The 63,061-nt window shown below is 41.2% G+C and overlaps 1 protein-coding gene across 2 annotated transcripts; it reads right to left on the bottom strand.

The window, feature by feature from the left end:
* Window positions 1-17,227: 17,227 nt before the first annotated feature.
* Window positions 17,228-60,020, bottom strand: CUNH8orf48 (chromosome unknown C8orf48 homolog). 2 transcript variants are annotated; one of them, XM_067548297.1, is made up of 8 exons: window positions 59,820-60,020; window positions 54,322-54,587; window positions 51,342-51,467; window positions 38,646-38,878; window positions 35,884-36,036; window positions 34,365-34,455; window positions 21,172-21,250; window positions 17,228-17,312 (listed from the first exon to the last, which is right to left on the bottom strand). In XM_067548297.1, the coding sequence occupies exons 2-7, from the start codon at window positions 54,530-54,532 to the stop codon at window positions 21,195-21,197; spliced, it is 870 nt and encodes a 289-aa protein (XP_067404398.1). In that variant the 5' UTR covers window positions 54,533-54,587; window positions 59,820-60,020; the 3' UTR covers window positions 17,228-17,312; window positions 21,172-21,194. The 2 variants fall into 2 exon arrangements, with proteins under 2 accessions (XP_067404398.1, XP_067404397.1); XM_067548296.1 differs by lacking the exons at window positions 17,228-17,312; window positions 21,172-21,250 and adding an exon at window positions 32,740-33,830.
* Window positions 60,021-63,061: the final 3,041 nt, after the last annotated feature.

Here is a 63,061-nt window from a genome sequence, read left to right as displayed (position 1 = left end):
TATAAGCAGCCAAATTAAGCCCTTATTCACAGCTTGGTAAATGCATTGCGGTCCATGGGTTTGCACAGGTGAATCAGATTGGAATTTGTATTCAATTCTGTTGATGCTGACGCTCAAGAAAGAACAGACTCCAGTTCACTCTTCCAAGGTGACACTAGCTCTTTAGGACACAAAAGACTATAAAACAGTAAAAAAGTTCTTTCTGTCAATGAATGAAGCAGATATGACTTGATACACACAGGGAATAGATCTGTCAGGCTTGGTCATTTGTACACTGTCACTTTTGCAATAGAACTGCATTAGACACAGAATGCAGTTCCATCCTTCTCAGCACCAGCTTTCTTCTCTCAAAACACAACAGCAACATATTGCCAGTATGTTTTTTTTTAAAAGAAGCAAAATTCAACATAACATGCCTCTCCAAATTTAATTCAATCTCATTTAAGCCTTTAAAAGTTATTAGCACTTCAGGACTCATTTTACAGCCTCTTGCTTTGATCTTCCGCTTATTCAAGTCAATTCACACTGAGCTGGTTCATAACTTGTTTAATAGTTAATTTGTTTGGACATCATTAAAAGCTCTAAGGCTCCAGGCAATGAGGAGGTGCCGATTAAATTGTCAAGTGATTTAAATTTAAGTGGGGAAGTGTGAAGGGGAAGTTCAACCTGTGAAGAGCCTTGTAGCTCTTGAAACAGAGAAACATGACGAGAACAGGCTACTGTCTTCCTTAAAGCAACAGCTTGTCTGGAGTCCCACTGATACAGCCTCAAAGATGTGTTTTTGTGGATCATTTTTTTGAGTGTTCAGCAATTGCTGAATGTCTGGACCTGAAGTGTATATGTGAAATATCAGCTTTAAACAGTTCTGTCATTAGGAAGACTGATTTAGCTGCTAATAAAACTTAAGCCACTAAAACAGAAGGTTGGAGAAACAGCCCTCTGAGAAGTGGCATATTTGACAGGATTTTTTTTTTAATTATTAACTTTCTTTTGAGGGAGCTTTCCCACGTTCCCTATAAAGTACAGAATCTACAGCATATCATAGCAGAATTTAATATCAGAATTTCACAGCACCTAGTGATACCAAAAATACTCTGGAAAAAGTGGGTCTTAGGCCTTGTGTATAATAGGAGGGTTTTATGAATCTATTTACATAGTTTAAGCAGAAAAATTATGGATGCAGTTCAGCAGTATAAAAATGCTTCTACTGGGTACCAGCATATGCTACATCTGTGTAAGCACAGTTATACTTTAACTGCATGTATAGTAGGGTTCTTGCCAGCACATCTATATGGGTTAAAAAAAAATCACACCCCTAACTGACATGGGCATGCCAGTAAAACTTTTAAGTGTAAACCAAACCTTAGGTGCTGGCTGTAGTACAGAAAATGCCAGCTAGTGAATGGAGGGCTAGGAGAGCCATGAGATCCATTAGCAACTGGTGGGTGGACATATGGGAGCAAAGCCCTCCTGAACAAGTTGAAAGATAGAAAGAACAAGAAATACTAGGGTCTCTGAAATGGGGAAAAATGACAGTGCTATGATCACAAACAAGTAAACACAAAACTTTTCACAAGTCAACACTAAATCTCTAGCTGTTTTGGGAGCTAAACACATGATCTTAATTTTTCTTGGAGCAAATTCATTTTCTTCATGGGAAAGAGTTCTGATTATGAATACACAGACCAGAGACCATATATGAGCTAGTTGCAGCAAAGCTGGCTCCATCATGCGGGAAGGAAGGGACCGAATAGTTACTCTCGCCACAGACAGGACAGGAAGGATCCTAGCCTGCCACGGTACTTACTTTGCCTGTCCCGCCCTGCCGGAGGGCTGGGGGCAATAGACTACTCACCTGCCCCACCTGTTGGAAGGCCAGGCGTCGTAGGCGCTGTATGAGCCCTGCCCTATGTGAGGGCCAGGGGGCTACCAACTTCTAGAAAAGCCCGTCCTGCTTGGGGCTGGGGCTAAAAGTCTCACAAGCCGAGAGCTTTTTTCCCTCAGACAAAGGCACTGTGGCCTTCCTCGGAGCCTGGGCCCGAGGAAGGGTTGCAACGCCCCCGGCTGGACCGTGCCACCAGCCTACATGCAGACTAAACAAGCCTACTTCTCTCAGTCTCTCCTCATAAGTCATGTGCTCCAGACCCCTAATCATTTTTGTTATCTTCTTCTGGACTCTCTCCAATTTGTACACGTCCTTTCTGTAGTGAGGGGCCCAAAACTGGACATAGTACTCCAAATGTGGCCTCATGAGTGCCGAATAGAAGAGAATAATCACTTCCCTCAATCTGCTGGCAATGCTCCTACTAATGCAGCCCAATATGCCATTAACCTTCTTGGTAACAAGGGCACACTGTTGACTCATACCCAGGTTCTTGTCCACTGTAACCCCCAGGTCTTTTTCTGCAGACCTGCTGCCTAGCCAGTTGTCCCTACTCTATAGCAGTACATGGGGTTCTTCCGTCCTAAGGGCAGGACTCTGCTCTTGTCCTTGTTGAACTTCATCAGATTTCTTTTGGCCCAATCCTCCAATTTGTCTAGGTCACTCTGTATCCTATCCCTACTCTCCAACGTATCTAGCACTCCCCCCAGCTTAGTGTCATCCACAAACTTGCTGAGGGTGCAATCCACCCCATCCTCCAGATCACTAATGAAGATGTTGAACAAAACCGGCCCCAGCACTGATCTTTGGGGCACACTCCGCCAGATACCGGTTGCCAACTAGACATGGAGCTATTGATCACTACCCGTTGTACCCGATGACCTAGCCAGCTCTCTATCCACCTTATAGTCCATGCATCCAACCCATACTTCTGTAACTTGCTGGCAAGAGTACTGTGGGAGACCGTATCAAAAGCTTTGCCAAAGTCAAAGCATATGACATCTACCACTTTCCCCACATCCACAGAGCCAGTCATCTCATCATAAAAGGCAATCAGGTTGGTCAGTTCACAAAATTACCCTTGGTAAAGCCATGCTAACTGTTCCTGACCACCTTCCTCTCCTCCAAGTGCTTCAAAATGGATTCCTTGAGGACCTAATCCATGATTTTTCTGGGAACTGAGGTGAGGCTGACTGGCCTGTAGTTCCCCAGCTCCTCCTTCTTACCCTTTTTAAAGATGGGCACTATATTTGCCTTTTTCCAATCGTCTGGGACCTCCCCCAATTGCCATGAGTTTTCAAAGATAATGGCCAATGCTGAAATGTCTCGGAATCAAAGCAGTAATAGATGATTCTTCTAATTGATACAGCTATTAGGTTAGATGTAGTAGGCTATGGAATAGTCTCCCAAGGGAATCAGTGAAAGAATCAATGCATGAGGTTTTTAAACTAGACTGGACAAATGACTGGCACCTGGGGATGGACAGGATAATCTAATAGGTCTCTTCTTTCTCTAAGTTCTGCCATTCAATAGGCCACAATAGGCCATCCTGTAATGTCTTCGGGTGGTCAAGTACAGGATTGTTCTCTTTAGTATATTCTCTAGTGCTTTGTCCAGTTTAATGTGTATTAGGGAACTTTATTTCCATTGGTGTTTATTATGTGGGGAATGTCTGGTTCATTGCTTGAGTACTCTCCAGATGGATGGAGGTTAGATCAGGCAGTGACTGCTTTCTAAGAGAGAGAAATAAGTATCACAAGTAATTCTGCAGTTCTGCCATATCTTCTTTATTTGGAAGGAGATTCGTTTATTCTGCTTGTATCTGAAAGCATGTGTTATGTTTGCTGTACCAGTGGTACTGCAGGGTCTCAAAGTTCACACAGTGATAGATGAGCTGTTTGCTGTTTAAGTCTGCATAAGCAGGAAGCAGTCTTATTTGGGAAAATTTAAACCTAAACATCATAATGTAAAAAGTTTTATAAAAACATAGGCCCCTTTCTTATATTAAATCAAATAGTGTTGTTTTAACACTCTTAGCTAAGATATATCTAGTAGGAAGACATCAGATCTAGATAATTAATCCACTGCTTTCTGATTTTTTAGGGTTTTAGATTCTGATTTATATTTATTTTGTTTACTTTTCAGTTCACAAAATTTCATCCATCATAAATTGCACAGTTCCTATCCCATGCAGTCCCAAAGTAACAAGCTGATGAATGCTAACCCAGAGATAATGCCCATTCCCTCTCCCTCCCCAGATGCACAGCTGCCAGTTGCTCTATTCAGGCCCTGTCCCTCAAACAAAAGCCTGAGTGAAGAAGAGCGTATAGCCTTCCCTGAATGTTGGCTGATCTGGATCTGGACCAATAGGAGAAACAAACTGAGCCAAAAGCCCTTCCTTGAGAGTCCCCATTTCAGATCTAGATACTGGAAGCCAAAACTTGCCAGCTGATGCCAACAGTTGAGACTCCATCACTTCTGGCATGTATGGAAGAATTTATGTCAGAGGCATTTCTAGATAAAATAAAACGGGGGAAAAAAATTACCTTTTTCTCACTAAAAAAAATTTCTCCACAGAAATGTGGTGCAATGTTATTTTGTATCCTGAATGACTTTGCATACCTTTTCCTATTAGCAGTGCTAGAATTGTAACACATAGCATTAATAATCTTCAAAGTTCCTTACAGTCATTAGCAAATTAATTCTCATAACACCTACATGGTGTAAGGCATTGGGCCATCCCTCCCTGTCTGTTTGGGAGGGAGGCCACGCCTGCTCACTATGGTATTCCTTTGTGTATGAAAATTTGAAGGGGAATGAGTGTTCGGAGGAGGGGTCCTGGCCCTTCCTGCAGGCCACAAGCGATTAAGTAGTTTATGTCCCAGACCCTCAAGCTGGGGCGACAATGAAACAGTCTATTGCCCTTGGCTCTCAGGCTGGGCAGGGCGGCAAAGAAGCAGTCTATGCCTGGCCCTGGGCCCTCGGGCAGGGCGGAGCAAGCAAGCTGTTTATAGCCCTAGGGCTCACAAGCAGGGGGGTGAACATCAGCAGAGTCTTGGGGCTCACAGGCAAGGGGTGAGGCTGCCACCCCAGGGATGGGGTGGCAAGGAGGAAGGGGGACACAGGCCCTCCCAACTCCACCACGTCCCAGCCCAGGGCGCTAACAGTGACAGAGTGTTCCGCCACTGGGTCAGCTGACACGGCTGCAGGCCAAAACACAACCGAATAATTGTCTGGCTCCCTTTGGCTCCTTCCTAACCCCCTTTCCTGGAGTACCTGGGCCTCAGGGTTGCTGTCAGTCTCCTCAGGGTAAACTGCAAGGGGTAGCTCCAACAGGCAGTGTCACCGGCAGTAGGCAGCTACTCAGTGGTACAGTCGTTAGGCTGGGGCTCCAGCACCAGTGGAGAGATGTCCATTTCCTCTGGCAGTTCCCTCCAGAGTGAGCCAGAGAAGGCTCACCTTTTATACATTCTGTCTCACCCCTGTTTCTGGTGGGGTGAACAGGGTTGTCCTGGCTCCGCCCACCAGTGGTTGGGCTGTCCCACCCTGTTACACAGGGGTATTATCATTATTTTACAGATGGGGTAAAAAGGGAGACAGAGAGGTTATGGGTTATTGCCTAACACCATATGGTATGTCAGAGCCAGGACAAAAGCACAGGAGTTCCTGGCTCCCAGTCCTGTGCTCAGACCATTGACCAAACATAAAGCATCAAAATCCATGCACATGGATAAAGAAATTAAATAAGAAAGAGCATAAAAAAGAAGGGCACATAGGGAAAAAAACAAAAACAAAACAAGAACAGAAATAATAAAATAATGATCTTTATATAGAAGGTGTTTTCAGCCCTGAACTGATTGTCTTTCTAGTTCAGATAGAGAAAAATAAATATTTAACATTTATATAGTGCTTTTCATCCTACAGGATCCCAAACAACTCTTCACCACCAAACTGTAGCCACCTCTGGGGATCATGGGCACCAGCTAGGAAAAGAAGACATGCCAAACCTATGACACAGAAGTGGGCAAAGACACCGGAGAAATCCCTATTCTTACACAAATTGCCATGAGACCTTTTAAAGTGTCCTCTGAAAGAGCCCACACAGCACACTATGTGGGATTGGATTTATCTACCATGGAAGGATGACAGGGTAAGATGACTCTGCCAGGAGTTAAAACTGGTGGTTTCAGTTAGTCTATACGTTTCCAAAGCCCTGTTTAGAACACTAAGTCATACCACTGCTTTGTGACCTGAAGCACCATTAATTCCACCAGTGCTGGACATAAAGCAAAACAGTGAAGCATTCATTAATAGCTATTGTGATTGAGTTCAACTGGCAGATCCATAGCCTTAGGGTTTGCTCCTCTCTGGAAACTTTTCTTGGGAATTTACAGATAAACTGACACTGATTAATTTTAAACACTTAGTGAAATAAGCTGCCAGTTTTTTGGCAGAGTGCAGTATAACATCTCTCTATAATACATGTCACTTCCTTCTTGATGTATTTGTGCGAGGAAGTGACACACAGTATTTGTGAGCTTCCAAAACTCATCAGTGTAGTTAGCTGAAGTTAGTCCTGCTTTGAGCAGGGGGTTGGACTAGATGACCTCATGAGGTCCCTTCCAACTCTAATATTTTATGATGATTCTATATTTCCTCTTCCCTCTGTCTAAGGTTCATTGAACCCCTGGAAGTATGAACCAAGAGTCATGTCTTGTCCTCTGTAGCAATCAGATATCTACTTCTACAGTTACAATACCAGAGGCAAGGGATTCAGGAAGAGTATCTCACGCAGGTCAAGGAATCTATTAGCAGAAGGTAAAGATTATTCTTTATGCAGAAAGAATGAAATCCTAAAGTCCTCACTCATTTCTCATTCTGTCTTTACTGAGGTCAAATCCCTCACTGATATCAATGGGACTTTGACTGGGGTAAAAGCCAAATAAGATCTTCAGGATTTGGCCTGACAAATTGTAAACATTATAGTAATTAAATGCTGCATATAATGGCACAAAACCATTTTGTCGCTGGAGTTTCCTAAACTCACTGAAATAATCTTTTTAGAATTGCTTAATTTTAATTTGAGCAAGAAAGGCAAAAGCATGGGAATTGCTCCCGAATAGATCAGACCATCGGTCCACTTATTCTGATTCCCTGCCACCAGTGTGGCCAGTACCTGATGTTTGGAAGATGAACGTCCAGCCCATTACATCTGGCCAGCTAAGCAATGCTGTGCTTTGGGGGGAACACTCTTTCTGAATCCCTACAGGTGATCTGTTTACCCTCCTGTATTATTAGAGGTTATCGAACCAAGTCCAGACTATACAGGATCCAGCTCTGCAACCACTCTACACTAGCTTCAATGGGAGCTTTGCAAATGGAACAACAATAGGTTCTAAAATCCTACCCTTGATAGTTTTCATGATGACTTTCTGTTGTAAATATTCTAAAGATGGCCTTGAAAAATTATTAGTTGCAAATGTATTCACCTTTCTCTTGTATAAAGATTCTGGAACTGGGTAAAATGAATAGACTGCTCAGTTTTCACTCTGCTTTTTATTTCTGAATAATCCAAAAGGGACTTCTCTAAGGTTCAATTTCCCTAATATCACTAAAGAGGTATCTTAAAATGCGCTTCTGCTCTGACATGTCTAAGTAAAAACCACACTTTCCTATTCAAAAGATCTGTTCCCAGTGTGTATTCAAATATGTATCTGCTCATTTTAATAACTAGCATACATTTTTGCTATTTTTTTAAATTCTAGTTAGCAATGCAGAGCCCACCCAGAAATGGGAGAGGGAGCTAGATTCTATTCCAGCTCTAGCATTATCGACCGACTCGTTAACTAAGTTCTGACTGCAGAATCTTTTTTGTTAATGATATGTGATAGTGCAGACTCTCAGCTTGACTCTCAGATCTCATGCTGTGTTTACAGCTGGCAGCCATGAAAAAGAAAGCATCTGTTTACTTGTTAACTGGGCACATTCGATAGAGCCATCAGGGAGACAAAATAACCCTGAAACCCCATTTTTAGAGTCACTTGTCAGAATACCACAACAGCACACGTCAAAGAAAGTGTTTATATTTTGCTCTATAAAATACAGTCGGGAAAAATGGTGGGAGGGATCCAACAAGCCAGCAAAGATTCCATTCTGTGTAAATATCTCACTCCAACCACTCAGTTCCTACCCTTGAAGGATTCCAAAGTCCATAGCTCCTTTTAGCATACCAGCTGCTTCCACTCTGAACATGGTGACAGCAGGCAGTGTGAAACTGACATAATTTGGAGACAAGCCAATTTTATTATAAAACAATATAATATATATATATATATATATATATACATCACACACACAATAATGATATTAACAGAACATTATTCAGGTTACAAAATCAAGCATTCAAAAATTAAGAAAGGCCATAATTAAGGTTGCACCCCCCACTACGCTATAGTCTTTAATTACATGATTATACACTATTTTTTCCCACAGGACCCTTGCATCATGCATACACATAAAGAAGGAATAGGGGACACATAGTGCCCCTGGTTAACAGACCCAACAAGTTCAACCACCTCAGTAATTGTCTATAGGTCAATGGCCCAACTGATGGCAGCCATTAACACCTCCCAGCATAACAGTACCCCACATCTCAGCTCTGTCCATTGTCCCAGTATAGTTTAAAATGTTGAACACGGAATGATTTATCTCCCAGATAGAAAGAAAAAAATAAGAAATGTGGCAGGAAAGGAGAAATGAGGGCACATGGAACCTCTGCTCTGAGTGGAAGAATAGGGGACAGTGGTGTGGGAACAGACTGGCATTGGGGGACACACAGAGCCACTAGCGTGTAGTGGAGGGGGGGCTGTGAGGGCACAGAGAGCTCCTGTGATGGTGGAGAAGGGAGAATAGGGGGAAGGTGGAATGAAAGGGCGCAAAGAGCCTCTGACATGGAGCTCGGGAAGGAGAATGAGACACCCTGGTAGGGGAGAATGGGGGAGGGACACAGGGTGAAGGGGACAATGGCAGGACACACAGAACCCCTGGCATGGGGGGAAGAGAAGGGTATGGGGGAAGAGAGAATGGGGGACACACACAGCCCCAGGCATGAGGAAGAGGGTGAGCTGGGGTTGCAGGGAGTCCCTGAAATAGAGGGGAAAGGAGGGTAGCATACAGGAAGCTTATGGGAGGATGGAGGAATGCAAGGAACCCCTGGTGTGTGTAAAAGGCTTGGCCTACAGAAGCAAGTGTATAACTCTCTAGTATACATGCACAGCACAGGAGTAGCACAGGGGCTAAAATGACTTTAATCCACTGTTGCATCCTCCTGAATCTAGACTGTTCTGGGAGCTGGTGTGACTCTCATTGCAACATATGCAACCCATGCTCAGCTGCTTATAGATCACAGGCACCACTCACAATCTCCACTGAACTATGTACTACAGCCCTGTCCCTCCCATCCCCAACAAGCTCCTGTCTTTGTCCGTATCCCCTCTCCCAACACGCTACACTGCCCTACGTTAGGGTCAGCAGCTTTACGCAGTGACTGCACTGAGGGAATTCTCCCCTGGCCAGCTTTTTCCAGTCCCATTACACCACAGCAGCAGCACACATAGGCTGAGGAGACAGAAATAATGATGTCATTTTACTTCAAAACTGAGGTTTCAAAACCTATAACATATGTGATCTTATGGGTGAAAATATAGTTTGTTTTAAAAATCAGGATTTCATAAAAATTCTGGCTCTCTTCCCAAACCACATTAAATTCAAACAAGCTGCTATCAGAACCAAGGGACTTGGATGTTAATGGGTAGTATGGTCAAATCTGACCTCGACTTTGGGATTCTATATGAAATACAAAGAAATAAAAATGATTTATAGTAGCTATAAATGTGTCAAACTATTATTTTTTGATTGAGTATAGGGCAATGTATCTCTATCATCACATATATAGAGGCACAAATACATACATACATATCTCAGGCATTTATTAGCAGAATAATACATTTTGCTTTAATTAGGTATATTAATGTATATGCATTCTGAATGCTAGAATGTTAATTTGCATGTATATGTTGCTAGTTTATCTAAAGATGATAAAACAGGTTACAAATGTTAATCAACTGTGCCTCACACCACCTTGTGAGGTGGATATAAAATGTTAATTTCTCCGCAATCCTATCAGACTCTTGTATTGACAATCTTTTATCTCTGTTTTATTTCACAATACAGTTGTAGACAAGGTATGAAATACTCCACTTTCTAACACATTTTTGTGGTCAGTTAGAGGATATATACATTGCTGGTGGAAACAGAAGGCTGAAAACAGTTCAGAGAGCCTAATTCCGAGAAGGGCCTTACTCCTCAGTTAGCTTTTCGGAATTCACTGAGCCTACTTGAGGAGTATAGTTCTACTCAGGATAAGTCTTCACTAGTTGATTGCGAATTAACTCAAGGTAAGTTGCACATTTTTAAATGCCAGTATAGACATTCTCCACACATTTCATCCAGACTATAAACATTTGTTCTTTATCCTAGAGATCAGAATAGGGTAAGGAACAAATTTTTTTAGCATAGCTCAAACACGTGGGCAGTGTCCACACTAGCTTTTGCAAACATGTTAACTACCTCGAGTTAATTGGCAATCAATTTAACTCCAGATACAAAAATCTAGGGAAAACATACCCTCAGTGAGAGTGGTAGAAGCAGGCCCAAGGTGTAGTAGTACCTTTGCTAAATGCACACTTCACTGGTACTGAAAACATGGCTGAAAGGTCTAAAGTACACTCTGTGGCTGTAAATTGAATGTTCTTGCCATGCTGAGAATCCACTAACACAAAGGCGGATTTATGTAATGACATCGCAAGCTGTTCATGAAAAAAGTGACTCTCTCTAAAGAGAAAAGCAATCCAACTATTTGCTATTGTCCTCCAAAAATTCTGGGTTCTTAACACAAGCTGATCTGTGTAAGCATGGCAAGGCTGAGGCTACCAGATGATATGAAACACAATGATAATGTTTTATTCAAGACAAAATCATACACAAACAGTCAGTAGCTTTTAAACAACAACAATACTCTCGAAAAGGAGCTTTATGAAAGTGTATTTCCTTATGATCCAGGGGAAATGAACGGATAGCATCCCATGGTAGGAAAAACATACAACAGGTCAGGAGAGCCAAAGTCAGGTAAAGAACAAAGAGCCCTAGGAGTCTGGGGATTCAAATAAAGGAAGTCAAAAGGTTAAGCTGTTGCACTCAAATACTATGGTGATAGGTGTGAGATAGAAAGATAAATGCAGACCATATCAACAGACTTACCAAAACTCCCTTCTCCTGCATTCGCATCAGAGAAAGGAATTCTCTGAAGAAGAGCCCAGGCACATTCCCTCCATGGCTGAGCTTCCAAGCAACCTCTGCAGTAAAGACAGGCAGTCATTGTAGCTTCCCTCTTGAATGAAAATGAGAGCCTGTTAACCTTAGGCCTGCCAACTGATGGATAGGCCTTCCTCCCCTCTGAAAGCTTCTCTATTTTCCTTTTAAAATGAAAATCAGAGGAAAAAATCAACTGCAGATACAAAACAAATGAAGTTATGTACAGTGCCTGAAATTTCATTTACAGGAAAATGCTTCTATTTCTTTGTGTAGTTAGAGTTGTTGCCCAGAGACATGATCGGTGTTTAAATTTAACTGGCTCTCTCTGTGAGTCAAGAAAGACAATAAAAGAATCTCCAAGCAATGACAAAGTTGGTGCTGGCAGAGGTCTATTTTGGAATTACTCTGGGTCATTTTGAGGGCATGTTGGATTCTTTAACAATTCTGACCTTCGCAATACAGCAGTATAAAATAAGATGTACATATCCTACATGCATTAGAATGCTCTTATTAAATTTCTGTATTCCAGAATATTTATTTGATTCGATATTTCTTTTATAGTTTTTTGATCTTTCTAAAGAAATATGTTGATTTTCCAGCCAATAATATCAGGGCTAGAAAATTATGCAGAACCAAAATCATTTTTATGGTAGGAATATAGGAATTGCCTTAATTGATCAGACCAGTGGTCCATCTAGTTCACTATTATGACCTTGATATTGGCCAGTTTCAGACACTTCAGAAGAAGGTGAATTAAACCATGTAGTGGAAAATTAAAGACTAACCTGTTCAAAGGGGAAGTTACTTTTTAACCCTGTCAGGTAGTGGCTGGATTATGGCCTAAAACATGAGGGTTTATATCCCCTATAATTTTTTTTAAATTATCCTATCATATTAACATACTACATTTAACTATGGATGCTCTCATTCCCACATGAATGTTGAATCCTACTAAGCTTTGGGCCTGAGTGCTATATTGTAGCAATGAGTTCCACAGGTTAACAATGTGCTATGTGAAAAAGTATTTTTGAATGAGTCCTTGTTCTTGTATTCTGAGACAGGAAAAATAGGAGCTGTTGATTTACCTTTGCTATATAATTCATTATTTTATATAGTTCTATAATGTCCCCCTCTCATTTGTCTCCTTACTGAACAAAATAGTTCCCAACTTTTCAATCTGCCCTCATACAGAATTCCATGAATACCCATGTACAACATTACACTTGTTGGTAGAACAATTAGACTTTAAACAATTTCTTTGAAATCTACTTTCAAAACTCTGTGATTTTATGAGCAAGTCAAAGTTAGTGATAACAAAGTACACATGGCAACATCACTGATGTGAACCATTTTTGTATTACGTGCTCTTCCAGGCGTGAGTGTAAACTGATTATTTGATAAAATAAATTTTATATCTACCAATAAAATCATACTTTCTCTCTAGTAGTGGAGAGAAAGAACAACAAATATAAGCCTTGAAACTTTTTACATAACTTGATTTTATTTCATTATATTTGGCAACAAATCTTGGCTCTTTTCATGCAGTCAATATTTATAACTTTACCAGATGAAGAGATCTGATGGCCTGTTTTTGATGAGAAATTTAGCTTTTAATCATTCTTTTTTTAATGTACGTCTGTTCAGTTTTGGATTCCAATAGTTTCCAAATAAAGCAGAAATCATAAATCAAGCTATATATTTTTTTCTCTGTACCTAAAGGGTTTTCTTCTGAAATTTTTAAATAACAAGATATCACCTTGACAACAATATAAGTGTTGAAGGTAAGATACAATAAAACATTACCTCAAAAGCAATCCCTATATATCCTTTACCTATGCCACACGTCGCATCAGGCTTAATTAGTTAATGTTTATAAAGCACTTTAGATCCTTGGATAAAGGGCTGTCTAGAGATGTGAAGTATTATTAATTATATCATTTTTAAGACCCAATGAGCAGTTGAAATGTCAATAATTTGACTGGGATGCCGGAGATTTCTATGATGAAAAACAAGGAACATTTCACTGCAGGTTAGGAGAGAATCTCCCCAATTCATTTTTCAGTGTCTGAAGAACGTGTCGAGCTGTTCATTTTCAAGCCTTCATTTGTCTTCTGTGAGAACAGAATATGGTCTTTCCGTTGACTTCAATGGGCTTTGGATTAGGCCCATGGTCATTGTGGCTTGTCACAGGCAAAATTTACAAGATTATACAAGATTCATTGCACCTTTGGATTTCCTAAAACCATCCTTTTGAAGGAACCAGAGTAATGCCATGTAAATACATTTTCTATCTTGTTCTTTTAGTTGGGCAATAGTCTTTTTACCCACCAATAACTGAAGTCAATCTGAAGAATGACTGAGGCTGGTCACATGATCAGATACATGACTTGAAATAAAGAAAGCTCAGCAAATAGCAAATTAGACACTGCAGAACATGCTTGTTAAGCATGTAGCTAGACTAAAAAGAAATGTTGTGGAAAATAAGAATCTATGTAGCATGAAAATAAATGAGAATATTTGTTAACACTCCCTCAGATAGTAGGATGTCCTCTCTATGTCCAGTAGTGTTCAGAAACAAAAAAATGACACTTTCAAAAAAGCGCATGGGGAAGGATGCAATTGGTGGAGGGGGCTATAAACATGCAGAAAAAAATTCACCTGCTTTAATCCAACCTAGTAAAAGCTTCAGCTGTCAGGGGTTTTTAACTGACCACACCAATCACGCAGCTCTTTCAACTAAAACAGACATTTCAGTAGAAGGCATATGTAACAATAATTCAAAAAGGGGGTTGGTCAGGGCTTTAGTCTTTAACTGCCAAAGTTAGTTTATTTTCTGCTAGTTTGGAAGAGGGAAGGCTACTTTGTGGACAGTTGGTTGGCTGAGTCATTTTTGATGTTTGGAGGCATATCCCTCTTCCAAATAAATGTATTTTAACAGATTATATGCTTATCATTTTGGCTTTATGGAGCACCCACTCCATTACTGCTTTCCTTTTGACTGTATTTTGTTTTTAAAATCTTGGGACAGGGAATTTATTTAAGCACATAAAAATGTAGCCTGATTTTCAGAGGTACTAAGCATTCTCCTTTCCCATTGAGCTTACAATCTAAAATAAAATGCAGACAAAGGGAAGGTGGCATGGGGAAGTATGCCAAATAAAAGTATATTGAAAAAAGGAGCAACAGTAGCTTAGCTTCTATAATATCAGGCCACTTATATAAAGCAGGTACCTAAATATGTGCTTAGGTCCCTAGCTTTAGGCATCCAAGTTTGAACATTCAGGCCACTAAGTTTAATTTATCTAAGTCCAACTTATCTAAACCCATCCTAGATTGTGTGGTTTTTGAATGCGTATTTGGTGGTAAAAGAAACAAGGCAATTACATGTCCCTGAAGTCATGCTGTAACAAATCCTTCAGCACTGATGGACAGCTCTTGTTCTACTTATGCTCCCACTGTAGTCAACAGAAGGAAGTGGATGGTGGCCATTGTTCTATACTGGACACTGCAGGAACTTGATTCTTCCACCACTCTTCAGCCAATGGGACAGTGTCCTTGTTTACCAGGCCTCTCTCTTTTGTTTGATCAACAGATGTAAACTGAGAATTGGAATCACAGACATCATTGTAAAAATGATACTATTCCCTGTGGGTGATATGTTTTGGGTGTATTTATGACTAGATCGTATAGAAAGCCCTCCAAATATCCAGAATACAGACAGAGGGATAGACAAAGTGAATAACTGTGAGTAGCTGCTAAAAAAAACCCCACGCAAAATAGAACAAAATAAACAAAGCCTATAAAAATCTTAGACAAACAGCCAGTAAAAAAAAAGTGCCCAAAAGCACTTGGAAGGTAAAAAACATTTCTTTCCCATTCTAATTCTTGATTACATGAGTAAAACTCACCTGTTAAAAAGAGCAATAGATTAGCCTGCTAAATGACGAAGATAAGAAAGGAAAAGAGAGATGCTTTTAATTCCTTGTGAGTATCTCCTGGCTTTGTCTCAGCCTGCTTTATATGCCTGGATTATGCTAACACTTAATCTTTGCGTCTATGACTAACTCCTGTCTTTTTATGTTAGTGACCTGATTTTGCACTAACATGCTCCTCCCAGCTGGGTGAAGCTCCTCATGTGATCCATTCTTCCCCCTAAATAAAGTTGAACATTTTGGCTGGGAATCAGTGAGTACTGCTGAGGTAGCTGGCGTGTGCAGCGATTCCAGCCCCGCAGCGTCTGCAGCACAACCAGCCCGCATATCCAGCACGATCTGCCTCTCCGTTTTAGAGACCGCGGCAGATGGGAATGGTTAGTTAACACCGCAGCAGACTTCATGCATAATCTGCCTCCAGCTTGGGGCTCTGTTTTGCCAGCCCCACAGCCCCCGACAACCCTCCCCCACCAAAGTAGCCCAGGGGGCTGAGAAAGATGTAGCCGGGCAAGGTAAGTGCTGCACGGTTCTGCTGAATCCAGCCGTATCCTTTGTGCGGAGCGGCGGGCTCAGCAGTAAGTGCTTTTGTTTGCTTGTTCTAAAACAAATTCTAAACCCTTTGTTGTCCTGTCGTGCAAAGAGGGGAGAGGGCACGTGTGTCCTTTTCCGGGGAAATCTGTCTAATGAGCTGATTTTGTGACTGGCTGGGGGCTGAAGGGGAAAGCATGAGGAGATCCGAGCACTGAACAATGCATGCTCCAGGCGCGCCTTCCGTCCGGAGAGGCAGGCGGCTGCATCGCACCGAGCGCGGCTCGCGGTAAGTTGCAGGGCTGCATTTTGCTTTAGTCAGCTACCGCAAGCCGTTGCCTCTTTGCGTAAAACCGGCTGGAGAGAAATTCAGCACCTGGACAGCTCCAGATCCGCACCGCACAGCTCTGCCCTGACTCCGAGACACAAAACACAAGGCAACCTTGCCTGCTTGCTGCACTTTGGGCGGTTTAGTGGACTTCTTTTATATGATCCAACTCTATATAACCATACATGATGCATTCACACACATGTAACATGCAGTCCCTTTCCCCCCACACACGCTATGCACCCCACCGATTTCTCCCCATATATGCCATGCACACTCCCCCATCTTTTCATACATTTAACAGGCATCCTTCCCTCTCCCATATAGGTAATTATACCCCCACCCCCTTCCACACACATGGTTTCATCAGGAACCCCCTTCCACACATGCACGTAACATGCACTTCCACACACAGACAGACATGTAACATGTAGGCCACCCTCACATACACACCATACATCCTCTTCCACACAAACCTATAACATGCAACCATCCCTTCACACACCTACATGTAACACACACTAATATATGTCATTCCCATTGATCTGTAATGCAGTTCATATAACTTCTGGCTTCTCCGTTTGTGCTCTTTCAAGTTAAAGGCAAAGTCAGCCCCCACTAGAAAATCCAGAATGTCAAAGGAAAGTCTTTATCCCTCTTCTTCACTGCATTGCTCTTCAGCCTCAGCTCAGACAGAGCCCAGCTCCACTGCACCTCAGTTCTTCCACCCCCAAAAGGAGATTACTTCTGTTTTAAAGTGCAGATGGGGAAACAGGAGGTTTGATGCTTTTCCTGCTCTATCACCTTCTATTGTTAGGGATCCAGAAAACACCCAGCCCACTAATGGGGGTGCGGAAAGAGAAATAAATGTGATCTCCTTCCAGAAATCCACAGATACTCTGCATATACATGCAAAATACCATCCATCACTTTCTTCACACTTCCTTCCTCTTTTCTTCCCTACAACTTGTTATTTTTTCCTGCACATCTTGGAAGGTGCAATTCCCACAGTGCTGAATAAATTACAATGTTATGCTGATCTATTCATCCAGAACAGGCACACTAGCTGGAATGTGAAAGTCTTTCTTTTCTAAATGAGTTAGATGAGCAATTGAATGTGCATAACATCCCATCCATAATTATATTTATCACAAGCAATGGTAAAGGAAAAAAAGGGAAGGGTGGGGGGAAGAGAAGAGAGAGACTTATTCATTCATTCATTTCCCTTTTACAACCAGTCCATTAGCTCAGAACCAGAACCTTCCTGCATCTGCAAAGAAAATCAAAGTTAATGAAAAAGGCAATGAAGGTTTTGAGATTTTAATTTATTTTGTGAGGATTCTGTCTCCTGTTTTAAAAAATGCAGTTCCAAGCAATTTACGGGTTTTTAATCCATGCTGCAATTTATGGGATGACTAAAACAATCCACTTGGATCTGGGCTGGTGAGATTTGCTCTGACTCTGAGGGACGTAAGATGGAGCAATGGGACAAGTGGAGCTTTAAAAAATGTTTCCATACATTTATTGAGAGATTTTAAGCATTGGACATGCAGATTCTGAGAGACATTAAGGTCTCTTTGGAATTCAAAACAGTGTTTTCACAGAATAGTGTATCATAAAAATCTAGGTAATTCCCTGTGATTTTGAAAGAAGAGAGGTGGGGATCACTGTAGGGACCAGTATGGAAGGACAAGAATGTGGAATTATAAGAAGAAAAAAGTTACCCAAGAAAGGCAATTTCTAAAGGAGGAAAAGATGCGCCTGGCTGTGTGAGGGACATTTTGGATCTGATTATGTAAGACTGTTTTTCTCACAGGAAAAACAAATTATGGCTTATCTGAAAGATCCATTCTTTGAGGGGAGAAATATTAACACAACTTTTAAAATGCAGTGACACCTATTTCTAAGTGCATATGTTAAAGGAACAGATCTGTTCAAATGCTCAGAGAATAACATTACAATACAACATAGTTCTCCATATACTGGTTTCCTACCTTGTTTTTTAAATAAACGGAATGTGGACACATGAAAGGAACAACACCATATAACAGTGGCTAAAACACTGCATTACAGCCCAGAAGGGCTGCTATAGGTAAGGGTTAATTCAGCACAACCATTGTAATCTAAACCTATAGGTTCAAAGCTGCATGATAAAATATTGGCAAACAAGTTTCTCAAAGCGATCAGCTGCCCTTTCACCCCAATATACACGCTGGAGTTAAAACAAGTGTTGCATATGTATAACTTGAACAGCACTGATTTGGGGAGGGGGCATTAATCCATAACAATATGTGTTGTATGAAAGACAATAATCATGCCTAACAAGATATTAAGACAGAGCTGTACACAATTAACATGTTAGGCAACCACAGCTGAGAAGAAACCATTAAGGTCAATCAGATAAATATGAATTTCAAGGATAGATGAAACACAAAACAATAAAATAGGCCTGTTGCTTCATATTTCCTGTACTTTGAGATTTGCCAGTTTAAAAAAATTTTTTTTTTTAAAAACAGAAACAAATCCTTACAAGTTTTGTATAAACCAAAAAAACTCAGGAAATTCAGTCATCTTAACATGCTATATTTTGCCTAAGCCGAGCAGCAAATAAAGTATATAAAAATACATACTAGAGACTTCTGTGATATATAGGCAAAAGAGGCACATGCCGAATAGCTCTGCACACCTACAACTCCCAACTAAATCACTGGGAATTGTGTGCGCTCAGCATCTCAGAATTCAGCCCACTGAGCTCTCAAGAACATTAGAATTGGAATTCCAAAAGGATATTCGAATTAGAAAAGGTACAGAGAAGGGCCACAAAAATGATTACGTGTATGGAACAGCTTCCATATGAGGAGAGATTGAAAAGCCTTGGGCTGTTCAACTTAGAAAAGAGACAAGTAAGGGAGATAAGATAGTCTATAAAATCATGAATGGTGTGGAGAAATTGAATTGGGAAGTGTTGTTTATCCCATCAAGTAACACTAGACATAGGGGTCATCCAATGAAATCAGTAAGTAGCAGATCTGAAACAAAAAGTACAACTTCACACAACACACAGTCAACCTGTGGAACTCGTTGCTATGCAATGTTATGAAGGCCAAAAGGATAACTGGATTCAAAAAAGAATTAGATAAGTTCATGGAGGATAGGTCCATCTATGGCCATTAGCCAAGACAGTCAGGGATGCAACCCCATGCTCTGGATGTTCCTAAACCTCCAACTGCCAGAAGCTGGGACTGGACAACAGGGGATTCTTCTGTCTAAATTACCCTGTCCTGTTCATTCCCTCTGAAGCATCTGGCACTGGCCACTGTCAGAATACAGGCTACTAGGCTCAAGGACCACTGGCCATTCTTATGTTCTTTAGGACAGTGTCAGTTTCAGCTCTGAAGTGACTGGCTTTTGTCAATTTGAATCTGTCTCTCAAAGCTAAATTGAACATAATGTTTTCTTGGAGAAAATAGATTCTCATGAGAGTTGGAGTCTATCGGAACAGGACTGGGTCTTCTGTTGAGTTCATGAATTTGAGACCAATGCTGAAAAGAGTATTATAAGTAACTCTAAAGGCTGCAGCCTTTTTTTGCAGTGGAGAAGGCAACACAGAGAAAGAGAAAGGAAATAAACACTACCCCTTCACGAAACATAACTATTAAAACAGCTAAAAAAGTAAAGTCATATTTCAGAATACAGTTTAATGAAGCCAAAAAGGAGTCACCAGGCTGAAAACTGTCTCTCTCTCATTATGATAAAAATAGGGTAAAGTATACCAAGAGATTAGGGCTAGAATTTTATAGATTTAATTAAAGAACTAATTGACTTGCTTAAATCTCCATCTAAGGGTCCTGTTATATCACAAGACATAATAACAAAGGATGTTTTTATGCAAAATGTTCTTTTTTTTGGGGGGGGGGGGGGTTCATAAATTTAAGAGTTTGGTGTAGCACAGGTTGGGGCTTTATTTTGGCACACAAGATCAGAAAGGCTAAAATAAAAGTGGATCATATTTCTGGTCTTCTCAACTAAACTGATCAGGTGTTCATTTCTACACTTAGTGATATCACAAGCATACCTTGATGAGGCTGCAGCGCTGTAATATCCCCAAGTTTACTTTTAAGTCCTGATCCTAAAAGGTGTCCAGAACCTCCTGTGATGTATGAACCACTGTCAGCTCCTCGTGATGTTAGTGGGAGTTCAGGTTGCTCAGCTCTTCACAGGTTCAGGAACTGGGGGCCAGTTTTACAAAGGCATTTATGTGCCTCAAGATGCAGGCAGGCACCTAGTGGGATTTTCAAAAGCACCTAAGGAGCCTAGGCACTAAGTGCCTATCTGCATTTTAGGATGCCTAAATACCTTTAAAAATCTGGCCCTTGATCCTTATGATGGAGATTATGAAAAAATCCTTTGCACAACCAAAATTCAGTAGCAAGCCAGAAACCTCATACTATTTGCTTCTTGAAGTCTTTCCCTGTCTCCTATTTGCTCACACTCTGGTTTTCATCTGTTGTTTTGCATAGGAGTGTATTACACTTGCTGTCTTGCCACACAGGCTCTGAAGGAAGTGAGGCAACATTACATATCTGGTTTACACCAGGATTGATATATTTGCTACAAATATCCCCACATCAAAATAGATGTAAATACAGAAAAATCAGGAATACCATTCCATAATATAATAAAAACACAATATACCATTCAAAAGACAGCAAGGAAATTCATAAAATATCTGAAGGAAGAATGACACCCTATAACTAGATATACCAAAATCCCGAAATAAATATTTAACATGTTACAACTGCTAGAGGTAATATGATTTCACTTAAAAGTGGAGGGTGTGTATGTTACAACCTAGGGGCCAGAGACTGTGCTTCTCTTGAAACCAAAGGGAATTTTGCCTCTGATTTCACTGGAGTAATATTATAGCCCACCCCAATAGCCTTAGGAAAGATCTTTTGGTCACTAGTAGATAACACCACTTCTCACATTTGTTGGTGGCTTTTAAGACCCTTTAACTCACTCCTATTCAATTGATATAATCTGAAATTCAGACAAGCAAGATCTGGATTAATTATGAAAAGGTAGAGTATATATTAATGGACTCATCATTAACATTTCTCCTACCTAACCTGAAAATTCTTGGCTCAGTCCTTCAAATGGAGGTAAGGGTCATCCGCACCTCACAGGATTCAGCCCTTCCGAGTCTGCCTGCAACAAAGATTGGCAAAATCTAGTTATATAAACAGGAATCTAGTTATATAAACAGGAAATAGGAAAAAACATGTCTCACATCCAGTGTTTAGTTTTAAAGAATTCTGCAGATGAATCAAATGCAAATTGTTGTGTTATTAAACAGCACAGTGATAAATAGAGCAGGCCATATTCTGCTCCCACATACAGGGCAGGCAACTCCCTGTTTGAAGTCACAAAGCTGTTGATTAACATTTCAAAAATTATCTTGTTTCCAGTTATAAATCATTTTTATCAGATTCAGCTAATCTGAATTAACCTTTGTCTGAAACACTCTTTTTTGTGGGAGAGGGGAAAGAATGGGAGGCCCAAGAATGCTTCTCATGCAAACTATAATAAAATATTCCATTCTTCCCTTCTCCCCCGAAACTGGAAGAAAATTCAGAATCCACCTGCTATCTCCCTGTTGGAGGATTCCACTTAGAAGTACAGAGAACATACTTCAGGAATGTATGTGTGTTCAATCAAATAAAGTTATTAGAGGCCAACACACAAGAAAAGACAATCCCTGCCCTACGGATTTTACAGTCCAATTCTGCTTCTCTAACTCACATTGAGTAGTACCTTAGCTCAATATAATAAGATGCTACTCAACACGAGCAAGGGTGGCAGGATCTGGCTCTAACCAGTGATACATATATATCAATAGCATCCTCATGTTTGTGATCAACAACCTGAACCATCTTACGCATCCTCAGCGTGAGACTTTCTGTCACCTTAAAATTAACACGTTTTATTCATTGTAATGTGCTCAATATACTTATTAAATGTTAATGGATTTTAAGTGTACACATTCTTGGGGTATTAGATCTCTAAGAAAGTACATGCCAACAATGCTTAGATAAGAGACACTAAAGGCATTTCACTGATACATGAAAACATACCCAAACATCAGAAGAAATAATTTGTTGCCCAATATTCAGAACAAACCAAATGCATTTGCATTTTTATTGCTGAGGGTCAACTTCAGGGAGGGACATTCTTGTTTCATTTGAGTTTTACTATGAAATACTTTAGCTTGTAATGTATATTCCACATAAAGATTCTTTTGTCATTCAAAAGATGCATTGACAACTAGCAAAAAACTCTGAAACCCATTTCATGTAGAAACAAATTGGCCTTTGTCTTTTTTCCCCTTTCATACTGTAATTACTACCGGTCCTGGCTTGAAAACTGAGGATGAAATCCTGGTTCCGGTGAAATCAGTGAGAGTCTTGATAATGATTTCAAAGGAGCCAAGATTTTACCCTGAATCTTTACATTCTAAAAAATTCAGGTGGTGAAAAACTAGCAGGGGCAGGCAAACTCTTCACATGGCAGTCTTTTTCCCTCTCTTCTGGCACAAGGTTAGCAGTGTATATGATAACAGCAGAACTCTCCTAGATATTAAGGGCCCATGGCTGTTTCTGGTCCTAAATGGCTCTGCAAATGAAACTACATATTAAAAAACAGCATAGATCCTGCTAAATGGTTTTTAAATGGGAAATTTCCCCATGAGTCTGTTGACTTTTACATTTCAGTAGAAGGAGCTGTTGATATTACACTCACAATTTGATATGTGTACTTTTGTGTGTGTGGCAAATATGATGATTTAAAGGCAACCCTAAAGGTCCTGGCTAAATTTAAACATAGCACTAAGGGCCCCATACTGTCACCAGACGTTTCAGAAGCAAAAATATTAGTTACTTCAATAGGAGAAGATGATAGTCTATAATAGAAGAAAGAAATCCTAACAAAATACATTCACCATGCAGAAAATGTATTCATCTTCCAAGATTCTCCAACAGTTTTTGCAAAATCCTGCAGGTGGTTGGAAATTTTAACAGCTACCCTTCGGTTCAAAAGAACAGATGATATGAACATAGATTAATTACTAAATGGCAATTGGGATCTTTGAAGGTCACTACTTTTAAAGTACTGCGTTTTTACTTAAAAGACTGATAAAAATTACAGATTAACAACAGTCTAGTTTGCACTTTTTAAATGCAGACTGAATAAAAAAAAGGATGAGACTGCCTCGACTGGAGGATGTTTTCATGTTTTTTTATATTTAAAAAGGATTAAATACTTTTATAAATAATAATACTATGTGCAGTAACATGAGCTAAAATAAAACTTACCAAGGCTGGTAATCATGTTTTGAACATGATGTGCTTGTAAAATACATCCTGGGACAGTTCTGTTTTTTCATATATTGTCCCAATGTCTGCAGGGATCCCTGAAATATTTTGTGCTTTAATTTCATCATTCAAAATGTTCATAGGAACATAGAAATTACCAGACTGCGTTAGACCTGTGGTCCATCTAGTCTAGTCTCTGATAGTGTCCAGCACCACATGCATCAGAAGAAGGTACAAGAACCTTTGCCTATTTGCAAGCTAGGAAGGTGACGCCCGCCCACCGCTCAAGGCCCCTCCCCCAGCCTAAGGGGAGGAGCCAGCGGACCTAGGATGCAACTAATTGCTTGGGACAACAAATGTAAAAACAGGAAAGGGCGTGAGGGTCACAGGTATAAACGAAAGGAACCGTTAGGGGACACCAAGCAGAGAACCCTGGACAGCGCCCACCGCTCCCGGAAGGTGTCGACAGAGCTGGTGGACGCCGCCCAGAAGAACTCTGCTCGGATACGTGAACGGAGAAGGGAACGGAAATAGGCCCCACAGTCGCAGGACGCCTCCCCAGCCAACCTCCCCTCCCTGGTATTAAAGATGGCGACTTTGGCCAGGGCCAGGAGGAGGTGGACAAGGAGGTCCCGTGACTTTGTGGGGCCACGGACGGGGTGTGCATAAATAAACAAGTGTGGGGAAAAGTGCAGCCAGAACCTCAGCAGGAGGTTCTGGAGGAGCCGGAAGAGGGGCTGCAGCCTGGTGCACTCCAGATACGCGTGCGCCAGGGTCTCCCTCATGCTGCAGAAGGGGCAGGTGTCAGGGTGGGGGGTGAACCGCGCCAAGAACACGCCCATGCTCATGGCTCTGTGAAGGAGCCGCCAACTGATGTCCCCGGTGGGCTGTGGGGTCAAGGTGGAATACAGGATGGCCCACCGGGGGTCCCCGCCCTCTATAGGTGGCAGCAGGTCCCGCCATTTGGTGTCGGGGCGGGACGCAAGGGCGGGGAAGTGAAGGGTGTGGAGCACAAGCGTGTAAAGGTGGTCTCTCAGCGCGATTCGGAAAGGGACCGGCTGCAAATCGTGCAGCCGGCTTGGTGCGTAGGGGGGGAGGGGGGGCTGAATGGGCTCGCGGGGCCAGGGCCCGATGGAGAGTGCCGGAGGGCCGGGGCTGAGGGGCGGGCAGGGAGCACCCTCTCCCAGGACCTGCTTGAGGTAGGCGTGAGTGGAGGGGGCAAGGCTGCCCTCACCTCCTGGAGTACGCGCCGGGTGGTTCGAAGGGTGGAGAGCCCCATGCGCCGAGCCAGCGCCTGGGGGTCCACCCAGTCCCCCTGGTCGTAGTCCAGGAGGTCTCCGATCTTGGTAACTCCCACCAGGACCAGCCTCCGTCGCACCGAGGGGGTCTCCGCCACCTGCACACCGAGTTGTGGGTTGTGTAGCAGGGGCTCTGCGAGGAGATCCTCCCCCTCGGGAGAACCTTTGCAGTAGGCAGATGTGCGATAATCTGGTATTTTATGAAAGTCTCATCCTGCTCTCTTAAAATTTGAGATTGGCTTAAACCCTGAAATATGACATTTTATGTCCCCTCCAACACTCTTTTTTAGCATTAACTCTGGATATTCTTGTTATCCATAAAAGTGTCCAATCCTTTTTTGAATCCTGCTACGTTCTTGGTCTCACCATGCTGGGCTATGAGTTCCGCAGTCTAAGTAAACGTGTGAAAAGGTATTTCCTGCAGGTTTTTATAACTAGTGGGTGTTTGTTCCAGAGGTAGTTATAAAATAGCTATAAAATGTTTTTTGACATGTCTAACTCTTCATATGGAGAGTACTGGTTTTACTTCAACTGGTGTACAGGGTCAATTCTTGTCATAACACGTCAGATGACAACACTGCAATGTGTGTCTGACAAGTCAATGTTCCAGTATAGGCAGTGTAAAAGCCCTGCTCCGGCTGGGAAGGAAGGGTACCCTGTGGTCTCTTCGTCTCTCACTTCCCTCCTCTCTATGGTTGTCAGAAGCATGGATGAGAAGGCAGCAATGGATAGAGACATGAGGGTGAAGAGGCAAAAAACAGCTTTTCTTTGTGCTACTCCACTGCTCCAGGTGGAGCAGATTATCTACATTACTGTAGTGCCTATATCTGGTAAAAGCCAGTTAGAGATGGGGTACTATATTAGAGGGATTATTGGATGGGCAAGGTCTGACAAGACCTAATTTTTCAGAGGTGCTGAGCACACGTCAGAGTGGTGGGCTCTCAGCAACACTGAAAATCCGACAGGCAGTTCGTAAAGGACTTAAATCTCTTCATCCCAGTTTCCTTCCTTAGACTGCTTGACAACAGTGCCTTTTATGGAGTTGGATAGCATTATAATAGCCTGTTGCTCAAAACCTCCTGAAATACCCTCTGCCAACAGTGCAACCAGTAGACTTATTCATGAAAGAAGCTGGTGTTCTTCACATATAGTTTTTTTATATGCAATAAACTTGCAATCAGCTTTACAAACAAGTTTTTATTGTCCTAAGCTACAGTAAATGCTGGCTTTTAAACTTTCTTTAAAATCGACATTTATTTTTCACTATGTGAACATATTGTTTCTAACTGGCAAGAACTGCTCATTTACATGTTCTATCATCAACAGAATGCTAATTTATAGTAAACAGTCTTTATTACAGTCAAGAATGGCTTAGAAGTGCTGTTAATTAGTAAAATAGACCCTTAGTTCCCTGCTACCCTGAGTAGGATGAGCCACAGATTTCCATAAACAGGATCAGTTACAATTGCATCCTATTATACGGAGACTCTTAGAATAAATGCTTGTAATGCAAAATCTCCAAAATCTAATTTTGGCCTTGAAGCATTTGGAAGTAGGATGAGGGGTTTGAAGCAATCTGTTATTTCAAATAAATAATTCTGAAAATGTTCATTACTCTTATTCCCAAAAGGAAATGTTATGAGGCCAAATCCTGCTATCCTGATTGGAGGGAGAAATAACTGACTTCACTGACTTCAATGGCAGTTCTGCCAGAGTCAAGACAGCAGCATAGTCCCTCCTGACATTAAACTGAACTTCAAAATGACATCTGAAGCACAATCAGGTTCTGACCTGCAAACCCTTCCTCACACCAGTTGTCCTTCTTCACTAGACTAGCAGTTTTTTACTTCAATGCAACTGCTCACGAGTACATTTTTGCAGGATTTTGCTCTATGCCAATATTCACAGAAATAACACAGTTCTTGTGGTTTTAAGTTCTATCACAAGTATACAAGATTAAGTCTTTGAGCTTCTAGCTTTTAGTTCATGTGACAGCTGATGACAACAAAACTCTTACCTAACCCTGTGTTATTCTTCACCTAGGTAATTTTTCCAGACCCCAGCTTTGCAATCAGTGAGGACATCTCTGAATTTCCAGTTTAAAAAGGACAAAAAATAAAATCTTTTCCAGACAAGGTGAATGTGAGAACAAATATTAAAGAAGAGGGGGGGGGAAAGCCCTTCATCAGAATGAAAGATTTTTTTTCTGTAACTGATTTTGTTAGAAACTATGATGTTAGAAAAACCAAGCCTGCCTCTCAGCAAAAAATCTGCCTTTGATTTTTCTCTCTTTGGGGAATACTTAGGGGGAAAGAAAACTCTCATTGTGAAGCAAATTCATAAGATGTAAAGTACGCTTACTGTAGTGCTTATTTTTCCTTTAAGCCTGAGGATGAGCCCTGCCACCAGAATGTTACTAGAAAATTGATTAGATTTTCTCTAATTATCCATTCAAGAAAACAAAGAATCAGAAACTGGCAGTGAACTAAGCAGCGTTTTCTTCTGACAGAGAAGGTGATAATGAGCACCAGTTTCTGACTTATACACCGTTTGGATATAGATGACATGTACTGTTAACTTTCTGACACATCCTGCTCCATGTAAGCTGCATGGCTTCATAAACAAACACCACTTCTGAACCCCATCTATGCCTTGAGAAGCTGAGCAAAAATTTTCTTATGGACAACACAGGCTACGTGGGAATCATAGTTCATGTTTCTTCAGAAATTTTGAGTGAGTGAAAGCAACCACTAAATCCCAATGAGGCCCAAGTTCAATGAAGCTCCTGTACCTGCACTTTTGGCTTCAACGGAATTTGAAAACTTTGCTAAACTGAATGCAACAGGAATCACTGAAACTAAACAGCTAGAAGGGTCCCTCTCATCCACTGTTGCACTGATAATAGTGCTGATCATTATTTTCTCTTTGATAATGACATCCCTAGTGACCTACTGTTTCCACAAGTGGCAACTAAGGGGCAAAAAACTTCAGAAAGCTCAAGAGGAATATCAGAGAGACCATGAAAACAGCATGTTCCAAAGCATGTCAGGACTTGTTTCATAAAAGAAATTAATCCAACATGAAATATTCCTGCATTACCTGAAAGTGAAAAATAACTAACTATTGGAAGCTACACATTGAAATATCCATGTAAATATATCCTTGTTTTACCTAACTTGTAAGAGTTGTTAATGATATGGAAATTTCCAATAGCTTCCTTATAAGTCAAAGATATTCAGTTGTCTCATTTATGCAAAGTAAAACCAATGCAACCATGTATTTTAATCTGCATTTTATTTACTAAAAAACAGTAGGCCAAACCCTGCTTTTCTCACTCTACCAAAATTCCCATGGAAGTCAAAGGGTCAGGGTCTCAGCTTGTGCAAATCATCATAGCTGATGGGAGTCGACAGAGCTATGCTGATTTGCACTAGCAACTGATCTTGGGCAAAATTTGATAAACTAATGGGAACTTTATCAGAGTAAGGTCCATAGGATTTCACCCAATTACTGCCCAGTCCTGAATGCCTTTTGGGGCAGAACTCCCAAAGAGTTCAAGAAGAGTTCCATGCACAGAGGGCTTGCAGCCCTAGGTTTGCTAGCAGATTGTATGTTGATAATAATTCCATTTCTTTTGGGTAGGGTGCTGATGGCACTTTACTTCCCTGGGAGTTGAGGGCACTCAGAACCTCACAGGATGGGCCCAGACTTATTAAGGAATGCATGAGCTGAACACACTTTTTTAACCAGGCTTGCAATTATTTTGAACCAGGCTTACAATGGTGTGTTTCTATTTTCGTAGCCTGTAATGTTATGTCAAGCAAAAGATGCCAACTCTATTGTGGGTAACATATGTAGGTAATATTTTCTAACAAAGTGTTGGATGTAACATCAGAATAAGTAGCTGTTTTAAAATGTAGAAAATATGTAAAAGACGCAAACAAAAACTCTGCTTAAGTATATAGCTTGCTTGCAATTACCATTAGCTGGTGCTGTATGTATTTTAAAACAAGCTATAATACTGTGATAATGCTGTACACTCGCTTCTGTAGGCAACCTAGAACTGGCAAGAAGATTAAAGATGTAAATGTTCTTAACAGTGCTAACAACTAAAATATGGATTTTCATAGGATATTCTAAAAGCAGACTCTGTTACATACTACAGATCTATTTTCCAATGTATTTATGGATCATACACACTATTCAATGCCCAAGTGAGAACAAACAGTACTATTTTATTACAAAATAAAGAAAGAAAGAAACAGTGAATGCCTGTGTCCAGAAAAGTTCCAGAGGGGTAGCCGTGTTTTTGCTGTGTCCAGAAAGTGGATAATGCTTTCTTAGGGCCCCCAATCGATTTTATTAGCAACTTGAAAGACATGTTCTGAAAAGAGCAAGGGACCTTATTGGGGGAGAGGGCAAAGAGGCATTCTTCTCACCACTCACCTTTCACCCCACCTCAAGTCATCAATCCCATTTTCATGTCTGTGTAGATAAAGACCTACAGTACCTCAGCTACGTGGGAGAAAGGCACAGTTGACTGGGGAGGACAAAAAAAACCCCAAATCTATCACACACATTACTGATATATGCATTTGTGAAAATAAAAAACTCTGAAACGTTTTGAATTTTTAATGAAGTGCCACTTATTACAACACCTATATTGTATGCAGCAGCAATTTGTGCATGTTTGTGTGTCCAGCTAATTTTTTATTCAGTAGAGACAATAAAAAGTAATTTCTCTGCTATACCAGATAGTATTTACGTTGTGACTTGAAGACTTGGGGCACATTCTTATTTTTAAAAATATACATATTAGTACAACTTCCAAACTCATTAATACCAAGGCTTATTATCTGAGGTAACTGCACTGAAATCAATGGATTTAGTCCAGATTTGCAGTGGTGTAGAATCTGGGCAGTGTCAATACCATGAGTCATCCCCATAGTTGGGCACTATTCTTTAAAGCCGTAAACCTTTGACTTCACTGCCACCGGTTCAGTGCTCCTGTCAAACTTTCAATTTGAATGAATGGGATTAGATTGGCTTCATGGGCATTGGTGAGACTGGCTGTGGTGAAAGTTGTCTCAAGGAGGAAAAGGTGAAATTTGTATGATCTTGGCACCAATTAAGCTGTGTAGGTTGTTGATCAGGCATGACTTTCTGACAAAGCAGGGGCATTGGGGAGCCTGTGGCACTTCCAAACCTCTCTCCCAGTGAGTGTGGCCTGCACACAATGAAGAAATTTAGGACCCCTATAGAGATTACTGGTAAAGAAATTAGCCAAACAGCAGATAGTTTAAGGGATTGGGAATGGGATATGCAGTTCTTCACCTCTGCCCGTTTTAAATCCAGTCCAGGTCAGTAACAATCAAACATCATTAGCATCTAAAGGCATTGAAGTCTCCTATGGGGAATGAAATGGACATTTGGTCTATTTCCTAGTGGCAAGCATCCATATCATAGAGTCCACTCCCATAACTGGTGCTCAGCAGAGAGGCTAAGGAATGAATGGGCTTGGAGTTCACCTCCTCCCCTCAGAGTTGATTCCTCTAGGGAGAGGTGGGACAGTTCAGGGGGAGATTGGACTGCCATAGTAGTCAATGCTGTATCAGTCTGGTGCTAGCTTCAGGACAATAATCTTTCAGGTTGTCAGTTCAGCACCATTCAGGATGACATTAGCAACAAATAAAGTGCAGCATCACAAAAACCATTACCAATGTGTATGTAAAATAAATCAGTGTATGTAACAAAAACAAATCACTTCTGCAATTGCAAGATGTTCAGAGCAATAAACTCTAGTACTTCACAAATCATTCAGAGGATTAAAAAAAGGTAACAGTGTACAGAATGAAAACCAAAGAAGAAAAGCTCTAAATGACACTTAACAATGGATGGACTAATTTGTTTCAGTACCACATCTGCTTACCATATGACTCACCCTTCATCAGCCTTGCTCCTTTTATACCCCAATGAGCACAGACAAGGAAACCAAATGAATAAATTTTTCTTGATCACAGTTTTAAAGATGTTTCTCCAGATCAAAATAAAAATCTCTCTAAGAAAAATAAATGGCTCCTGGGGAGCGTAAAAGGCAGAGCACTGATCTAGGTGCCTTTCTACGACCCCCATTTCAAAATTCTTTAGTTACTAGTCTCAGTCCCTACAGGAGTATGAAATAAGTAATTTACAGGGTAAGGTCTCTCATTTGCTTCATACTGTACAGGTACCAGAAAATAAGAGTTCAGATCCCAGAGTTACTATTCATAAAATATGAAAGAGAAGAATTTCAAAACTGTTGAGCCTGAAATATTGTGCAGCAGGAAAAGATACACATCATAGACCATACAGGTGTTGAATTTTTAAATGAATTTTCTGAATTGCCTCTATAAATTGGCTTGAATGGTGCATTGAGGGAAAATAAAATTGGCAAGTGTCTCATCCAAAGATCTTATAATCCAATGTATTTACACAAATGGTGGACAACTAAGAGTTAAAAAGAAATACTTCAAGATTTCCAGTGAAAATCTAGACAACGAAAGCAGAGCTCAAATACACTGTTGTGACCTGTCAACACCTCAATATGTATTTAGACCCCTGTATCTAATTTTCCCTGTTTTTTAGTAGTAAAACAAAGTTACACTCCACTGTGTTATGCAAGGATAAATTTTCAGAGGGTCTTAGACTTGGTCTCCCTTTTTGTAGGTGCAATTTGCTACCACTGATCCATAACAGAGCCCTCATGAGATCTTATGTTGAATAATGGGTGATCTTTTGCTAATCAAGTTCAAAAAAGGTCAACAAAAGAATTAGCATCTGGGAAGGGAGAGGGAGTGGAATCACAAGACAAATATGGGGCAGAGATGGAATGTCTAATGTGAATAGGGTTATAAAAATGGAAGATAGTAGACTTATGGGAGATTTTAAAGTACTTAAGGGTGGTGGATTAACAAAAAAATCCATTGACATCTTGCTCACCACAGAAGATAGCTATATAACTGGCAGTCATGATCTAAAACTGAAAGTGACACTAATGGGAGTTCTTAGGGTGGGCTACTATGCCCAAAGGGTTGCTATAAGGTGGAATAAGCTGCCAATGAAGGAATGAATATAGCTAGTATTAAAGAATTTTAGACTGCTCTAGAGGGCCACAGATATAATTTTAGCTTGAGGGCCACAGATATAATTTTTACTATCCTGAAGAGCCACCAGTCTTTGCTAGCAGTTCCCTCCCTTCCCCCTGAAGCCAGATGGAAGGAGTTCAGCGAGGAGGCTCTCCTGTTCCCCTGGCTGCTGCAGGGAAACCGCATGCGTCCTGTAGCCCAATGTGCTCCACCGGGGTCCGTAGGCAGTGGCTCCTTTCTGCAGCCAGGGGGACAAGAGATCAATGCACCCCTCCCTCTGATTCCAGCAGGGACCCCAATACCTAGGGACCCAGGCAGAGTGCTTTGCTCTCTGCTGGAGCTGGGGGAGGGGAGTGCTGATCTCCCCTCCTTCTGGCTCCAGCAGGGACCCCAGCACCAATGGACCCAGGTGAAGAGCTTTGTTGTGCTTCCTGCTACAGCCAGGGGGAGGGGAGCGCTAATCTCCCATCCTCTTGGCTTCAGCAAGGAGCCTGCACTGGTCTTTATGCCCCGCAGCTCCGCCTGGGTCCTTAGGCAGCGACTCCCTTCTGCAGCCAGGGGAGGGGAGTCGCAGGCCACTTTGAAAGCCCCCGCGAGCCACTTTTGGCCCATGGGCCACAGGTTGGGAACCACTGCCCTAGAGATTCACTGAGGGCCTAACTTACTCAGGCAAAACTGGTAAAATCGTTCATGAAGGTTATTCATACCTCAAGGACACAGATGATGTAGGTGAGCCTCTAGTTCCCTCCATCCTAATTTATTTTCATGTTTTATATTGATTTGTGCATTGTGAAACCATGTGGCTAAACACACACCCCTGAGTATAATGACCTGATAACTATAGTACATAGTATATGTAACACCTACATATATGTAGTTTGTTTAAACAGAAAATCAAATCAGCCTCATCAATAGTTTATTTTTTACCAAAAGGGGAAAAATGCAACATCAAGGTACCATTATAATATCTTAACAAGCAACTGAACTATTAGGCAGAGACCTCCTTCATATACACATTTGTAGACAAACGTCTTCCCAGCCCCTCGATTGTTGTGGAAGGCCCAAACGCATTGGAACCAGAAAACATGGAGGTTGCAAAAGCTAGCAAGTCTGCAACTCATGTGGATCCACATTGGCTACAAGACCCATGCGAAGATGATGCAATGCGCTATGACAGTCAGTAGAAGCCATGATGTGGGCTATAGTAGTGGCCATAATTCTGCTGCCCACATGCCCTGTGCCCTGCTCGGAGTGAGCAAAAGGATTCATTGCTTCCAGCCCCCAGAACTCTGCTGTGTAAAGCCCTTTTATTTGGACTTCCTATGTGGTATCAGACTTTCACCTAGAGATCATCTCAATGAGATAGTGACATTCCTTTTCAGGAATCAATAGAAAGTGACAGCAAATGCAACAGCATGTTCAGAAAATAATGTAAAAAATATTATCTTGACATTTTATTCCAGTTTTATTCTGTATTTTGTATTCTCTCTCTTCCTAAACATCCACCCCAGACAGGGTCTATGATTAATTTAATGCCATATCTTGTCCTATTGGCATCCTCAGGGTTACTGATTTATTTCAGTTCATATTCTCATTATTTCAGTTCTATAAATACCTTGTTTCATTCTACTTCTTCTACAGTTACTTTGAAACCTTCTCTTTCTCTCCTCCACCTGGGGCTCTAGCTTTCAATTTAATAGGAGGCAGTGGGCAAAGATTGAGCTGAAGTCCAATAATTACACCTTTCCGCCCAGAAAAACAGAACCATCTATTTTTCGTACAGATAGAAGAAACTGTGAGCTGCTTTGAAATCCCATAAGCAAATCCACAAAAACAATAGCTATTGCTTGTCAGAATAATAATTAAAAAAGTCAGCTTCCATAATTTGAAAAATGTATTTGGTTGGATTATACTGTATTGCAGCTTTTCCATTGGGGAAGGACACAGAGCTGGACTGTCAGCTGGAACCCAGTGTCCTGGGTATATCTGGTTCCACCTGCAGGAATATTTGCCCACTGATCAGTTTGTCACTAACAGAACGGGTTGTAGCCTCATTAGTAGGGATATAAAAATTAGTTTAATTAAAAATCTCTTTAAACGTTCTAAAAATAGAATGTTTAAATGGTTAAACGCTGTGGCTCCTCCCCCCCACACTGGGCACTTCCCCGCATCATCTGCTCCCATGCTGGGCTCCGCACATCCCCGCCAGCAAGAGCTGCCCAGCTGCTGCGGCTCCCCCGCCCCCTCCCCGGCACTGAGCTCTATGCTTCCCTGCCAGCAAGAGCTGCCCAGATGCTCTCACTGGCGGGGAGCCAGCCCAGCTGCCGCTCCCCTCCCCCTTCAGTGTAAATGGTAATCAGCTCTTTAAAGCATTTAAACAGCTGATTACCGTTTAAACGTTTAAATGGTTAGCCTTTTACATCCCTGCTCATTAGTAGGCATTAGGCACATGAGTGTAACCAGAAGATTTTTGCCAGCTCTCACATTCTTTGATTAACGCTCATCAGAACCAGGCTCTACACTTTCTGACCTTTCTCATTTAGTCTCTGCCATATGCTCCTCAGGTCCTCTGAAAGTTTGGGAAGGCTTTTGTGTATTTCTCCTATAAGTGTGAGTGAGTCCTGAAATGAAAGAAAACTGCAGTGAGGCATTTTTTTTGGACTCCTACCATCTGTCACATACTGTAATAATAAGGGCCATCTTAAGGGCCAAATCATCCCTTGTGCAGAGCTATCCATAAGAGGGCAAGGAAATTTCATGAGTTACAGCTCACAATATCCTGCAGAACATTCCATCAGAGAAGCAAGGATCCTCCCCACGTCAGAGTGAGTAGTGTGAGAGAGCCAGCAAACCACAGAGAAATCCCAGGGATCTCAGGGCATCTGCGATGCGCAGGGGCAAGGGCAGAGAGGCTGATTGCCTTTATTCAGCTCCCTAGGTGCACACCCAGCAAACCATGTTGTCATGGCCTCACTGCAATCCACTCCATAAGGATTTCCTAGCAGAAAGTAGGAATCCAAGGGACAGAATGCTAATCAGTCAACATTATCTTCCAAGAGGAAATCCCTTTAAATTTGTTAAGGATGCTGCAGATCAGCCGCCTCTCCAGGTATCATACAGAAACACAGAGCCCCAATATGGGGGTGGAAGGACTTCTGCAGCAATGACAGATGGAAAGAGCATGCTGCAGAGCCACTCTTCCTCCTTTTTCCTCGAGTCTATGCCAGTTTTCACTAGGTCTGACTTTCCTCAGGCACTCAGGAACCTTGGTGATGAGAATGGTGTAAATACTTAGACGGGTTAGAATGAAGAGCAGTGGGAAAACTAGAAACTACAAAACTGGCTTCAGGTACAAGCCAGGGTGATTTGAGACTCCACAAGTTAAGGTATGAAGTGTACATGTCAAGCAGGAAAATACTGTAAATGAAAAACTTCTGCATTCCAAATCTATAATCCACAAGGTGCTGCCATCTTGATCTCATTGAAGAGGTAAGAAAAAATAGATAAGGTTTCTATCTGAAACCACACGAGAACACTTTTTATTTTGATGAAATTCAAATGGTAGCACCACAATACAGTCATGGTTGAAAGAGCAGCAAGAACAGCCTCTGTGACAGTAAAGCTGCCTCTGCATCTATGCAGTGCTGCAATTCCCTAGTACCCCATTTCTTGACAAGAGAGAGAAGGGGATGGAAGACTGTGTGGACATAACCAGCAAGCATCATATAATAATGATATAATTCACTTTGTTTCTAGCTAGCCAATCAGAAAACAGATCATGGGAAATCAGTTCAGACACGCCCAAAATAAGAAACCTCTGGAAAATGGCGAGCCAGATTTTCAACTGATGTAAATCAGAGTAGCTCCATGGACGTGATCTGCACAAAGGGAGGAACTAGTAATGACATGGAGCCAGATTCCATCCTGACTCATACTGCATTCAGGTCCATGTGACTGCATGGCATAAATCAGGATTGGGTTATGGATTCCTCAACTACAAGTGTGTATAAAATGCACCCAAAGTGTTTGCTTTAATAACATTTCCTTACTTTAGCATAAATCTGTTGTTCCAATTTATCTTGGAGTAAAGCTTCCTCCACTAGAGTCTTCTTTTGTCTGAGAAAGGTAATCTTGGCCAGCTCTGCCTCTTTTTTTTTACAAGCAGGGCATTCTGAAGGCTGGTGTACTTTAGTTTCTGTCACCTGAAAGATGAGAAGTTGAAAAAATGAACAAGTGTGTAACATATGTCCTAGCTAGATGATTGCTTCTATTAAAAATAACAAATAATATATAACTTCTGAACAGAATGGTTTGCTCTTCTAGGGAGCTATAAATTACTTCACAATCTTTTTCACAATATCATCTTGATGAGCCAGTCTGAATGACTTTTACACTAAATCACATTTGCTTTTCCCCATGTCTGTGCTACCCTTTCTAGCAGCAGCAGCAGCTTTGTTTCATTTAAGGTTAATCTGATTTTCTTTTTTAGCCATCATATCACTGACTGGTAATATACCAGATTTTTCTTGCAGTAGGCAAACTTGCCTGAAACTTACATGCCCTCTTGTAAAAGATGATAAATATCTTCAAAACTTTTAAGAAGGAAAAGAACCCTGAAATGATATTGTTTCAAATATGTACATACAGTCCTGAATTAAAACCAAAGTAAAATTTTACAAGAAGTTTTCTTCAACTGCTGAATAACAATATTTATTAAAGTCTGTGTTAGTTTAGTTACCACAAATTCGTGTTTGTGTGTGTGCATGCGCGCACACAGATGTATATCAGGATTAACTCCATGGAGTTACACCAGAGTAAAACCAATGCAGGCTCCCAGACTATAACAAATGTATTAGTAGTTGTTTTTAATTACATTTGAGTGTAGTGAAAGGAGGTAGGTAACTGTAATTTCAAAACAGTTAAAAAATGAAACTGTCAATATACAGGAACTGACTTTCAAAAACACCAAAACAAAAGAAACAAACACACACACCCCCATTCCTTGCTTACCTGACACAGGGTTAGCTGATGAATGTTTTAACAATTACTTTTATGTGCTGTCTGGCAGTAAATTAAAGAAAATATATGTGATAGTAACTGAATCAAAATAAATGACTGCAATTATTATTCACAACTCATTTTTCGGTTTTATCAGAATTATTCTCTGATGCAGACATGCTGTACCCATTTCAAATGAGACACAGAACTTGCCAACACCCAGATTTATGGCTAAAGGCATCTGTAGGTGATAACTGCCACAGTAACATATTCAAACCCATCTACAAATACAAAGTTAGAATTCAAGGATCATTGGAGAATAAACAACACTTTTGTGATTCCTGACACATACAGAGTGGAAAGGGGTGTTGTTTGTCTCAGTGTGCTTGTCCTATGGGAAAGGAGCACTGGGCTGGCAGAAAAGAAAAGCCCTTCAAACTGTTAAATGACACATGCACATCTTACCAAAGTCACTGATGCAACCCAGATTCTATCAGGCATATTTCATACTTTAGGCAAGTGTTAAAAATTAAAGGGGGCGGAGGGAAAGGGGGAAGGATCAGACATTTAGAAATGTTTCTATTACCAGAAACATGTCTACACACATCTTGTTTTTCTTGCAAAAGAGTGACAAATAAAAACCAACAATTTTTAAGGTAATCTTAGCTTAAAAGGTATTTTGCAAATGTGTCATTCACGCTGACAGGGGCTAAAGTCATACCTAAGTGCTAAAATATTTTACCTTTGCCTCCATGGATAATTTTATCTTTTTTACCTAGGAACATTGATGTCCGTTTTCCTGCCAAAAGCTAAACCATGCCACATGCCAAATACATCCATGGCAAGGTGACCCAAAGGTGAAGATCTATGCAGCAATATTTACCCTTCTGAAAAAACGCTTCCCTACTGCCTACGTTCATATACTTCCTAGAAGCATGACCTTAGGAGAAACCAGGGACTGCAACTGTGGCCAGTCCCTGTACACAGGAGCAGAGAGGAGGCATAAGGGGTGAGCTTTTTTGTGCCCTCCCTTCTTGCAATCGGGCAAAATCTGGCCCAGAATGTATTATGTATTTACATACATTTCTGGTTTTGTGCATGTGTCCTGATAGTCAGTCCCAGGTCCTGACGATGATAAAGAGTTTATACAAAAGGGGAGAAGAAGGGCTCTCATATTTTACTCCCACAGGCTGCCCTGGAGGGACATCCACCCGTCATCCACCACTTCCTTATGACTGCAATCCTATCAACTCTCTGTGGCTGAAGTGGTAAGACAGCTTCTGACCTCTTTTGAACAGAGCCAATGCCACTTTGTACATAAACCAACTACATTAACAACCCCTGTTGTAGTGGAGATGCAAACCATCTCCCAGAGAGTGAGCACATCTCTCTGAGGCTGCCCCAGGCTCCACAAGTCACTTCCAGGACAATTCTGTACATAATGGGCAAGGGCAGCCTGACAAGCATCACTTACAGTCCTTCTCTCCAGTGGATGAGAATAACTATCCATCCCTGCTTCTGGGTATTAGTCATATCGTTATATAGTGTCTCAATGAAAAATTAGCATTTTGTCAGTAGGCAACATTTATATAATTTTATTATTTAGTGAAAGACTTTTTGCAGCAAGGGGTTTATTGAGAAAATCAGAAACACAAATCCTGCAGTCGTCACTCAGGCAGAACTCACTATGAAGTCAATGAGAGTTTTACTTGAGTAAGGAGGGCAGGATTTGACCCATATAGTTTTACTTTTTCTATAGCCGCCCTCCAAAACAAACAAACAACTGGCATGATTTATATTTTGGTTACAGTACCTGTTTCATTGTCTCACTGATATTTTTCAGGTGGATTCTGTTCACTAGCTGATCAGGAATAGTACAGTTCAAGTCACCTGTCACTGGCTTCTCTGAAGTGAATCCATGCTGCAGGTCTTTATGTTTGCGGCTGTTTGACTGCTTAGAGTTCAACTGATGATGGATCTGGTTTATCTTAATGGTGCAAAAAGACTGCAGAGCATCCAATTCTTCATTTGATACTTCAGTAATTTCTGTCAACAGTGTATCATCAATACAAAAATGTCAATTACTGTATCAGGGCAGGAGAACAATCCAAAGTCTTATCTACTGTGACCTCTTATTGTGTAGTTAAAAAAAGTACGTCAGGTATGAAGTTATTTGCATTCATAATAGCAATGCATCATTTAAATGGCAATCTGGTATAATCCCTGTAGAAAAATGCAAAGTATAAACACCTCTGTGATGCACCAGAAAGGAAACAGTCCAAAAGGGGGAAGGAGACAAAGACCACAGGCAAAGAAAGTACTTGATGCTACAGCACACAAGACAAATGCAGATTTACTAAAGAGAAAAAGTAAATGTGGTAAATAAAAGAATACAGAAGTTGCCCTTAGTTTAGACACTAAATAAATTAATGGAGACCCTATGATTGCTTAATTTGGATTTAACCCCTTCTTAGCAGGAACTGCAAATCTGCTAGAGCAAAAATCATTAGCATTTAAAGTGAGTACTCCAGATCTGATGGCAAACCACATGCACACACTTTTATTGGTTACAGATCTATTAAGAGCAACTGCTGGAAAACACCTAAAATATGTTATATAATCCACAGTTAGTTCATCATCACACATTTTTCTAAGAAAAACATTATTTCATTAGCAAACACTTTCCTCCCAAGTTTCAATGCTCATTTCATAAAATCTTTATTTGTTTCTGTTTAAACATCATCTTTCACTCTCTCATTTCTTTCTTCCTTTCAGGTGGCATTTAATAATAAATAAAAAAGGGAGAGATTACATTTGAGAATGATGAATTTAGGGCCAGACCCAACAATCATTGAAGTCACTCTGAGGCTTGGTCTACACTTACCTCGGCAATTCGGCGGCAGTCGACGGGAGTTATGCAAAGTACGCAAAGAACTTGCATAACTCCTGTTGACTTCTGTGCTTCAATTCTGCGCGCTGTCTTCACTGCACAGCACCAACAGGAACCACGTTCCCGTCAACGCAGTGCTACGCCACTTGAGGAGGTGGTTGTAGTACGTCGACTTCTGGATTGACTGAGCGGGTCTTCACTGACCACTCAGTCGATCCAGATAAGTCGATCTGACGGCGGCGACTTTGTAGACATAGTTTCAATGTTTCCACTGACTTCAATGGGCACTGGATCCAGTCCATTAAGAATAGATAAAATGAGTAACAAATTTCTTGTGGTTACTATGTTGATATTTCATTAGCAGCAGAGTAAAACATTGCTTTGTTGAGTGATGGTTGCATATAGTTGGACTGATATACTGGAGAGGCATCGAGTTTAAATTACACTAATCAACTATGCACATGTTCACATGTACTGACTCACAATGGACAAAACAAAAAAAGAAAACTACCACTGCAAAAATATGGTACTTGAGTTATATTTATTTCACAGAGATACACATCTACAACATATTGTGAGAGATCACAGGCCTCAAACGCAAGCACACAGGCAGTGCTCAGGTCACAACTGCCACCCAGTAGCTCACCTGAGTAACCAGGGAAGGATCCTGGGAAGGACTAGCTCACAGAGGTCCCTGCCTCCCAAAGCACCCGATTGGGAGAAACATCCAGCCCCCCAATTGGCTAAGGAGTACTATGTAAACCAGGCAAGAGGAATTTTTGGCTGGCTGTGACTATGGACCCCTCCCACTTACCTGACTCAAGAGCCCTCCACTCCTGCCTGCTCCCATTTCCTGCTTCCCCGCATGCTCCTGATTCCTGTTCTCCCATTCCAGACCCCCATCTACTCCCAATTCCTGCTATCCTACTCCAGGTACCTTCTCCACTGCCTTACCCTGATGCCGTCTCTGGCTCTGACCCCTGGCCTAGCATCCAGCTCCAGCTCCATCTCTGACCCCTGGCTTCACACCCGACTCTGTCTCCAGCTCTGACCTTTGGCTAGGTACCTGACTTTATCTTTGGTTCTGACCCTTTGCTCTGACCAGTAGGCCTGACCAGTGCATACCCCATTATCGCGCATACTTTCTCTAATGCATGTTAGTAGGGAACTAAAAATTTCTTACAGAATCCCAAATCAGTAACAGATAGTATGTGCAGGCTTAAAAATGACCAATTAACACAGTTGAAAACAAAACAGTTGAAAACTCAGCTCTTTCTTTGATTATCTGCCAAGACTCTGACAGCATCATAAGCATCAAAAACAGCATAAGGAATTGCAGCTCTTTCAGCCATCTTTGGAATTCATTGTACCATCAACTGATACAGGAGAAAAACAGAATCCTGAACGCAGTTTTTGAAAAGTAAAAAGTTCATCAGTTCACTTTTAAGCATCTTCTCCCTATGTCCATATATATATATTCTTTAGTTCTAAGTCAATCATAGAAATTATAGGAAGATAGGAATCAGGTCCACCTAATCTGGTGTTTCACAGTTGCCAATATCAGATGATTTACAGGAAGCTGCAAGAAAACTCACAGTAGGGAGTTTCTTCCTAGCCCACATTAGTTTAAGGTTGATTTTGAGCCCTCATGCTTCAGGACATAAGCCACCAGACCAAAATCTGGTCTTGATCCTCAAAATTGCTGTGGGTGTTCAGCACCTCTCAGGATCAAGTTCCCTGGAAAGGTTTCCTGTTCTAAACCTAGTTCCTTCTAAAATCAAGTGAAAGGTCACTTCACAGAACTTCTGTGAGGATCAGAGCAGTAGAAGATGTTCTCAGGCAGGGTTTAGGGACAGAAGCATAGCCCATATGCTTTGCACATTTATTCCCTGACCTAATAATAGCTGTTACATTATCTTTGCCAATCTATGTTTACCTACTAATCAGGGGGGATGGGGAAGAGGTCTTTATCTTTTTTTATGGGCATGTAAAATATATATATTTTCATCATCATGTTAAGGTTAGGCAAAAAGATTCTGTGCATAGGCTGGTAAATATTCATGATCACTTTGCAAAGCTGCCCTACAAGCTTTCACTTTTCTCTTAGAAGGAATATTCTAGGTAGGAGGTGATGCACAGGACCATTGTCAAGCAAGAATTAAAATTGTGGCCTGGCAAATTAGGAGTTAACATACAGAATAAATGTATATTGCTCATTTGAATTAAAATGGAATTATATGTATTTTGAAACAGCACCTTTCATATGCCAGCTATCTCACAGCACTTTACCAAGTTATATATTAAATTTTAATAAAACAAAATATAGGTGTTCGGTCCACAATTCACACCATTTTAGAACCAGCCTAACCCCATTAACTTAAATGGCATTACTTCTGATTTACATCAGCATATGTTATTTCAGACTATGCAGACACATCAGTTGCCATGAACCCAGCAATAGCTCATGCTCACCTTTGGACATTAAAACAAATATCTTTAGAACCCTCTAGAAGCAAGATCTAATGGTTGGAAGTTGAAGCTAGACAAATATGGACCGGAAATAAGGCATAAACTTTTAACAGTCAAGGTAATTAACCACTGAAACAACCTACCAAGGGTTGTGCTGGATTCTCTATCACTGGTAATTTTTAAATCAAGACAATGTTTTTTCTAGAAGATATACTCTAGTTCAAAAAGGAATTATTTTGAGGATGTTCTATGGTCTGTGCTATGCAGGAAGTCAGACTAGAGATGATCACCATGGTCCCTTCTGGCCTTGGAATCTATGAATAAGATTCTAATTTATTGTGAAAAGGAATGTTGACAAGGACGGTGGAGTTGTCCCTTATTCCTTTAAATAAGCATGGGATCTCGGACTCTCAGCTGCACAGCATATCATAAATCACTGATTTAATGTCTCAGCAGACGCCATCAATGTCATACTATTTTTTTAAAATGGAGAATCTTGGACTCAAATTTTACTGAAATAAGAGGCAGCTAATAAAAATGAATGAGCTAAGTTATTACATACTGTACATTTGTAAAAACTAGTCTTCCACACCATTGTACATTGTTATTAATCTCTAGTCCTTTCAGACTCCAGCATTATGTACAGTGTTTGCCTGTCTTTCACATGCTAAGAAAGGGCATACACAGAGGGTTCAATATAAGTATTCAGTTTTAATACAATTTTTTCTCTATCTTTTCTCTCTTCTTTCCATCTGTAGGCTAGACATGCTTGAATGCTCACTCTCCATTTGTGATGGCAGATGTAAATGTCACTGTGTATCTGTCTACAAACAATCCCTGACAGTGCCAATTACTGTTCTAGAAAAGTGCTTCACTGATCCTTGGTTTCCCAGGACCCTGAATGTTGGGTCATCCCCAAACCCTTATTTTCAGGTCTTGGACGGGGGAATCAAATTAGAACTGTATTTTACATACTTCATGAGATCATAAAACATTGAACATGGGGGAATTCAAGCACAACAAACTGGATCACCCAGCCCCCTTATTATACTGGCATTCAGCACGCACCATGTAAATAAGCAAGTCGCTGTGTTTATATTTTAAACCCTGCTTTGTGGTTTATAACGCACTGACCTCCATGGATTTTGCTTTCCACATGGAAATGCATTTAGAAAAAAACAGTTCGAGTGTCATATAAGTGAAAATAAAAGGAAATTTAGTTTACCAGTATTGGATTTATTTTGCACTTTTTATCATTCAAATCAGACTTTGATTTAACACTAGAAACTTGGCAAGCATTTTGTTATTTGGCTCTACTAATTTTTGATATTTTAAAGAGAAATTGTAAAATGGGTAAAGGAAAGTTAATTGTGAAAAGCAGCACCCATGCTTGAGTGATAAGTACTTTTCAGAAGGATTTTAACTCTGCATATCAAGGTAAGATTTTAAAAATTGTCTAAATAAATAGACAGTTCAGATGTATATTAACAGGCTGCATTCCTAGTAAGTAAAAAAGGAGTTCACAATATTTGTGTATATACTATAGAACAGCTATGGGCTATCTGGTAAATCAGGTTACTATTATTAAATATAAGTACTTGATCATTTGGAGCCACCACTGGTAAGGTGTGAATGCCTCCTGCCAGGTTAAGTTAAGGCTGATGTCAACCGGAATTGAAGGCACTCAGCACCTTGCAGAATCAAGATCTTTCAGATTAGACACTACCAAGGTCTTTGCTTTATTGTATCTCCAAGGACATTAAAGATCTAGCACTTTTTGTAAAGCTAGGGGTTTATAAACTCATAGTTTCTAAGGCCAAAAGGCACCATTGTGATCATTTAGTCTGAACTCCAGAGTAGCAAAGGACATAGAAATTCTCCACTTTTCCTTGCAGCCCTTGGTTGTGCACTAGAAGTTTAACTCAGAGGTGGCTAGATTTCAATGGTGCTGTACATATTTGTGAAGTGCTTGGAGATCTGTTTGGATGAAAGATGCTATAATTATTTTACCTGACAGCAATAAAATTGTTGAAGAAACTAATAGGAGACAGATTAAAAGAGAAGGCTGGCTCTGTGCTCTTAACTAGGTCAATTGTGTGCAGCTCATGCAGGGAATTCAAATGTATGTACCCCTCGTGCTTCAAGGAACAAACTGGCCATCTCAGAGCGGATAGGGTGAATCTGGTCAAGAAGTAGACCCTTGAAATCATATTGCACAATCAAGAACATTCTGAGGGGGATATCTCTCCTTTTCTCTGACTGTCATCTATAAGCCAATGCAGTACAAAAAAATATCTTGCAATTCAAACTGGAACAGAATTCTGGAATAGAATTCCTTCCCCGTCCTGTCCAATATAGTGGAGCAGGTTGCTGGGGGCTCATGCAGGAACTCCACACCTCCTTCTGTGGCAGAACTGTAATCCATGGTTTTGGAGGGCAGATAGTGGGTCCAGGTGTACAGTCGTTGGATTTTGACAATGTGTGTGATTTACTGTCCAAACATCCCTTCTCTGAGCAGTGTAGTCTGCTGCTGATCCACAGCCCGTGTGTGGGAGGGTGGGGGTTCCATCAGCAAAAGCTGCCCCTTGAACCCCCTCTTATGACAAGCCTGTTTACTTGGGGCTGGCATCAGAACCAGAATATCAACCAGAGACAACGTAACCGACTAGTTCGCTCTCATGTGACACCTCCTATGTTTCTATGTGTTCCATGCAACCCTTCATGTATTTGCCATACCTAAATACAACAGGTAGTGTCAGTTTTAACTGTTCTGCATTGTTTTGCTTTTCTTGAGAGCACAGAGGACAGGAATCATGGATGAGTGATTACAGCAAAGGCAAAGTACAAAGATCTGGGATCTCTTTCTGGCACTACTTCAGATTTGTTGTGTGACCTTGGAAAGTCATTCAATTCTCTTTGTGCCTTAGTTCCTATCTCTAGAATGGAGATAATAAACATCACTATATCCCTGTGTGGTGGGTGGGTAATTCATTAATGCATGTTATATGCTGAGAGGTCCTCAGATGGAAAAGGCTATCCACCAGCACAAGATTCTCATGGTTTGCCTCTCATCCTTACAGCTCATTAAAACCCAGTTGTTTAGTGTTTTAAATATGTCAAAAATTAATGCTTGGACACATGGAAACCTGTGCACAAAAAATGAAAAACTAGATCTATTTAGCAGATCGGAATATATGAGGCCAGGTAAAAAAAAAATCCTCTGATGCACAGAAATAGGTCTCTGTGCTCTCCTTTATGCATATACACAAAACATACCCCACTGACAATAGAAGTTTACATGTACTCACTACTTGTATCTACATTAGCCTTTTTTACTCTAAAACTTCCCTGTGTTGCTACCACTGGTGCAGCTCAATCCATGGCAGTTGACTGGCCAAGGGTATTATAACCACCACTTCATCAAACCTTGCTCAGAGCAGCTCCAGACAACCCAGCGGCTAAAATGGATATTAGAGCTCTCACTTTTGCTTCAACTGATGCAGTGATACCATTTGGGAGAAATTTTACGCAAAAAAGCTTAGTGTAGACAAGCCCACAGAGGTGAGATTAGACTTCTAAATTAAGCACTTGTCTAAACCTTTTTATTAAACTCTCCCAGTTGAACTTTCAGAAATACAGATATTTGCAGTTTAGGAACTGTTGATTTTCATGGTAAATTTTATAGTTAACGTTAGTCATTTTTTATAGGTCTATGACGTCTTTTTATGTATAATTAGCAGACAGTTCAGAAGAGTATCTACTCAATAAAACAGGCTAAGGAGGTAGGAAGGAAAGAATAATAAAGAGAGAAGCAAACATCCAAGTTTTATTTGGAACCTTAAAGAAGGAAAACTACAGCTTAAAACATAAGACTGAGTTCCAGAAGGGTAGCCATGTTAGTCTATTTTTAGCAAAACAGCAAGAGTCCTGTGGCACCTTACAGACTAACGAATTTATTTGGGCATCAGCTTTCGTGGGCAGAAATCCACTTCGTCGGATGCATAAAAGATTGTATGTCAGGACATTCCCATGGGCATGTATGTGATTTATTCTTATCTAACAATGTCACCGGTAAGATTTGGAAAATTTTTGCTACTTTACCTGAAGAGTAATATATCAGTGTGTACACTGATAGAATTTCACTAAGTTTACTGAAGGGACATTAATTATACAGGAGTCTAGTACTAGATGAGCTCATCTTCAATTATGTATAAAAACAATTAAGAAATAATCAAGATAGTCTGGAAGTTGACAAAACAATAAGAGGCTCCCATGGCTACAGACTACAGCATTTATTAACTCCAAGTGGAATATACATTTGTCAACAGCAGCAAATGAAAAAGTCTCTCTCTCCTCTCACCTTTGCCTCCTTTCCCTTTTTCCCTTCACTGCACTCGTGATAAATATAATTATGGATGCAAAAAATTAAACCTGCCGAACCCCAACCCTGAGGGAAAAAAAAACAAATCAGAGATGAAAGATTTCTTTAATGCTATATTATTGTTTATCACTCCTTAAATGAGCACAAGTTCATGGGCTCAACAGTATAAAGATCTTTCTAAATGAGAGAACTATATGATTCTGATCTATTTTAAAAATAGGGATGCCCCAGATAAATCCTCAGTGTCTATTGATGATACATGATCCACAAAACAACATTTGTGACTGTCTTTTGCAGAGTAGATACGCCCCGTCACACATCCTTCCTCTCAGGATAAGGCCTAGTGAAGGCCCTCCCCCTTCATTCTCCCCTCTAACCTGGGAGAAGAAGTCTGCATTAGCGTGGGCCCTACCTGGATGATGTAACATGCTGAACTCACAGGGTTGGAAGAAGAGGTGCCACCACATAATCCAGGCATTCGTGTCCTTCATGGTGTTGATCCACCGGAGGGGTGCATGGACAGTGACAAGGCGAAAGGGGCTCCTTTGCAGATAATACCACAGGGCCTCGATCACCCACTTCACTGAGAAGGCCTCCTTCTCGATCGTTGAATATTTAGTCTCCCGGGGGAACAGTTTCCATCTTAGACAGAGCACGGGATGTTTCTCCTCGTCCAGCTTTTGTGACAGTACTGCCCAAACCTGATTTCTGAGATATCCATCTGGAGAATGAAGGGTTTTGAAAAGTCCAGATGAAACAAGACTGGGTCTTGGGTTAGTCGCTCCTTTAGGATATGGAAGCCCCTCTCACAGTCTTTCAACCACTGGACTTTTCACAGTCGAGTTTTTTGTGAGATCTGAGAGGGAGGCAGCTATTGTGGAGAACTCTGGTATGAAGCGCTGATAGCACTCCACCAACCCGAGGAACTGCCTCACCTACTTTTTGGTTGTAGAAACTAGGCAGTCCCACAGGGCCTACACCTTGTCCACCAATGGGAGCAACTGCCCCCTCCCTACCTCCCAAGTATGTCACCTCCTTTTGCCCGAGGTGGCACTTAGCTGGGTTTGCTGTGAATCCCACTTCTCTGAAGGCTCACGACACGGTGGTGAAGTGCTGTAGGTTTTTCCTCACAAATGAAGCTGTAGACTATGATGTCATCAATGTATGCGGCCACATACTGGTTGTGCAGCTGCAGCAATCAATCCATCAGCTGTTGGAACATGGCTGTGGCCTCATGCAGTCCAAACAGCATGGTGACAAACTGGTATGAACTGCATGGCATAAGGAAGGCCATCTTCTCTCGGGACATCGGGGTTAGGGGTATATGCCAGTACCCCTTGGTCAAGTCTAGACAATAAAAATTTAGCACTTCCCAGCCGTTCCAGCAGCTCATCTACCTGTGGCATCGGGATAGGCATCGAATCATTAGATGACATTGACCATTTTGAAGTTATGACCAGGATTTCAGGCTCTACCATTTGCTCCACGACTCCCAGGACAAGCATCACCACAAGCTCCGTCGAGACCACTTCCCACATCCTTTTGGGAAGCGGACAATGGTGGTCTTGGACCTTCTGCCCTGGGCTGGTGGCTCTATGCTGCCTGGGGTGGGATGACTATGCGGTGGGAAAGGCCTGGTCCTGGACTCCTGCTCCTCCCAGGTCTCTTGGAGCAGGTCCAGGACCCCCCTGGACTGTCTCCCATAAAGGAATTCAAATGGGGAGAACCCCGTACAGGTTTGGGGGATCTCATGCACCACAAATAACAGCACAGGAAGCAGCTTGTCCCATTGCCGTAGGTCATCATCCACCAACTTCTTGAGCATGACCTTCAGGGTTCCATTGAACCTCTCCACTAGGCCGTCAATTTATGAGGGGTACACTGACATTTTGAGAGCTTGTATATTCAATAGGCGGCACAATTCTGACATCAATTTAGATCATAGTTTCTCAACCTGTGGTACACATACCCCTGGGGGTACGCAAGACACAGGCAGGAGGTACCCAGGGAAAAACAGAGTGAAGGGGAGGTGGGTGGCAGCTGCCGACTTCTGGGGAAGACGGGTGGCAGCAGCCCGCTTTCCACCTGGTCCCAGCTCCCAGATGGGAGGTGAGAGGCAGCTCTTGGCTTCTGGGGAAGGCAGGCGGCAGCCCCCCGCTTCCCACCCACTCACAGCTCCCAGCTGGGAGGCGGGCAGCAGCCCCCCGCTTCCTGCCAGGTCCCAGCTCCCAGGTGGGAGCCCGGTGGCAGCCTCCTGTGTCTCGTGAGCTGGCCTCGCAGCTGGGTGGCAGTCACTTGTGCCCCGGCTCACTTCATCGTGGTGCCCCGCCTCAAGGTTCACCCTGGTGGTCTGGTACTATTGTACATCCCCAGGGATGCATTGCATGTGGATAGGAGCACCCGCCAGGTCCAGGGATTTCACCATGTTAGCCCTGACCAGCGTCTGATTGCAACCTGATCGACGAGGGCAATCACCGGGGTGCCGTTCACCTGTAGGGGGACCAGAAGTTTGGCCAGGCCCCTTTTCCAGGCCCGGTGGCCCACCACCCATGCCTGGCCATAGCTGCAGTCCATAAAAGGGCAAACACATCAGAAGTGCCCCTCTTAGCCACCCTCATAAGATCGGCTTTTGTGCATTCCCATTCATGCGTTGGGTCACAGTATCCCAGGTCCACCAGGTGAGGGCAGAGCAGTGGCTTAGACCCCACCATGAGCTGGTGGTTGGAGGTGGTCCAGGTTTGTTCCAGGGCCATCCCCATGTCAAACCCATGCTGCCCTTGATCAGTGGTCTGGCCCCTGACCCCCAGGCTCCCTGGTTTAGGGTTTTGCTGTTCAGGTCTTTTGACAGTCAGGTAGTCCTCCATCAAGGACACCACCTCAGCAAAGTCTGCAGGGCAATCCCATTGCATCCACTCTTTTCCCCCAGTGGGGAGGATATTGGTGAATTGTTCCAAGGCTACTGCCTCCACCACTTGGGCCCCAGTCAACTTCTCTGGGTTTAGCTATCTCTAGCAATAGCCCCAAATGCACTGACCCACCACCTGGGGTTGGGCTCCAGGGGATACCATTCATGGCAGAACCACTGTTGATAGCTCTCAGGGCTAATGCCAGTGTGGTACAATATGTCAGTCTTCACCCTGGGGTAATCGAGTGCTTTGCAAGGATCCAAGTTATGGTAGGCAGTCTGCATCGGTCTGGTTAAATATGGAACCACCAAGGTGGTCAGTACTCTGGGGGCCATCAAGCAGCAATGGTGACCTGCTCAAAAGTGACGAGGAATGCCTCTGGATCATCGCTGGGCCTCATCTTGGTGAGATGTACCGGTAGCCCTGCCAAGACATTCTCTGCCTCTGGTCCTGCCGGGGCAAGTCTAGGGTTGCAGCAGCATTATCATCTGTTGAACCAGGTGCTCCTGCTGCACCTGGTGTTGGGCAGCTAGCTCCTAGATTAACTGCCATGGTTGCTCCTGATGCTGGGCCATCTGGAGCTGTTGCTGGAACAATCTGTTGCAGCTGCTGGATCTGCTGCTGCTGTTGTTGGGCCACTTGCTGCTGCTGGATCTCCAGCATCCACTTCAGGAGCTTCTCCATCTCCATAGCAGCCTTGGGGGTTTCCTCATCTGTTCCTCCTTATCTGGATCTTTTAGCAGGTTCCGATCGTTGCCTGCATTCTCCACCAAGTATGGCAGGGTAGATACATCTCAGCACACTGTCATATATGGCGTTCCTGAATTCTGTAGTAGAACAGTCAGAGCTACAGACTGGGAGTCAGGAAGTCTGACTCACAGCTGTGTGGCTACTGGCCACACACTTAAGAGTGACCTATAAAGGGTTTTTTTAAATTGGATTTGTGCCCTTTCTTTCTTCCTTTTTGCATCTTTATAGTGAATAAAGAGGGTTTAAAAAGGGTTGGGGACCCAGGCACCTAGGACTCCCCTTGGCTGAAATCTGATTGATGGAGCAGGGCCTTACGGATGACCCACAAAACTTTTGAGTTTGTTCATTCAAGAAAATCCACTTTTACTTCAGTTATTGTTGGTCAAGACCCTGTTTCATGATTTTTTTTTTTTTTAATTAAAAAACAGCGGCTCTGACCTCCTTCATGGAAAAACTTGAGAGGACTTAAGCATCAATCCCTGAAGACAGCACTCTTGTAGGCATGCCAAGCAGATACAAATAGCATTCCTCTCTCTCTACCTATATAATACTACATTGTCTTGGTTAAAGCTATTATGTTGTTCAATTTTTATGTTGTTCAATTGTTTTAATTCAGCGGGAACACTACTGCCACCTGTAGTATAGGAGAGGAACAAAATCATCACAGGCTAGGAGCAGCTAATATTATAGCCAACAGAACCATTTTGGCGGGGAGGGGAATGTACATTTCATTAAACAAAATGTAACTGAAACAAAATTTTTTGAAAAAACAAAAAATTCCAACCAGCTCTATAGATGGTTAAAAAAATTGCATCAGAATTTTGAAGGTTTTTTTAAATCAAAATTGAAATTTTGTCAAATCTAAATGTAAAAAAATGTCAAGCAGCTGTAATGACTAAGGGGTCTGTGGGTCTCTGATATCACTATTTCACAGATCAAGTCATACAAGCAGCTGAAGGCAAACGGGTGCCTGTAAAACATGAACTTACAGGAGGAATGAAAGAAAAAAATTGTGTTTTTTTCATTTATTGGCAAGACTTGAAACTATACTCGCTAACATATCAAAAATTCAGGTTTAAAGAGCAATGATTTTAATACGGGTTTTGAACTCACTTGTATGTGTTTTGATGATAGATTTGCCTTGCTTAATGTTAGCGTCTTTATTTTTGAGATGGCTGATCCATTTTCCAGTCAAATCTTTTTCTATAGTTGCAGAGTCTAATAACTCAGACTGATCGCCTATAAAAATATAATAAAAAGTGCATTGTTGAAAGAACAGAAGTGAGACAAAGTAAAACCAAATGGAGAAGCCAAAGAATTATCTTCCTGGATGTTACTGAATTTCCCTCTGTGAAATGGAACACTGCCTAGATGTAAGAAAAGAAACTCAAAGACAAAGGAGCAAATGAAGGAAATCTGTGGATTTTCATCTTCAGAAATTACTGAATTTCTACTACATAAAAATAAGAACATCTTAGATTGTTCTTTTCTAAAAAGATCAGAAAAATATGGTGTAGGATACACAAAGAGAAACTTTCAGAGACTGAAACTTAGGGCTAAATCTGCACAATGCAGAGTCCCTTCTGCAAGTTACTGAGTCCCCTTAAATATTCCACCCCCAAGCGACATAAGTTATACTGACATACACGCTCGTGTGCACAATGCTATGTCAGTGGGAGACATAGCTCCTGCTGCTTGCAGAGGTAGTTTTTTTATGCTGACGGGAGACCTCTCTCTTATCAGCATAGAGCATCTTCACCAGACGCACTGCAGCAGCCCAACCGTATCAGTACAGCTGCGCCATTGCAGCGCTGTAGGTATAGACATGGCCTAGCTATGCCAATGGGAGGCCTCTCTCCCATCGGCACAAAGCATCTTCATTAAAGTGCTACAGCAGTGCAGCATTGCCAATGCAGCATTTTAAGCAGAGACCTGCCCTAAGACAGGCATACAACACAGTAGAAAACTGTCAAATTTTGCATGTTTTCCCTTTCTTTACAAGAAAAGGCCTTCTCACTTTTTATATGTATTCCTTTTTAACTAGTCAATTTCTTCTATATTTTACTTTTGTGTCCTGGATGATTATTCCTCTGAATATGCTGTTCTGGCTGTATAAAGAGCACTTAAAGATTAAAAAAAAAATCTTCTGCAGAAAAAGTAAACCAATGATCCAGAACCAAATTACTAAATTTAACACATCAGACAGTTCACTTAAATTCCATCACAGCTGGTCCCAAGCCTGGTTGAAAAAGGAGGAGGAATGGTGTCAGGCTGGCAGCTGGCTGTAAAACTGCCAAAGAAATCCATTAAATGAGTCCTTAATATGCCCCATATGAACAAGGGCATTTCCTGGATGAAAGCACTAGAAGAGCTGACCCCATACAGATGAGATTAAGACTAGAAGAAGAAGACACTTATATAATGCAGCATGAACAAGTCACCAAGGCAAACATTATCTCATTACGCAGATCTTTGAAACATTGATCTATAAGGCTAAATTCTGCCCTTGGGTACACATGGTTTCCATTTAAGACATGTGAATCCAAAGGCAGAAATTGGCCTATAGTAAGGAGCTTGCATGCCTAAATAATTTTTATGGTTGATCCTTAACTGTAGCATCACTAGTTACTTTTGTAGAGAGAAAGGACAAATGTATTTTTGGGTCAGGAGGGAAGGAAAGACACTAAGGATATGTCTACACTGGAAAAAGCACCAAATCTCAGAGCCCAGTTCAATTGATTCAAGCTTGCAGTGTAGATGTTCAGGCTAGGGCTGGAGCCTGAACACTGAGACCCACCCTCTTGTGGGGTTTCAAACCCAGGCTCCAACTCCAGCCCCACCTCGAATGTCTAAAATGCAATTTTTAGCCTAGCAGCCTGAGTCCCCCAAGCCCAAGTCAGCTGACCCGCACCAGCTGTGGCTTTGCCATGGGTCTTTTATTGCAGTGTAGACATATCCTAAGGTGCATTAGGATAAAGGCGTATGTTAGCTAATGTTTTAAACTAACACATTTTAAAATTCTAGGGTATACAGGGCTAACTATATTTTAATATGTGTTAGCTGGTCAAGGTGAACCCAAGGTGGGAGGATGGTTTATGATATAAACCACTAACACAAGTTAAAATACAACTTACTCTGTCTATATTAGTTTTTAAAACATGTTAGTTAAACCACTTTAGTTAACACAATTTAAAAATAAATTATTTATCTTAGAGTGGACAAGCCCTTATACCAAGAGAATGTGACAGGTTTCAAAAATAGCAGCTGATCAGCTTGAAGTCACCACTGCATCTCCCAGACCAGACAAAAGGGTAGAAAAGGAGACTGCAGGAGGAGGATAGGAAACACAGCCAAAATGTCAAAAATGGAAGATGCCTATCAGATCAGTTGTTTTATCCTCATCTCCCTGCTTCTTTTACTCTTACCTGTTGTAGGTTTGTTAATGTCACAGTATATTTTTAGAATAATAAGGTGGGTGAGATAATATCTTTTATTGGACCAACTTCTGATGGTGGAAGAGATAAGTTTTTGAGCTACACAGAGCTCTGGAGAAGAGTTCTGTGTAATTCGAAAGCTTCTCTCTTCCATTAACTGAAATTGGTCCAATAAAAGATATTATCTCAACCATCCTCTCTCTCCCATACCTAAGACCAACATGGTTACAATAACAGTGCAAATAGTGTATTTTTAGGTCTTTATCCAGTCTAGTCCCTAGTGATGGAGCTTCCACTATTCCCTTGGGAAACTATTTTACAGTCTTGCTACTTTTCTGGTATTGAGATACAGTCAAGGTATCTTTAAGATCTATTTATCATATCAACAAAACTCCAGCACACAGGAAGATTGAATAAGGGCTTCCATACCTAAATATCAATTTGGTACATTATACCTCCTGATGTATTCTCCATGAAGTCTTGATTCAGCAAAATTACAGATATGGCTGAGGAAGTCAATGCTTGAGGATTCTGTTGTTTTGCACAGCAAGAAAATTGGATGTAATTATTTTATTTTAGCTGATTTGTAACTTTGTAACTTCTCTGTAACTTTAAAATCGGGTGGAGGACTGACTCAAATGCCCAGAAACTTTGCATACCTTCATCATCCTGTCTTGCTGACTGCCATACACTTTCAGATATAACAGATACAGCAGGCCACTCCGACTCCTCTGTGGAACAATAAGATTCAAATAGTTCACTTTCATATTGCCTGCAGGCTTCCTCCTCCTCCTGCTCCTCACTGAAGGACTCAAATGTATCCTCAGAATAGTCTGAAACAGTAGTGCTGTATCTCTGGCCCAATTCCATCTGCTTCTCTTCAAAGCACCAAGTAGTCAATCCAGCTGGTCACCAAAGTATAGTACTAAAAATAATTTAAAAAAAAATCCACAAGAGATTTGGTAACACATGGCTCTGGAAATATTCAACTGGACTATTACAGATGTACATTGCCCTTTAACATAATACTGCAGATAAATGCAGCTCATTATTTCAGGCATAACTGTACAAAATGTGGCTTATCACTGTAGCTGCTTGCAAAAGATTGAACTATATACTTGAAGTTTATTGGTATCAAAACTACCATAAGACAATGTAATTTAATTTCTAAAAATGTCAAGAACCAGACAATTTCTAAAATTACTTTTTACAGGTTTATGAATAGACTTAGGCCAAGTTATGAATTCCTTACTTAGGCAAAATTCTCACAAAATGTCAAAGGACATTTTGCCTGAGTAAAAACAGACAACCACTTTTTACCAACCCTATTCATAGAAGAGCTACTCCTGAAGTGTAAATAAGGTTGTACCCGAGTAAGGAATTTAGACTATCACCTTTTATAACGACTGCCTTCTATAGCGTAATTTTTTATAGCTTACCTTTCATAACAGAACTTTAAAAAGAAATTATGCAACCACAGTATTAAGAATTTACACTGAATTATGGGTAATATTTTTTCATATGAATATGAAAAAATGATTAAGAAATTGGAATTATGTTGCTGTGGATTTTTATCCCTCTCATTGAACACACAGAAATACAAAGCATCCTTGGACAACTCAGCTTTATGTTTTGAAAGTTAGAAAGACAACATTAAAAACATCAACTGCTTGATACAATCAAATAAATGGGGATTTATTCCAAGTCTGAAAAAAGAAAATAAACAAACAGAAAAACCAATCCAAAAATCAAACTGCAGGAAGAAAACAATTCACACATACATAACTGGTCATGGATACATTTTAAAGTATCAAATGTGCTTCCTTTATCCTCTTTCATTAGGATTATGTTCTAACCTTCATTTCCTCCATTCTAATCGTAGAAAAACTCTGCTCCATTATACAGTTCAGGTACTGTTATAGAACAGCAAACATGGATTAGAAGCAGCCGATCAGAGTTTTTTGTACGCCTTTTGAATGTCTTCACATGATAAAGCACTCACAGGTACTCTTCCTTCCCTAGTCTTTAATTTAGGATGTTTAATAAAATATTAATCCCACATTTCTTGAGCAATAAAAGTTGCCATCCATTTTAAATCCAATTTGCATTCATTCATGTAAAACAGATCAGTTCCAAACTTCAAATGCCCAAATTAAAAAAAAAAAAAAAAAAGGCAAATCTCTATTTAAATACAGCTCAACCTCTTATTGAAAAAAAGATAATAATTTAACAAAACAATTGTTCCTTGGAAAGAAAGTCATTATTTTTCTTTATTGGAGGCTACAGGTTCTGGGGATAGGCACTCCCATGTTAAAAATTATTTATTTTGTGAACAAACTCTGTATACTGATAGACACATTTAAAATTAAAAACAGATTCACAAAAAATAACCCCTGTAAAGGAAGAATGCTGGAAAAAATGACAAAGGCCCTAATCGTGCAAATATGCAGGTGCTTAAATTTTAAGCATGAGTATTCTCACTGAGTACCCAAAATATATACTGGAACAGAAATTTTCATGAATAAGGAAACAGTAGATAGGTCACTCTCCTAGTGGAAGTGGATAAAATAAGCAAGAGGAAGTTTTTAAAATGTATCTATGACCAATTATATATATGAATTTTGTTTTCTTCTGCCAGTTTGCTTTTTTGAAGTCACTGGGACTATTCAGGTGCTTAAAGTTATTCACTAATATTCGTATTTACCGGATCAGGGCCTACACTTAAACTCAACATTGCATATATACAAACATTAAGTTGGTACAATAAGAAGGCAAAACGTAGATACACAAACTAATACAGTGACACACAACTAATTAGAATGCTTCAGTTTGTAATACATATGTAAGGTGAAATCCTGGATCCGTTAAAGCCAATAGGAGTCTTGCCACTGACTCCAACTGAGATAGGATTTCACCCATATTATTTAACTTTGCATTCAAACATGTATGTAACTGCCATCTTTGACCTCAATGGAAGTTTTGCCTACAGAAGGACTGCAGGATCAGACTCCATGTAATCAATAGCTTGATCCTTTTCCCACTGACATAATTATAAAACTAAAGTGATTTTAGTAAACCTTGCTGAATACGCACCCTCCCAATGCCATAAAGCAAATGTTTGCAAAACAGAAATTTAATTTCCAAATTATGTGTTACATTCAGTGTTCTAAGTACACTCCTAAATTTCAACTAACAACACTGATCTATATACAGTGGTGAACAGAAGACCAGAACACAAAGAGCTTGATTGTGCTTTCACTGAAGTTAATGGTAAAACTCTCATTGAGTTCCATGGCGCAGGATCAGGTCCAGGAAAAAAAAAGGCAAATATATTACAGTTTGCTGAACAGTGTGACAAATTAATCTGAGCCTGGTCCATATACAGGCATTTGTAATTTCTAAACAGAAATATATTTGTAAATCCATTTTATGGGTCATGTTTCAAGCTTATGGGTACAAGATCAGAGACTTAACACCTCTATAAAAGTGTTACCTCTATTAATGTTATCATGTAACCTTGAATAGTTTATGTAAAAAAGTTATGGGAATTGTCTATGGCATTTTGTTTGAGACAAGCTGGATAATGATCATTGTGCTGTAAATCCTCTAGAATTCTTTCATTTGTCCTCAGTCTTAAGTATACAGTTATAATGTACATAAGAAAATATCTGACTTTACACCGTCACATCCACATATTAGCTAGTACCATCAGTTTGCCAAAGTAAACATATGAGTCTATCTAATTAAACAAATTCTACATATCACTGAGGGTCAAATTCTGCCACTTGGCAACCCACTGATTTCAATGGCATTGCACTCGTTTACAGTATGTATCCCTGAATGAAGATCTGATCAACAATAGCTGATGGTCCTGTTCTCCCATGCTTAAGAACACAAATGTCCATCTCCTGCAGGCATGTCCGTCATTATTTCTTCTGTCAATTCTGAATGAGCTAATAATGCAAAAAAGATCTAAACCCCGTAGATAATAAATTCTTGAGATACTGTTCCCAAACATTATTTTAAGTCAGGACAGTTCTTGTATGAACTCAGTATGGGACCCTTGAAATTTCATATGGCAAGAAATATCTTTCCCTAAACTCTAAATATTGCTGTTTTAATTTTGTTGAAATATTTTGTTTGCTTCCTTTTAAAATTAAAAATCAGCAAAGAAGTAGCATGATCTAAGTGCGAGGATTTATTGGATTTGAACATGGGTCTATAGGGCACTAGTTGGGCAATGCTTCCATGCTACTACCAGGCAGACTCAGCAGCACTACTGTCAATGCCCCATACATCCTTGTAGACCACTCTCTGCAGGGAAGTATCATGAATGATAAGAGATGACTGGCAGCTCCTCTTGTTACCTCTGATTGGCTCAGACCCACTATTTAAGCCTGGAGGGACTACCAGGAAGGAAGCTGTTTGTATAACACAAGGCAAATCTCTGAGCTGCTGCTGAGCAAGACCCTGCCTTGTTCTGGCCTCCTCAGCCAGCCCTCTGATTCCTGGCTATTTGACTCTGGCTTGACACCACGCTATGGTTCCTGGCTATTGTTTCGGGCTTGACCCCTGTGGCCTGACAGCCTATGGCTTTAGGAATCCTCAAATTCAGGATAAACTTCCTCCTAGTCCATGTAACCAATCAGACTACTGTTAAGATTAGTTGTATACAATTTAGGTTTGTATAAGTATTTAGGTCTGTGTATCTGCCTGAGATGGTATTCTGGGCCTGCTTGCCTGCCTGAAAGCTAAGGTCTTCAAGATATACATGTAAACAAAGACTAAACAAACTCTTGCCAACCGAAAACCTGTCTGGTTGTGTTTATTACTGTGAGAAGAGATAAGGCACAGTTAAAATGTTTTGAGGTGTAGTAGGAGATATATGAACGTGCAAATGAAGGAAAGCTTTGACTCCTCCTCAAGGCAGATGCCAGAGCAAGGTCGAGCAACCAGTTAGGAGGAGTGAGTGGGGTAAAGGGAGGTGTGAGAAAGAAACACTAAAGGACCATAAAGTGACCATGGCCAAAATGTAACCTCGCTCCCCATCCTTCCCATGGGGTATGTAGAGGTGGTACCAAAGCCCCCAGATTCAAGACCCTCCAAAATGGAACATGACCATAAATTAGAAGGGGGTGATATCGGGTGGGGCACTATAGGTATAATTAAGCCTACCAAAAAGAAGGGGGAGGAGGGAGCTGTGTCAGCCTATGGAGCTATGTTTAGGGGAAGAGGGAGCTCTATAAGCATACAGAGCTATGTTTAGGGGGAAAGGAAACTATCAGCGTATACAGCTATGGTTAAAGAGGAAGGAAACTATTAGCATATAGAGGTACGGTTATGGGAAAGGAGCCTGACTGATGTGAAGGGCTATGGTTTTATACTTGTTTGTTTAGCCCCAATAAACATCACATTGCCTGCACTTTGGACTCTGGACTGCTGCTTTCTGTCTATGAACCTGCCTGGGAACTGACAGAGAAACAGCAGGGGACCCCTAACAACTATATCCAGTTGCTTTAGAGTGTAGAAGCGAGAAAGAAATAATGGATGTGGCCTGCTGCTCCTATCCAATGCTGGACCTAGACTAGTGTATACTCATGTTCTGCATTACATCTCTTGGTGCACACCCCAGTGTGCCCACTCCCTCTTTCACAGCAGCACGTCCAACAGGACATAGGGAAGGACTATGCCACAATGAACTGCCAACACAACTTCCTGCAAACTGGAGTGTTGGCTTGCGTGTTTCCCATTCAAGTTCTAAACCAGGCTTGATCCCAATGGGCAGGCCACATGGAAGATGCAAAAGGCCAGAGCACACCGCCTGTCCAAGAGGAATCCAAGACCAATGATATTGCAACGGCTCCTGCATTAATATCCCCCTCCACGAGCAGAGGGAGACCCCCAGAACTGGGCAGGGGCTCTGAGCCTCCTCTCTCACCCCCCAGCACAGGGCGACCCCAGAACCGGGGGAAGTGCTCTATGCGCCCACCCCCAAGCACGGGGCAAGGGGGGGGGGCAAAACCGGGGCGGGGTTCTAGCCTCCAATTCTGAGCACGGGAAGGCCCCAAAACCGGGGGAGGGGCTCTAGGTCTGAGCAGGGGGAGACCCGTTCTCGAGGGGGGTCACGGGACTCTGAACTGGGAAACCCCGGCCTCACCTCCTCCTGCTCCTGCAGGCCGCTCCCGTTGCCAGGCAGCGCCGCTGAGCCCGGCCTGTCTTGCTCTCCCTGCAGCTCCGCCCCACGTGCGGCGCCAGGCCCGGCCCGGCCCGGCCCAGCCCACCTCCCCTCCTGAGCCCGCCCGGCTTCCGAGCACGGTCGCGGCGCCTAGTTCTCTAGCCGTGCGCGGTGGAGGCTCAGCTCCCCTCCCGCTGGTGCTGCGGCGATAGAGGCCCCTCTGGACTTAGTCTGAGCTGGCCGAGGACGGAAGGGAAGGGAAGAGCACCGGGCCGCCTCCAAGCAGCTAGTGGACATCCCCCTTCCCACTCCCTCCGATTCAGTCCTTTCTCATTGCCCATTTTTATGGAAAAGGACCATGACTTTAGATTACTGATCTGGTCGGAATTCGATTTGTTTCCCTAGAGGTGAAAGATTGTGAAGATTTAGTTCAATATCCTGATCCACCCAGTCCCTTTTAAATTAATAATTTTGGTACCAAAAACATATTACTCTAACAGGTTGATTCCTCTGACATTTATTCATGGGAAAGTATGGTCTGGTCTTCACATTTGAGGCATTTGATTTGAAGCACAGGATACAAATAATTCTTTTTGTTGGTCTTTCCTAAACCGATCAGTTCCTCATTGTAATTTCCCATTTGGTGCATTGGATGTTCATATTTTGAACAGCATCATTCTTTGGAAGGGTATTTGTTTTTAAAGCATTTGAAAGTGCCTAATGGATGGCCCAACCCAGTTGTGTCAAAGGATATTAAGATTTACTACCACTAATGTCCTGGAGTTGTTTCCATACAGAACCATAAATAGTGTTATGTGAGAAGCACTGTCAGGCTTTTACTGCAGCTCATGTCTTCATCATATATTATGTTTAAATTTAACACAGTTGTTGAATGTCTTCTATAGGCAAATGCTTTCTAATGTCTCCATCCGTGAAGACTGCAATATCCCTTTAACCATCAGAGTGCATATTTGATATATTTGATAGATGTATGCATTTCCCAGGTAACTGTAATCCATTTAGCATCCTAGACAACTAATTGGGCTCTCATAATGAGATTAATTATCCAGTGGGGGAATTGCACTTAATTCCATTGGCCTCACACTACACTTTGATGATAGGTAAAATTGATGTAACTCATTGATGAAATACTCCCCAGGTGTTTTCACTATCTTCCTGAGGTTTTGCTATTGTATATTGCATGAGAATTCAGACAATGTGATGATCACTTAAACTCAGTAAATATGAAAGACAAACCCAAGAACTTTAGAAATCAAATATTTGAAATTTGATAATGAAGTGTTTAGAGTTAAATATATCAATACAATTACTTTTTTCCTTTATCTGTGTAAACACTGAAAGTGCTGCCAAGTAGCACCCAGATTCTGTAACTCCTTGAACAGAATACTTAATTTAAAAACATTGCACAGAAAATGATCTAGAATATGTCTGTCTCTCAGGGGTTACTGGATATGGCCTACTGCATTTGAAAATGGCGATTTTCCATTAATCCATATCTTCAATTAGGAAATGGACTGATCTGTGGCTTAGTGTTGTTTGAGACTGGCAGTTGTCCATGGCAGATCAGAAGTTGTACACACACATGAAATATTATAGCCATCATTACTATACAGGTTTAAGTAGACAGGAATTAAATGGAGCAGCAGGATGCAATGGAAAAAAGTTTTACAGACCAGTATTTGTGAGAAACTGAAGAATTTTTCGAAGGGATAAGAATTGAACTTTATAGAATTATTTGAATCTTGAAAATAAGGATTAATTCATATTCTAGAGGCTATGGAAACATGCAGTTTATGTAATCTTGGCTGGTATATTTGGCTGAAGACATGCTCCTTGTCAAAACTGACTTCATTTGATAAGTCTGGTGCCACGCTGAAGGGAATAGGGATTCCATGGTGAAAAAAACATTTAGAACTCTAGTCATGAGTCACTGCACACAAAAAAGAATAATTTTATTACAGGTAAAAGTAATGGAGTGACTAACAAGTCTCTGTTTTTAATTATGCTCTGGTTGGCAGAAAGAAGACACAGCTACTTCCATTGAACTCTGGTATGGGATGGGGACAGACTACAATCTTTTGTGAAAAAGGTAAGCTTCCTTTTTAGAAATGACCATCGTGTTTTGTACTGTGATCTTGTCGGCTTTTATAAGCTAAGTTGGATCAGGCTTGGTAAGTATATGTATGAGAGACCTCCAAGAAATATGATGCCTGGTTCTTTTCAAAATTGCATAGCTGAATTTATGATGTTCATGTTATAAATTTTACAATTTCTCCAGTAAGTTCAATTGAAATCTAGATATCATCTGTTTATCAAGTAGCACCTGGCAACCAAACTGAGTCAGAAACAAAGTACAGTGGGTTCACAGTTCAAGAATTGAGCTGTGTTCAAAATAACTTGCCTCTGCACCTCCATGTCCTTGGATTCCTTAGGTTTGAGTCTCCTCTACCTTACACTGGTATAATTCCACTAATTTCAAAAGAGTTACTCCTTGTGACAGACTGACAGTATCCTGCATCATCCTGGACAAACCTTATGGAATTAAGATAAACTTTACTGAATTAAATTAAACTTTATTGAATTAGATTTAATACCTTTGGGGTCCACTGTATTAAAATGCAATTATGTATGTGTTGTTGTGGATTATATGCAACTCCTTTAGAAGGAGAGGGATGCTAATGTAATTCCTCTTGTTATCATCTTTGAAGCCCCCTGAGAGTGGTTAGCATATACTAGTTTAAACTGGATTCTCCAGGGACCAACAGATAAAGAAAGGATTTTTGGATAAATAGCCTGGTTTTATGCAGGCTCAGGTCCTTCTTCTTGATCCAACAAATGTACAGGATCCCTGGTGCACAAAGGGCCCCGGTCCTTAGGGAAATGTTGGAAGGAGTGCCTGCTGAGGTCACATAAAACTGCATGCTTGTTCTGAGCTGAAGTGAGGTACTTGAAACCACAAGGATACCCTTTGAGTGGGCTTTGGAAGGACAGCTCCTGCCAGAGCCCATGTTAGGGTTAGGGTGATCTCTGGCAAGCTTATTAGCGTGCATTAGATTATTTTATTATTTTCTCTTAATGCTTTTACCGTAAGATAAAATAGGCTTGTTTAGAAAGAATTGTGTAGTAACTTCAGCTATGGGCAGTCACACTGTTAATCATCTCAGAATAGAAAGCAGCAAGCCTACTCAGGCAAACTGTCTTTT

Source organism: Emydura macquarii, unplaced genomic scaffold, assembly GCF_026122565.2.
Source record: "Emydura macquarii macquarii isolate MOO-44397 ecotype Brisbane River unplaced genomic scaffold, CSIRO-AGI_Emac_v2 contig_1253, whole genome shotgun sequence".
NCBI classification, from domain to species: Eukaryota; Metazoa; Chordata; order Testudines; family Chelidae; genus Emydura; species Emydura macquarii.
Note: the sequence above shows the minus strand (reverse complement) of the source record. Positions and strands in the feature narration are given on the sequence as shown.

Bases quoted from the DNA above. Each gene is read 5' to 3' on its own strand.
- CUNH8orf48 (XM_067548296.1), bottom strand. From the start codon at position 54,532: ATGGAATTGGGCCAGAGATACAGCACTACTGTTTCAGACTATTCTGAG. The intron at 36,037-38,645 runs GTACTGTAACCA...CTCATCTTTCAG, and splicing joins TCAGTGAGACAATGAAACAG to GTGACAGAAACTAAAGTACA. The intron at 34,456-35,883 runs GTAAGGAAATGT...CTTTCATTTCAG, and splicing joins AACAACAGATTTATGCTAAA to GACTCACTCACACTTATAGG.